General features: G+C 40.2%; 2 protein-coding genes across 2 annotated transcripts; one reads left to right on the top strand and one right to left on the bottom strand.

Moving 5' to 3' along the window:
* Positions 1-5,971: 5,971 nt before the first annotated feature.
* Positions 5,972-16,776, bottom strand: Sfrp4 (secreted frizzled related protein 4). Its single transcript, XM_003470085.5, has 6 exons — positions 16,092-16,776; positions 14,299-14,379; positions 14,133-14,198; positions 12,020-12,218; positions 9,396-9,459; positions 5,972-6,804 (listed from the first exon to the last, which is right to left on the bottom strand). The coding sequence occupies exons 1-6, from the start codon at positions 16,534-16,536 to the stop codon at positions 6,619-6,621; spliced, it is 1,041 nt and encodes a 346-aa protein (XP_003470133.1). The 5' UTR covers positions 16,537-16,776; the 3' UTR covers positions 5,972-6,618.
* A 4,635-nt stretch (positions 16,777-21,411) lies between these two features.
* Positions 21,412-59,482, top strand: Epdr1 (ependymin related 1). Its single transcript, XM_003470086.5, has 3 exons — positions 21,412-21,876; positions 56,677-56,885; positions 57,905-59,482. The coding sequence occupies exons 1-3, from the start codon at positions 21,611-21,613 to the stop codon at positions 58,099-58,101; spliced, it is 672 nt and encodes a 223-aa protein (XP_003470134.1). The 5' UTR covers positions 21,412-21,610; the 3' UTR covers positions 58,102-59,482.
* The last annotated feature ends 3,160 nt before the right edge of the window (positions 59,483-62,642 follow it).

Below are 62,642 nucleotides of genomic sequence, written 5' to 3'. Positions count from 1 at the left end.
GTCCCAATGGGGACAGAGCTGGGGAGGAGGTCTGCAGCCTTAGGAGGCCCCAGGCAGAATGGTACCCACCCCTTGTAATGGTCCAGTCATGTACCTTGACCCTGAAGCCGGAGTCTCTGATGGCCCAGTGTTAGTCAGCTTTCTGTCCCTGTAAGAAAATACCTGGGAGAATTAAAAAGGGAAAGTCTCATGTTGTTTTAGGCTTTCAGAGTCTGTGGTTGGTTGGTGGATCCCATTGCTTTCGGACCTGGGATGGGTCAGGACATCACGGTGGGTGGTGCAACAGCTCACCTTATGGTGTCATAGAAGTGTCAGAAAAGTGGAAGAAGAGGCACTGGGGCCCGATATCCTTTATGTAGATGCATTCTCAATCACCTGACTTCACCCCAGCAGGTCCCAAGAGCACCATGAATTGGAGTCAAGCCTTTGACATGGGGCATTGGGGGACATTTAAGATCCAAGCAGCAGCAGTGTCTTGAAACCCCAGGCAAAACAGGACTCCTTGATTAGAGCCAAGTTGACTCCTGTGCACAGGTACCTCCTGTAATCAGATGGCCTGCAGAAAATGGAAGGATTTTAAGGATTTTGCACACCATACCGTCCTTGGTATCCTGGTTTGCAAGCTTGCCTTTCTTGGAGACTTTCCTTCTCACAAAGTGGATCTCCTGATAGGATTTGCCTGCCTGAACCGTGTCTGAAATTGATCACTTGCTGGAAGCCACTCTGGCTGACCTCCAAAGCCAGATTTTTATGCTTTCAGTAAAGGAAAAAAGTTGACTCAGCAATTGTACATATGATTTTCAGCTGCTACACAACTTCAGTGACACAAGAAATATCTGAAATTACCAGAAGACTGAAGGTGTTAAGGGATTATAAAATTCTATCAGTTTGATTCAACAATGGTATTTTAGATTTCCTTTGGTTCTGTGATAGAATTTTATTCATAATAACCTGTTGGTTTTTTGCTTTACCTCAAGCTCCTTATACAGCATTATATTATTCAAGTTCTTAAAATTTTGAGAGATTCAGTAATAATTCTCAAGATAAATTAAACTGCTAATGTAATATATTCTTTTCTTTTTTCAAAGTTTGCCATTTAAGTGACCTAAACTGATCATTCAAAAAATATATTAGACTTAATGTTTGTGCTCTTTGAGTGCAAAAAGACAAAAAAAGAAATATATCATGGACTTTGTTACTGTCAGTGATTACCTCCTGAAGTCCTCACATTCTAGTAAAAAGAGTGTCTTGTAGATAAATGAATAGATACTGGATGATCTATAGTTGTGATAAATAACTTTTTCTCTCTTCAATAAACTCAAAATAGAGAAACAAAGACCTGTGAAGATATAAAAGTCTTTAAGGTTCAGAAACACAGACATTTTGTTGTTAACATCATCACTTTACAGATTGTGCTGGAAATATCATGGTAAATTTGTAATATTTTTATGACTGTCAGACTGTGATTGTCATGAGAATCTGAACCATCAACCCCAGGGGCCATAACTGAAAAGGATTCCAGCTGCTGCGTCTAAAGTCTATTGTCACTTGTTTAGGGAGGTCACAGTACCAGGTTACTCCTATTCAGTGATAGCATAATGAAACCCGTGGGCACGGCTGTCCCTGGGAGACGGCTCCCTTTGGTTTAATGGATGACTTTGGCTGAAGCCTCCCCAGCAGCCTCTCCAGATCCCCCTTGGGCAATATGTGCAATTTAGAATGTCCCATCTCATCTTTGCCATCTGTTACCTTCCCTCTGGGTGGACATGCATCATGTGTGATGTCTCTCCTGGCCTTCCCAAGTCCTCCAATCCTCTCAAAATCTTCCCTTCTGATGCAATCCTTGCATGTTTACCTCCATTTTGGAACCTGCTTCTCTAGGACCAGGCTAGCATGCTCACCATCAATGAAATAATTTTAAAATTTTCACGTCTCTATGGCTTCAAACAATAGTACTTTCCATTTTGCTCTCCAATAACACTTCAATAATACCTTATAATTACAAAAGTATCACATGTTCATTAAACAACATACATATGGTATCAGAAGCCTTTTTTGGCAATGTAGGTAGCTTTGAAATTTCTTGCATCTGGTCATCAGTGATGCATTGTTAACATATTAGTGCAGATATGGATAATAGAATAATCGAATTACAACACAACCATTAACTAGGTTATATTTTACAGACAACCTGATACCACCCCCGTGAGTGGTCGGGGGTCAGGATTAACTACAGTAGTCATGGGTTTGATGGCTCCTTCAGAATTGCCATGGAGGGCAAGATCAGGAATGTGAAGACACAAACTTGAATTAGAGTTGTGGTGAACTCAAGAACAGTGCTTAAGACAAAGATGACACAAATACATAAATAAAAATATAAATAAAAAATAATGACAGTTGGGAGGTTAATGGAACAAAACCCTTTGTGCCTATTACTCTTTGTGTCTTTTTAATTTTCTTCTTCTGGTCTTGAGATTTTGGCAACAGTGGAAGATGATGTGTCACAAAAATCTGTCCTACTTTGTCATGCCTTGAGAGTGCATTGGAAGTCCATTCATACAAATCGTTAGAGAAAATAAGCTGTTTCATTCATAAGATTTTGATGCTGTATTATCAATTCATTCACCAAACCAGGGAAAATGTCTGGAAAGATACACACCACAATGCTAAACTTGACCTGTGAAATAACTTTGATATTTTGGGTGGTTTTTTATTTAATCTTTTTTTTTTTTTTTTTTGGTCAGTAACTTAATAATGAAAACAGAAGATTTCTTTGCTATCCTAGGATCAGACATCTCCTTTGGGGTATTAATATTAAAATAGACAACCTATCCCACATCCTCCACTGATCAGAAGCTGGCCTGACTCCTTATCAATTAAGAGATAAAGTTAGCAATTAATGTTTAGGTGGATGTGCTTCTCAAGTGATGAATAGGTCTTTCAGAGTAAAATGCTCCTCGAAAGAATTTCCCCTTTAGGAAATATGATCAGCGTTAGCAATACCAGATGATAATCAAATGCATTTCTAGGGTAATAAATAAGAATTCCCTTTCAATGCCCAGATTTGTGTTGCAAAATCATCAGTGCATGATTTCATGGTGAATTAAAACTTAACTCTAGGGTACAGCTCTTTCTCACTCTGTGTGAGACGTCAGACAAGTCCTCCCGCAACCTGGCTCCAGTGAAACAGACTGTAACTTCATGTCATCATCGCCAGCACTGTCACCTCTTACACTGCAACAGCAGGTGGAGACTCTTGGTCCCAATGTACCTTTTGTTTTTACTCAGGACTTGTTTTCCCCAAACAGTAGCACCCTTGAGCTGGTACAAGACAAGGAGGTTATTGAGATAATGCAATAGAAAATTATAGATATTGCAGCACAGAAATCAAAAGTGTGGTTAGATCAGAGAGTGGTTTCGAACTGGAAAGTAAGGATAAAGCCTGATAATACAAGTTGTCATGTACCTCACGAAAAGATTTGTGCAGAAGGAAATCTTTTTTCTTTGACACTCTCTGATTCTTCTGATTCTCTAGTTAACAATTTGTATTATTATATTTGATACTTCACAAAATTGAGGAGATACTATAGGCTTTTCCCAGTAATTGAGAAGTCAGTCTTGTCAGTCTATCTATCTATCTATCTATCTATCTATCTATCTATCTATCTATAGCACGTATATATTTAGCTCTATCTACCATCTACATACTCACCTACCTACCTATCAACCCATCGATTTATCTATGGATGGCATTCCCTTTTAGATATCTAAGCCTTCATTTACGCAGCTTCCTGGGTGTTGAAAGCATGGAAAATGTGGTAGCTAGTGGCCCACCCATTAAAGGAATAAGTTCATGAAAGAGTGTTTCTTGTGCCAAACTCACATGTATAAAATTATGGAGGAGTGGAGTTTGGAAAGTCAGACTTTGCACGTTCAAGTGGTCCACAGCATGATGGACAAAACCGTCAAGAATTTTTCATATTGGGCATATTCCTTGGCCCAATATGCTACTTCAATAAAACTATCGCAAGAAACTAATTAAGGACATGGACAGACACTTAGCTCCCCAGATGTTTATTAAGTATGTTTACTTAACCTAAATGCTCAGCAGCATAAGTGTTTGTTCAAGGATACATACCACAGAACTCAACACAGTAACTAGAAAAGACAGTCAGCTTTGTTGTCATGAGGACTAACCTCAGTAAAGAACTGGGTTAAGGAGGCTTTCAAACACAATGCACAAAAGGCTCCCACTGTTATGTTTTTTGAATCACTATGTAAATGCATGGGAAGCACCTGAAGAATTACACACCAGCAAGTAACCCTGATTACCTGTGTGTCCTGGTGAGTGGCATTAGGTAGGACTTTAAATTACTTTCTTTTGATTCTGTGCATATTTAGTGCTTACATAGAATACATGTTTACTATGGTATTAAGAGAGCAAAAACACTGTGGGATTTTGTTTGTTTGTTGTAAAAAGGCACGGCCTCCAGTTACCCAGTTTTACATTTGTCAATAAATTATTGCAAAATGCTTTTCCTGATTAAAAAAAATCCCAAGTACGGGGCTGGGGGATTTAGCTCAGCGGCATAAGCGCCTGCCTTGTAAGCAGGCAGTCGTGAGTTTGATCCCCGGTACCAGAAAAAAAAAAAAGGAAAAAGCAAAAAAAAAAAAAAAAAAAAAAAAAAAAAATCCCAAGCACTTCAATTCTTCTTTCCGTATGTTTATATTTATCTCCCTACCCCACCCTCCGCATGTATTTAGGTGAAGAAAATATTTTCAGTGAGAAAACCAAACTTAGGAAGCTCACATGAAATCATTCCCACAACTGGTCTGTGTTGTCTCAGGATAGGTTAGAGCTTACCTTTCACTTTTCATAATAACCAGTCAATGGCTTGGTTAATCTATACCCCAATCAAACTCATGAAGGTGACTAATTTAGATATGATTTTGTGTAATAGAATATAATTTCAATAAAATATTCAATGTAAGCTTTGCTTAGATTTGTAAAGCCATTCGTACATCTTTATTATATTCAGTTTTGCTCTATAAAACATTTACATGTATTTCCTCCTTTTCTACAGAGTAGCGTCTTCCATGTTGATTCCTCTCCCCCGCCCCCATGGAATTGCTAATTCCTAAGGGAGTAAAATAGGTTATCCATGGTTTTGCATGGCTTTTGCAAGAGTCTTTAAGTTTGGATGCTATGCAGAACCCCTAACAGGCTTTCCTTAGGGACCAAAGAGGTTTGGTTTATTTAACAAGACCACAAGCTGAGTTTATTGATACCCTCACGTGGGTGCATCTACTGGGTTTATTTAGCTCCATCACCCTGTGGTGGCAGCCCTGGCTGAAGCTTTCAGAAGGCTCTAGGTACGCACAACAGATTTCTTATTGATCCTACTTCTGTTTCCACTTGGACTTGCACTCATATTTTACTTTTGAGTCCCAGTGACAATAAAGGTGAAATCAAATCATGTCTTAATCATCTTATGTGAATGGAGCATGTTTACTTACCCTCCTCTGAGGAGCAGAGATTACGGCAACTCTCCAGGGCACATAACTCAAGCTTTCTGATGGTTCTGCTTCCTCAATACACAGCAAGTGGACAAGTGGATCTCTGTCCACCCTCATAGGCACAAGGCTGGTGTGTGGTGGCTGTCATGGTCTGAGAACCAGCCTGGGAGCTCTTGTACAGCCCCATAGGCATTGCTTTAAGTGCCTGCATTTGCAGAGAGAAAGTTCTCTCCAGTTTGGCAATCAGAACACTGGAATGTCCCAGCAGTCTCATATCTCATCTGTGGGTGTAAAACCCTCAGGGCTGACTCACGCATTGGTACCTACATAATAATGGGAAAAACAAAGTCCCCATTCCGGCTCTTCATAGAAGATATTGACAAGAAGCATTGTGATCGTGGGATCATCACATCTCCACCACAGCATGATAACCAGAAAACAAGAATCACAGCGCTGTCTCTCTGCCTCTCCTGTTTATTTGTCATTATTTAGTTCTTAAGAGTTTCTAACTAAACACAGAGCTGGAAGTTTTCTTACAAACACCCATTACAATTTTCCACACCCTACTTCTCCAGAGTTTTTCAAACAATCCCCATCCCTCCTGCAGATAAGAAACCTATAAAGATCTCTTTGACATTCATTTCTCTTGCTCTCTTCAGAAGCACATTTTCAGTCACATTTTAAAATGTCACTAAGGTTCTAAGAAATAAAATATTTTGTTAAAAAATTAAAGTGTTTCGTTTCAAATATGGCATTAATTTTACAATGCGCATATTAGGTCAAACAGGAAGAACAAAAGCCTATTTCCCCAAAACAGAGGCCACAAGAGTGTGTACCTGGGCCACTCTCAATACAAAAAAAATGCTTCTGACCAGCCTTAATTATTATACCTGCCATCCCAGAGCGCCAGCCACCCATATGGCTTGCAGTGGCTTAAAAGGAAAAATGGAAGCAAATCATTAAAGAGAATGCTGCAAGATGTGTCTATGAACAGGACTGCAAAAATCCGCAAGGCAAGGGATGTGTGGCCTCACATCAGCCGTTCCAGGCAATGCCCGGCCTCATGCTGTAAGGAAGTCTCCATTTCTGAAAGCAGTTAGCTCACACTCGTTTCGAGTTTGTCTTCCTCTGTGCACTTCTAGCTTTGATGTTCTTCTTAGGGCTGGCGGGTTTGGGAGCAGGTGGCTTCCCCTTCGGTTTGGGAGGGTTACTACGACTGGTGCGTCCAGCTGTCCGCTTCTTGTCCTGAACTGTTCTCCGCTGTTCCTGAAGTCTCTCTTCCCACTGCTGGGAGGCAATTTGTAAACATGGCCATCAGATACAGCTCACATCTTTGTGTGGTAAAGTAACACCAGACATTGTCCATGGAATTTGAAACATCAGTGCAATTTTTTTGTATGTAATATCTCAAGGACTCCAATTATAACTACCTTATGTTGAGCACTTAGCATGTACCTGGGGTGAACTGGAAAGTGCTCAATACACAATTAAGTTGCCACAGGAGTTCATTTATTTCAAGCTCACAAAAGCTATTATAAATGTCACAACCAGTCAACAAGCATGGAGAGGTTATTTGTAGAAGGCCATATAGCTGCTAAGTATCTCAACAGGATTCAAATCCATCAATGTCTCTAGAGCTCCTCTCCCCTGCCCTGAAATTTTTACCATCAGCCCTATAATGCAACATTCCTACTCTGCAAATCCTTCAAAAAAAGATTTGATAAGGCTAAAAGAAACTTATGCAACCTCATTAGCAAGTCAGATGATTCTTAATATACTCACATCCAAATGAAAATGGAAAGCCTGAGTACATCTAGTACAATAAGGATCCCCAACCTCGTTGGCACGAGGGACCAGTTTCACGGAAGATGATTTTTCCCCACATTGGTGTGGTGGTGACAAAGGATGGTTCCAGGCTGGTTGAAAGGATTCTAGCCCTCACACATACTGTTCACAGTCGGCTTTGCTCTCCTGGGAGAATCTGATGCTTTGGATCAGGCCGTGATATCAGTGAAATGCAAATGAAGCTTCACTTGCTGAACTTCTGCTCAATTCCTGCTGTGGGGCTGGTTCCTACCAGGCCATGGACAGGTATTGGTCCTGGCCAGTGGGCTGGAGACTCCTGCAGTACACTGCCTCTACCTATGCACTGGGGATACCTTCCAGGATCCGCCCAGCACGTGGTGGAAACCATGAAATAGTTCTAAACTCCATACATACTATGTAATTTGCCTGTGCACACATATCTATGATAAAGTTTAATTAATAGACTAAAAAATAACAGTAAAAATTTAAAAATCATAACAACATATTAAAATAAAATTTAAATCAACATGGCCTCACTCTTGTAAAATACCTCAGTTTTGCACTATGGTTTTGGACCATGACTGACCACAGTCTACAAACTGACATGAAACTACGGATAAGGGGGCTTACTGTGAGCTACTAAAGTGCTGAGCTACACAGGCTGTTAGGAAATGAATCATTCTGGATGACCAAGTTTCCCTGAAACCAAAAGATGTACTCTTTATATTGCTCATGTAAGACACCACTGAAAATGAGTCCACTTGGACAGAAATTGTTTATGCTACCACATACATGATCCTTCTCTGCTAGGGTCTGTTTCATTTGGCAAAGCATTTGAGCAGCATCACAGGCTAGGCGGAGTTCTTGGTACCAGAAATGCAATAAAAAAGGAAAACACTGTTCCTCCCCTCTTAGGGAATATTCTAGTCTATTCTCAAATAATAAATTTATTAATGTATGTTGCTACTGTATGGTGATATTTTTTTCAAATTCTTACTGAAGTGTACAGGAATATTTGTTGCCAAAGTGAATGGCCCAGAGATCTGTGATTTCTGAAGCTTTGTTTTCCACAGCAATCACAGGTCCTTCTGGTCAACCTACCTTCCATGGATGTTACTAATCGACTACATGCTTGGAAACCAGATAACCAAGTCTCCTAGAATTTTCTAGGTGTATGAGTAGTGAGTAGTAGCAATACTACTCACACGCTTGAGGATATTTTGAGCTTTCTGCCATGTGTTTTGGCTCAGAATTAGCACATAGTGTTTGGTTCCCTTACGTAGACATGCTCTGGGTGAACAATGCCACAGTATTAATGCATTCTCTCTAAATCAATTATTAACATACACTCCTTCCTTGTCCCACTCTTTTTATTCACACAAACTAGAGAACACAAGCAGGAGCAATTCCTTTTCCTAAAACATAAATTCTCTTTAGTATGTTTAAGCTTCTTTTCAGGAGAAAGAGTTATTTTAAATGTTTCAAACCAAGTACTTGATATCTTTAGCTCAGGTGCGATTTCTCATTTTGGGAAAAAAAAAATATTCTACGTCCTCTAATTCAATTGTCAATATCTCTATGATGCTGTCAGTAAAATAATTTAGCCAAAAAACAATTACTTTTTGCATATGATTTTTGATAGACGTCTTACCTTATTTTAAGTATGGAGAAAGATTTTTCCATAGGTAGCAAGGGTATAAATTTTAGGACGAGGTATCTGGATATTTGCATATCTTTCATATACAGTATCTGTTAGTTTTAGGTTCAGTGGATATTCTGCTAACATATCTTATTACAATTAAAACAATGGTAATAAATAACCTTTTAATCTGGAAAAAATAGTACATTAGAAATGAATACAACTAAATTAACTGAATCCAAATGATAGATTTCTGATAAAACTGCTAATAAGAATAGCTAAACTTCTTAACTACTTATTCAAAAGACAAAGATTGTTGCTACTGCTGGCTTTCATGGGCGCTTACAGATGAGTCAACGTGAGAAACTCCCAAACTGCACAGAATTTCCTTACATGTATTAATTTCCATATTCATGGTCCCAATTATACTTACTATGGATCTTTTACTAAGTTGATCCCTCCATTTTTCTACTAAGCAATTTTCAAGAAGCATCATCCTAAAAAAAAAGGTAATTTATCTTAGAAAAAGTAGCTTTTGACTGCAAAAGTAAAACGTTAAAAGATAAAAAAATCTTAAAAACATTATTCAATAACCCTTATCTCCATAATCCACATAACTTAAATGTGTATACTATTTGTATTTCCTTATAATCTCCCTTGTCCAAGTACATATATGGACACACAGGTATACATAATCACACTAAATATTTAAGGCATCCCACACCTTTCCTTTCCTCATGGTACACATTCACTGATATAATGATCAAAGCTCAAACATTAACTTTAAACAATATATTATAACTATGAATATCTACTTAATTACTTGCTTCTGTTGAATCCTGATTTGTGTTTATCTGTCATTATCAGTGCTGTTGAATAGCCTTGTAAAAAGTAATGAGTAATGATCTATTATTTCCTTGGGACAAATTTCTAAAAGAACATTTAGGTCAAAGAATATTTTTAAAAAGATTTTCAGTACACAGCGCCAATCTGTTTTCAAAATGGCCATTCTTTCATCCAATTTACTAACAGTGTTAGGTAGAAATAGTCATTTTATTTGGCTTTTGAAATGAAGGAAGGACATTCCTTAACATTATTTGAATTTTTTTGGAAACTAAATGGATTTATGCATACATATTTCCATATTCTAATACTGGTTTTCAATTAACTCTTTTTAGAATAGTGTCATCAATTCTTTGTCACATCACCTCAAGATTTTTTTCAACTTTTATTAACCTATTTGCATTTGTGATTTTTATGGATATAATACTATGTGGTTAAGTACGTATGCTGCTATGTCCCTTCTAAGTCACATATTACTTTTATATTTACAAACTGTTTTGTTTTTCAAAAGCAGAGTATAGTCACTTAATTGTAACCTCTTTAAGTTTTAAAATATTTGCTAAATTTAACCTCCTTGAAATGTATTTTATAGTTCAGTATAAAGTGAAAAAAAACATACTTTTCTTCCCCCAAACAAGTATATTTGTAACATGAACTAACGTTCTTTTTCTGTTGATTTGGCATATTTCTTTTACGATAAAACATCTACTATGCACGGCCTTCTGTTCCGATAATTCTTGCACTGTTTTATCGTTTACTCTGAACCACTTGGTTTTAACAAATGTTAAAATAGCATTGTGTTTTAACCCCTTTGTGAGTCCCATGATGCATATCTCTTCTAATTTTTGCAAAATCTCCTTTGCATGTCCTTATTTCCCCCAATTATCATCAGTATCTTTTGTGAAGACATAAATCCCAGTAACCCAAAAACATTTGTGCTAGACTGGATCTATGATCCACTCATCTGTCCAAACGGAATTTAATGACTAGCAACCTGCTGTCTCCACTTCCCCAAGCACTGCAGGACACAGAACTAGCCCAGAGCCATGAATCGCCTCTTAACAGAGACAAGATATAATAAGTAGGATGGCTTGGAAGTCAAGAACACAAGGCAGCCTGTGAGGAAGTATACAAGCATGGATGAAATACATAAGAAGCTGCCAAGCTGAGCATGGTGGTGCACACTTGTAATGCCAGCATTTGGAAGGCTGAGACAGGATGGATCACTGCAATTTTGAGGCCAGCTCGGGCTCTACAGTGAGTTCAAGGCCAACATGAACTGCACACCAAGACCCTGTCTCAGAAAAAACAAAAGCAAACAAACAAAAAAAAAAAACTGTCCCACTGAGGTCAATTTTAAAAGATATTTTTGTTTTCTTTTTGGAGGAATGCAGTCTTGGCCTGCACCCAAAGCAAACACATAAGCGCACCTAGCAAAAAAATAAAAAAGATGACTTGTTAGATACAAATGCATGATTTTCCTAGGGAAGTATATTGTAGTAAGTGATGCGACCCGTCCTGGAGCACAGGCAGAAGAGTTTGACTTTGTTAAAAAGAATACATTGACAATATGAAAGAATGCTCTGGAAAAGGATATGGAGGCAAAAATTCCCAGCTGGAGAGTCTGCGTGAATACGGAAGTGTGCTCATTTGTTTTTATTTTGACTGGTAATGACTTGAATTGATAGGCACACATTCTGAGATTCAGAAGTCACCTTATCTTGTGAATGTGTGCATGTGTGTGTGTGTGTGTGTGTGTGCACAGCGTCCTATCAAACACTGTCAAATGCACATTGGGAAAGCATGTGCCACTGTCCTCTCCTCTCTGAAAGATGCATAGCTCACCTGTAAGTTATTAAACCGATCTTTATAAATTCAGTACCTTTCACACTAACTTTGTTTAAATAATTTTTAAAGAAGTGTTCTTACTCAAAATAACTGACTTTCCTATAGATTCTTGAAATCAATGAATCCGGAAATTGATTTTAAAAGACTGCATGCAAATTCTTCTTTCCTTTTTTTGAATTCCATAAGAATTGATACTTAGCATATAAAACATCCTACTAAAACTACTTATTTGGAAAGAATGACCAAGGCCATTTTGGCCTGTGTGTGTGCGTGAGTGCGCTCATCCGGGTGTGTTTTAACTGTAGCTCCTAGGTGAGCTCTGTGCTGTGTGAGCTGCATGCAGATCCCTGTGTCCCCGGAGCTCACCTTGCACGCCACTCGTAACACATGATGAGGACGTCTTGATGGGGCAGGATGTGAGGACACTGGCAGGAAGAATTCGTGATGAGCGGGACTTGGGTTCGAGGGATAGGGGACGAGGACTTGAAGATCTCTTTGACATCCACCACGGTTGTGACTTCATTACAGCCGCTCCTCTGCACGGCTTTTATTTTAGCATGAATAACTACAATTTAAAAAGCCAGATAAGTGTTGTTTAGAGCCTTTGGGGAAAAAACTAAGACAGGTATATTGGAGCCAAATCTTGAGCTGCTATTAAAGAATCACTGCTGTAATTATGGTCATGTCCAAGCAACCCCAATGCAGGCAAAAAGCCCACATAGTCATATGCTAAATGCAAAACATCCCATATTGTTACCACCGTCTCAGAAGTTCTAAATCACACTACAAGATGGAAAAGCTCTGTCCTGAGGTCAGCAAAATTTCAGAGAAACATTTACTTATTTCTCTGTTCCCTTACGACGATCTGCAGTGAATATCACCTATGCTCAGATTCTGAAGTCACTGCAAAGTTTGTATTCCCTCAGTCACCCCTCTAATGCTTGACCTTATTCTGCTAACAGAAAATGTTATTAGAGTCATAACATTTTCTAACTGCAAAGAATCTCTGGGGATTGCTGTTCTCAATCCTTTAATTTCCCAGACTGACAGAGGAAGGCCTGGGGTGAGCTGTTATTACAGATGGCTGTTCCTTGTCATTGTCTTTGATCAGGTTTTAAATCCTGGCCTCTCTGGCTCCTTGCTATTATTTCTGCCTCCCATGGACTTGTCATTAGCCTAATATGGATCTGTGTTGGATTCTATCCTAAAGTTGCCTTATGGAGGAGCCAAAAGCGCTTGAACAGAAAAATGTTTTATTTTCAATGTTGCTGCAAGGCCGTGATGCCCCAGAGACTAGCTTGGCAGAGAAACTGCTAACATCCATCTAAGGCTGGGTCAGAGTGGATGAGGGACTACGTAGCCCTGACTATGACAATATCCACACAGGACAGGTTTCAAGATAAAAGCTACTAGAAAAGATCATGTACTTATTTTGTTGTTGAATTATCCACAATGGCTCTTTGGGATTTTCCAAACTGATAGTCTCAATACAGGTTCTTTTTTCATATTTTTGTACTGTTGTGACCTTCCTACTATCATATGTGATATATAACCCAGATTTTCTTACTGATATAAAATTTTGCTTTGAAATACAAAAGCTAAGCTAGTAAATACACTGAATACTTTTCTCCAAAATACTTTTCTGTTATTTCTGCAGAAATAATTGGGGTTTTTTTGTTTGTATGTTTATCTGTTTGTATTGAGACAGAGTCTCGCTCTGCATTCAGGCTGGCCTTGAGCTCAGTTTGTAGCTCAGGCTGGTCTCAAGCTGGCAATGATCCTCCTGCTTCAGCCTCCCAAGTGCTACGATTACAGGCATGTGCCACCACGCCAGGCTGCAGAAATCACTGGGATAATGCATTAAAATATAAAATAGCCCCAGTAGAATAAAAAAATTTAAAGAATATATTTTTAGTTAAATAGTACCTTCAAAGGACGACAGTAGAATTAAAAATAATGAAAACATTTAAAATATCGTAATTAACTTTTTCTTTGAAGAAAATGCTAAACAGCCCTTTTAAATAAGAGAGAACACTTCTTTTGATACCGCAGCCATAGATTTTGTGATTAACATATTAACTCATAATTTCTTGAGGGTGTTAAATATTTGTAACTATTTATAAGTAAAAGATATATAGGCTGATCTTAATTCCCTGAGCCTTAGATCATCAAATCCCTAGACCTCCAGCCACAGGAGGATGCTAAAAGAAGAATAATGGAATATGACTTTACTAATAGTATTTTTAAGATGCTTAGAGCAAGATGTTAAATTTCAAATCTGATCCAAGTAACAGCTGTCACTCAGGTCATTTACTTTGGTTTCCCACTCAACTTAACTCAGAAAAGCAAGCTCTCTTATAATTATTATTGTTCCACCCAAAGGCTGCATAATTAGTTAGAAAGTCATCAGCCGTATTTATTGCATCTAGCAGACCGTGTGTCAAGTCCCCAGAGTGAACTGCTGGGTGCAAGGACTCACCGTAGCTGTAGTTCTTGCTCAGGTATGTTGCCAAAGTTGGCTTCACTTTCTTACACTTGCACCGATCTAAAAAAAAAAAAAACAAAAACGCCAAAGGTTGGTAAGAAGTTGGAAAGGAGCACAGTGTGGGCTCGGGTAGGCATAGAAGGGATGAAGGCGAACTGACCTGGGCTGAGGCGTTTGCAGTCTGCATCCAGGGGCCTCTCCTGCACCATCATATCTGGGGTGACATCCAGCCACTTTGCATCTGAAACACACAACACCAAGTGGGTCAGTCAACAAATGGGGCTCTCACTCAACTGCAGTAAGAAACCATCTGATGATTGTACTAAAGGTAATAGGAAAGAGTAAAGAAAGCATTGACGGTCAGCTACGTTCAGAAGACACTTCCAGCTAAGGAAAGAAGTCCTTCGGGTTACACTTTACCTCCCCAAGCACAAATTCATTCAAGGCAATGCAAATCTATTCAACCCTCCTGAATAAATTACATTGCTCTCTCCCAAAGCTATGTTAAAATATTGATTTTCCATGTGATAGCATAAATTTTTATTTCACCTTGTTCAATTTTTTGACAGAGTCTCGCTGTGTAGTTCAGGCTTGCCTTGAACTCACTATGTAATCCTGACTGGCCTCCAACTCGTGGCAATTCTCCTGCCTCAGCCTCCTGAGTGCGGCTCTCCCTCTGACAGTTTAATCAAAACAATCAGAATATTTCTAAATCCCTGCTCCACATTTTGCAAGGCAAAAACAATTTATAGCTGCTGAACTGACACCAAGCACTACTGGGTGTGGTGGCACAAAGCTGTAACCTCAGCACCCTGGAAGGTTAAAGCAGAAGGATCGCAAGTTCCAGCCCAGCTTGGACAACTTAGTGAGATCCTGTCTCAAAAAAAAAAAAAAAAAAAAAAAAAAAAAAAATTAAAAAAGAGAGAGAGAGAGTGTGTGTGTGTGTGTGTGTGTGTAAAGTGTAAGGATGTAGCTCAGTGGGAAGTTCCTGGATTCAATCTCCAGCGCTGAAAAATAACTTAAGCAACAAATACACGTTTCTAAACTCAGAATTAGAGAAGAATTTGAATTTGCCTCTCCACTTAACTGCTTCTTGTTCACGTTTAGGGCTCTGCTTAGCGGTCATGTATTGGCATAACATCCTCTCTAGCAGGGAACAACCTGTCTTAGAGAAAGCTTGGATAAAAAAAATGCAGAACTATTCTAAGGTTTCATTTCAAGAAGTGAGTTTAATCCTGCCTCATCCAACAAAAGCAGCGAAATGGCCAAAGAGGAAGGAGGGAGGTAAAGAGGCCGAGATCAGATTAGCTAAAATGCCACAGCCCTTGGCTGCCCTTAGTACCCAGGAAACAGAGGCCCCGTTTCCCAGGACTGCTGCATCTACAAACCTCACTCCCATTGGGGTAGGGAGGGGAGGGCACGACTGCTCTTACAGATCTTTCAAGAAGGAGCAACTAGACGATTCACCCGTGCCTGGTGAATTATGAATTAAACAAGTCAATGCATGCACGCAACAGGCTTAACGCTACACACACACACACACACACACACACACACACAATGTAGTATCTGGTATTATTCTTTTGTAAATAAAAACATTGCTAATGGCTCCCTGGCAACCAATATTTATTTATTTATTTATTTCTGAGGATGGATCCAGCCTCTTGGCACTGAGTTACATCTCCATCTCTATATTAAATTTAAAGACAGGGTCTCGCTAATTTGATAAATTGCCCAGGTTGGGCTCTAAGCTTCTCTTGCCTCAGCCTCCCGGAGTGCTGGGCATAAGCAGTTTATTTTCCCCTTTCATAGAGTATCCTGCAGGTCCTTACCGCTCAAAAGTCCCCACCTCTTCCCACCTCCTCCAAACCTAGAAGTGAGCCACGCCCAAGGGGCTCTCAGGTGGCAGCCCCAGGCCGGGACAGCACCTCCAGCTGCCCTCCGGTGCCTCACCCTCCGGGAGGTCCGTGACGATGGCCTCGGGCGATATGCACACGCCGCGGTCGTAGACGGGCAGCTCGTCGCAGGCTAGGCTCTCCGGCCAGCTGTGGTTGTAGCGATTCATGAGCGGTTCGCAGCCGTCGCGCGCGCGCTGGCACACGGATTTGCAAGGTTTGATCGGGTCGTGCAGGAACTCTAGCGCGCAGATGGGCGCGTACATGGCGCAGAGGAAGAAGCGCAGCACAGCGCTGCAGTTGGCGTCCACCAACTCCTCGTATTGCTCGATGGCCAGCACAGCGTTCTCCTGCGTGCTGTGGTGCAGGTGGTTGGGCATCCGCGTGAGGTTCCAGGGCATCGAGCTGCACATGGGGATGCGCACCGCCTCGCAGGGCGCGCCGCGCACGCCTGGCGCCAGGCGCAACCAGAGGAGCAGCGCGGCGAGCACGCAAGGGACCATGGCGCTGCTTTCACGCTCCGTGGCCCGCCGGACCTCTACAACCGAGCCTCCCGAGAGGTGCAGGAGGATCCGGAGCAAGTCCTCGGGGTCGCCGGAGAGGTCCCCGTCCCACTTCTGCAGAGATCTGCCGTCGGGAGCACGGTGCGCTCGGCCTCGGGGGCGCGCACCGCCCGGGCAGCTCGGAGCGCGGTCGGCTCGGCCATGGCGCGACCTATTTATCCCTAGCTCCCCTGACGTGGGCCGCGCGCTCCCCGGCCTCTGGCTCCCCTCTGCCCCACCCCCGACCCCTGTGTGCAGCAGCGCTGACATCATCTCCTCTTGGCTTTGCATAGCCCCTAAGTCCCTCCTTCTTTTCTTGGGATCAAGATAAAAAGAGCATCTGGCTAGTCTAGCTGGGCAAGGTACTGAAGGGTGCAGGAGAGAAATGCCAGAGAAAGCAAAGCGCGCTTGGCCCCACGGCCCCGGATTCTCCCTTAAGGAGAGGGGTGGGGCACAGCCGCTCTCTAATCCGGAGACCTGTTTGCTTTGTCCAGTAGGGGGCGAGAGACGCGCTGTGCAGGGACACTGTAGGGGAGATAGCAGACAACTTTCCTACTGAGGCACTCTATGTAAACCACCCCACGCGCCCTGGTTCTGTGAAGCTTGTTTTTGTTTTGTTGTGGTGACGGTAGTGGTAGTGGACATTCGCTGTGGCTTAGATTTTTCCAGAACTGCACTTGGATTGTGTCTGCTCCAATATTTAAACAGTACGGTTTAGAGCCACCATGGGGTCTTCTAGTTTGACCGCGGTCTTCTGTAAGCAACCTTCATGTCAAATGACTTTCATTGGCACAGCCTAATATTTTAGGCGGGGAGATCACTCCGAGGGGCCCTTTACTACTGAGCTGCATCCCAAGCCCTATGTATTTATTTATTTATTTATTTATTTTTCCTTTTGAGACAGTCTCTCACTAAATTGTCTAGGATGACCTTGAACTTGGCCGTCTTTTGGCTTCTGCCTGTCAAGTACCTGGAAACCCAAATGCTGATCTCTGATGTGCTTGGGAACAGTTACTTGAATAGGAATCTATGTTTCGTGGGAAGAGAGTATTTTGTTTTTTTAATTTTCTCTTCTATCTTGTTTGCATTAAGAAGAGGTAAGACCAACACCTGGACCCACCCATTACCCACAGAAAAGGGAAGCTTACTTGTAGCTAGCCTGCACCAGTTTGTATGCTTTGGCCATAAGACTTTCGGTGTATATTTGCTATGAGCATTAACAATTGAAAATGTGTTCTCTGAATAACAATCTTTAAAACTACAGTTCTTTTTGAAATCTGAATTTGAGGCAGACTGCTTTTCTTGTTTTTGTTTTTCTCTCCAAGCTGAGGCCCACAAAGTTAGTTTAGTTTGACCTTGACCAAGACAGAGGACTAAAATAGCTGAAAAAATAAGTATTTCTGATATTTACTGGACCTCTGCAGTGGCCCAAACTTGGTGCTAAGCACTTCAAATGCATTTTTCTTTTAAGGAACTTGAGTTAAACTAGATAAGTTAAAAGGATCAATAAGACACACATATTTCAGGATTCACCAGTGGAGTTCTGACCACTGACAACAGCCCAGGCCAGTGGAGAGAGATTCTGGTTTCCTCTAGAACGGATTTAAAGCTGCAAAGATACCAAATCAGGCTAGGAAACTATCAAGCAAGCAGAGTGATACAGATGAAATGTATCAGGTCATTTCCAGCAGGGAAATCCCAGGAGTCTAAACTCTTAGCTTCCTGACAAAGACTTTCAACATGAGTTCTTAACAGGGGAGCTAGAGAAGAGTGGACACCTCCCCACCCTTTTCTTAGGAGTAGTTCTGAGGAGGGTGAGCTTGGAAGGAGCTCACACTCCAACAGCCAGCTTGGATTTCTGCCTTTATGTCAGTCCCCAAGTCCCCAGGCTTAGGGCCCTGTCTGGTGTCCCCTGCTTGCATGTCTTCTACTTACTTGAGAGTGGAGCCTTTCTTTGAAAGACTCTTTCTTTACTCCATCAGCCCATGCTATTACTGCATTTCCCTGAAAATAACACCTGGCTGGAAAATACTCAGCCTTACAAACAAAAGGTCAAAAATGCCAGCTCCATCTGGCCTGTCTTCATCTCACCAGCCTTCAGAGTAGCCATGAGAGCATTGATAACAGGAAAGGCTAGGATGGGCTGATTGGGGTGGGCGTTTTTCATCTCTAGTCTTCAAGGCTGATCATTCCCCGGCTTGGTCTTATTTTGGGGGAAGAGGACAAGTCTCTCGTCTTTCTGCAGAACTGGGAACAGCAAGCTGAGGACACATCAAGGGATTTTGCCACCTGCCCTTTCTCATCCTGACTCCTCTGGGGACTGTGATCCCAGAAGAACGTACTGTGGCACTCAGTCCACTACTCTAAGCTTAGCAAGCTCCTTCCTCATGGGGCTTTCTCTCCAGCCACCTCTTCAGGCTCCCAAGTGCCTGCTTATCTGCCCATCTCTTACATACCTCCTGTTCCCTCGGGTTCCATCTTCAGGCTCTTCTAACTCACTGCTGCTTCAGGTTTTCTCATTTTTGACCTGGAGGACTGGAAAATTCATTACCCAGTTCCCCTGGAGGCTGGTCAGCCACTGCCCCAAGTGCCTCTTGGACTTCAAGTCCTGCCTATGTGCCCATGGTTTCTAAAGAGTAGAATCTTGTTGCTTTCTGGAAGTGCTTTCTACCTGTCTCCTGGGTATGTCCTCCTGTCCTGACTGTCCCACTCGAATCTAAAGCCAGCCAGATCTAACTGGAATTGATCTTCTTTCTCTACTAGCACTGAGCCCCAGTGACCCAAGCTAGAAATGCTTATCACTGATTGACTGACTGACTGATAGATTGATTAATTGATTAACAGTGATACAGGAGAATGAAACTCCCAACCTACTATGTCTGTGTTTTCTCTAAAATCGAAGAATGAATTATAGGAACAGTGGAGGTTAAGAGTAGAATATATTTATTCAGAGAAAAAAAGCTTCTGTCTGAGAGAGAGGCAGAAGTGAGTTGTCAAGGACTGTGTCTTTTCTGGGGACTTTTGTTGAATAAAACCATGGGGTGAGACAGGTTCAAGCTGGGGAAAACTGTGAACTCACAAAGCAGATGGGCATAATAAAGTGGGACAGAACTATGGTTAGCCAATAAGATTAACAGTTCAGGTACAATTGATTAAATTGGGGAAGTGAGTCAAGTAGAAAGGGAACATTCTTAGGGAACAGTGACTCTTTCCTTAGGGGGTTGGGATGGAGTCTCCTGTCTTCCTCAGGGTGATAGGGAGCTATTTAGAATAATCTTTTGTCTGGAGGCCTGGCCCACAGCAGGAGGAGCCTGTCTCCCCTAGAGCTGCAAAATATCTGGGCTTCTGCATTGGCTTCTTGGAGGACGTAGCCAACTCATTGCTTATAGTATTTCTAACTAACTCAGCTACCTGTAACAACAGGAGGCTACTGGGGATTAAGCCAGTGCTTACACACTGAGCTACATCTCCTGCCCATTTTATTTTTTATTGTGAGGCAAGTTTTCCCTAAATTGCTAAATTGCTTATACTGGGCTCAAACTTGTGATCCTCCCAAAGTCCTGGAGTGACCTGCATGCACCACATACACCCAGCTCTCTCTGAATCTAACTCCTTCTCTATTATGATTCTTAACTCTGTCCTTCCTTCTCCATTTCTCCGACCAGTGCCTTAGCACAGCCTGGATTTCTTGCCTGGATGAAAACACTCTCCTGCGTGGTCTTCCATCTTCTCTCCAGTCCAATGCACTCACCAGGCTGATGTCTCAATGCTTCCTTAGCTAAGTACATACCTGACATCCCTCTCCAGCTCTAAATCTATCAGTGACGCTCACCTTCTGCAATATTAACAGCAAAAATCCCTAAGATGGATTTCAAGGTTCCAAGCAAATGAATGATCTGGCTCCAGAGTACTCCTGCTTTGTGCCTGAACCCCACCCCTGGGTCCTTTGTGGTTTATTCCAAGACCTTTATTCCAAAATGTTCTCCCCCGACTCCTTCAACCCTCACATCAAGTGCTTATAAAGAAGTTATAAGGGCTGGGGATTTAGCTCAGTGGTTCAAGTGCTTGCCTGGTAAGTGCAAAGTCTTGAGTTCAATCCCCAGTACAAAAAAAAAAAAAAAAAAAAAAAAAAAAAAAAGCTATGAATATGGATAGCAAGGTCTTTTTAAAATTGCTACCTTTTTTAAAAATTACATATTATCGATTGGAACATTACTTAAATATAAACACAGTTAACTTTGTTTGTTTTTCTGCATTGGAGATCAAATTCAGGATCTTCACGCTGAGCTGCATCCCCAGCCCTTTTTATTTCTCTACTTGAGATAAGGTCTTCATCTGTTGCTAAACTGCCCGGGCTGCTTTTGAATTCTTGATCCTAATCTTCCCGCCACACCTCCCAGAGGGCTGGGATTACAGACATGCACCCCCCCTCCCCGCCCCCGCCCAGCCTGCCCAGTGAACTGCTCTTTAAAATGCAGAGCCCTCAGGCACAGCAACCTCTAGTGCAGAGACCTTGCCAGTTGGTGGGGGAGGGGAGCAGTCTCGCTTAAAACGAAGTTTCTGAATCCTAGGCCTGTTGCAAAAGCCATAACGAGTAAGCATCCTTTCTTCCAGAAGGGACGAGTCTTTTTTTGCAGTTTGGAGAAAGTTTGCAGTTTTTCCAAGGGGCAAGTTACATTGCAGAGCAGCAGCTGTGCTTTTATCACCATGACCTTGAAATCGCCCCCATCCCTTACGTGGAGGAAAATATTCCCTCGAAGTGCTTTCCTGCTTGCTGCCCCCTTAAATCGCTGTGCCCTCCAGGATGTAGGTGGCATAGCCGCCACTGCGTTTCCTGTTGGCAGCAGTGAGCCCAGGAAGCGGCCGCTGCAGGCGGAGGAGGCCGAGGCAGGAGCAGCTGCTCGCTGCTGTCCTCAGGCTTCGCTCCTCGGCGGATCCAGCGCGTCTGGATTTCAGCAGCCTCAGAGACTCCGGGGTGGGGACAACTCCGGCTGGGTCTCAGCACCGGGCCTCCCGCTCTCCGCCCGCCCCCGAGATGCCAGGTCGCGTCCCACCCCGTGGGGCCCCGCGTGCTGTGGGTGCCTGGCTCTGGGTCTGCGCGCTGGGCGGGCTGTGCGCGCTGGGCACGGCGGGGTTCCCGGGGACGCCGCGCCCCTGCCAGGCCCCGCAGCAGTGGGAGGGACGCCAGGTCGTGTACCAGCAGAGCAGTGGGCACAACAGCCGGGCGCTGCTGTCCTATGACGGCCCCAACCAGCGCGTGAGGGTGCTGGACGAGAGGAAGGCGCTGATCCCCTGCAAGAGGTACGCGGGGACCCCAGAGCTGGTGCGGGAGGGGCTCTGGGGAGCGCCTGGTGCCGGGCTGGGCCTGCGGTGCCAAGCGAGGAGGAGGCTGGTGAAGCAGGACAGGCAAGCTCAGGACTGATGGACCGAACTGGGAGGAGACCCCGGCTGACGCTAAATTCAAGTTCAAGCCCACTTGCTGCTGAGTCAGGCTGGTCGCTGGAGTATGCCAGCTCTGGGCCTGTTTGTGCCTTATTGCAGCCATCACCAGGGACACAGGCCAAACAGATATATTAATTAATATAATATATTAATATAAGACATTAATATAGTAATTAAAATATATTACATTTAAAAGGAATATTGTAAAAAAATATTTACATGGAAAGGCAATGTCTGGAGAGCTGATTTTTAAAAAGTTAGCCACTTCACCCTATTGCAACTATTAAAATTTTGGTTTATAGTCCTATAAGTTTTTTTTTAAAGCTAGTTTATAGACCGTCAGGAACCATATACTATCATGCATTTATTTTTATTAGTTAACCTCCTCCCTCACATTTTCTTATTTGTCATTTTTTTGTTGACCCCTATTTGTTTTTAATGGCTGCAAAAAACTCCATAGAGGCTGATACTGTCCTGTATACATGATTCTGTTTTTACCATGGTCAGATCACTCCCCTGTCCGCTTACCTTATGACAGAGCATATCCTTCCTGGGATTTCCTCTTGGTTCTGGCCCCTTTAAGGCCTGATTTCTAATTTGGGATCACCACCTGTCTCCCAGCCCTCCTGCGACCAGAAGGTCTCCAGCAGGGTCAGCTGGGCTCTGTGTGGCACCTGCCACTGGAGGAAGTGGGCATGAATCTCCACAAAGGGCCCCCTGAGGGCAATAAGATCAGTGGCAAAAGTGCATTACTTTCTAAACAAAACAAATCTTAAGAAACCCATTTTACCTAAAAGCATTTGGCTTAGGCATATTGGGGAAAGTGCGGAAAGGCTAGAAATTTCCAAGCTGTCTGTTGAGGGTTCAAAACAATGCCTGTGTGAAGTGTGTTTAGTAGCAAGCCTGCTGTATTCCTGGGTTGTATATCTGAGGATCCAATCAACCTTGGGTCAAAAATATTTGGAAAGGGAAGCATCTGAGCAGAACATGGACCAACCTTTTCCTTGTCATCAGTCGTACAGCAGAACATCTATTTACATAGCATTTACATCGCATTAAAGATTAGACACACTGTTGACATACTTCAAACCATATGAGAGGATGGATGTAGTTTATATGCAAATATTATGCCATTTTATATAAGGGACTTGCACATCCAGAGATTTGGGTATCCACGGGGGTTCTGGAGCCAATCTCCTTGGATACCTAGAGACAACTGTATGTGAGTCCTCTGGGAGGCCTCGGGCATCCATCAGTGCTATGGTAGACTCCAAATAAATGCAAGGCCATTCAAGACCTCATGTGAATGTTTTGTGTTGAGTCTTAGAGATCATAAAAATAATAACAGCTGACACTTGAGTGATATAAATAAGACACGATGTTCACTTTATAAATGTGATTTAATTTAAATCTTTCAACAGTTTAACAGTCTTATCATCTCCATTTTACAGAGACTCTAAGGTCCAGAGAGTAAAAAAATTTCTCACTATCAGATAGCTGAGACTGAGATTTGAAAAGCTGAGTGAATTGTTTGTTTGTTTCTGTACTAAAGACTGAACCCATGGCCTTTGCACTGAGTTACATCCCCATCGTAAAATTTTTTTTTTTTTTTTTTTTTTTTTTTTGAGACAGGGTCATGCTAAATTGCCCTGGCTGGTGTTGAACTTAAAATCTTCCCACCTCACCCTCCCAGAGTGCTGGGATTTCAGGCATGCACCTTCCGGCCTGGCTTACTCTGACACTTATGATTTACCAGCTCACATTCATTCTTTCATTCAGCAAGACTTCGCTGTGTATCAGCAGAGTGCGGCCTGGTTTGCTGGGAGGTGGTGGTCTGGGGGTGAAGTCACACAAATGAAAAATTCCTGTGTAGCATGATGAGTTGTGATCTGGGACATGATGAAAACACCCGGGACAGGTGCCTAAGCTAGGTTTCTTGGGTGCAGGTGAGGAGTGATGACCTCAAAGCATCTGTGTATGCTAATGGGGACAGGTATGGAGGAAAATCGGGAACACAGTGTAGTGGTTGTGTTCTACATGTGAGGTGTCCTCAAATGGAAGCTCACGGGGCTGAGTTTACTCCTAGACCTGCATGTCAGTCCCTGTTGGGGGTGAGGTCTAGGGCCTGATACTGAAGGGGTCTAAACAGCAGCTGTGATAAGATTAGGTATAGAACACTGAATGCAGTCTCAAGATGTGGATGCAAAATGGAGCAGAGTTTTTTTTTTTGTGTGTGTGTGTTTTTCCTTTTTATCAGTACCAGGGATTGAACTCACGACTGCCTGCTTACAAGGCAGGTGCTTATGCCGCTGAGCTAAATCCCCAGTCCCCTAGAAGCAGAGTTTTATAAAGACACAGGGGACAGATGGGTAATGGCAGTGGGATGGGGAACATGGATGAATGGATGCAGTGGGGAGGTTTTACTGAAGGATGTGCCAATGATCCAATGTTGGCACGGGTGGGAAGGGAGAGGGAGGAGTCAGGCAGCCTCTGTTTTTAGCCTTGAAGCTAACTGTATCGATGCTGTTGAATGAATGGTTAATCCTTGAGATAGGATCAGGCTTTCAGCACTTTCAATTCTTCAAGGTTATATAAAAACTGATACCACAATGGTGCATTGGTGAGGAGCCCTGGTGTGTGGGTGAGCAGTGGTGTGAAGGTGGGTGAATGTCCAGTGCTCACACCTGATGATACAGTGTGGATAGGAGAGTGATAAAGTCTCATCCCTTCAGACATAGTATTTTTTTTTAAACTTAAGAAATTTGGCTCCAAAGCCAGAAAAACGGTCAGAACCCAGTTTCTTTCTTGCTTTTTTTTTTTTTTTTTTTTTTTTTGTCTTTTTAAAATTTTTATTGGTACTGGGGATCGAACTCAGGACCGCCTGCTTGCAAGGCAGGTGCTTATGCCGCTGAGCTAAATCCCCAGCCCCCCTAGAACCCAGTTTCTGAATGTGGATCATTGAGTAAGTTATTAAAGCTTTCAGAGACTCAGTTTCCCCTCTTACAACATGATACTAGAATAACTAATTTGTTAGGTTACTGTGGGAATTAAATGAGTCCAGAAGTGTAAAGCATATGACCCAGCATTTGATAGCACATTGAAGACACTTAGCCTGGGACCATAGTTGCATCATCTCTACCCCCAGCATTGCCACCATCATCATCCTGGTGAATTTCCAGTGTGCCAGACATTTGCCACCAGTCCTGCAGACTCAGAAACTTGATCTGGCAGGACTTGCAGGGGACTTTCCTCTGGGACTTTGAGCATACAAACTCAAGTGATAAATTGTATTTCATTGAGTTTCGCAGCCCTCATGGGGACCAGGATTCTCAAATCCACAAAACTAGGACATTGTCTCCTATAGTTAAAACTGTATGGGGAGCCAGCTTAAGTCAGGAGATTGTGAATACATTCAGTAGACATCCAGTGCCTGTTCTGGGCACTCTTGACTTCTCCATCATGAAGAAAAGGCCAGCCCAGAACAATGTTTAATGGTAATCAGATGAAGACGAGGTGATGCTCTCATCTTGACAGCTAATTTCATTGTCAGTGGTTCTGTTATTTACACTGTGTTGGTCCAGAATCCTTCCCCTCTGAACAAAGCATGGTGGGCACTGCCCAAGTCTGTATGAGCAAGTCTCCTTCTTCCACAGCTCTGTGATTGCTTAATAGGGTCTTAATGTGTGGGTTACACCTTTAGTGGGGTAATGGCTCAATCTTGTTGATCTGCGTGCGTTTGTCTCGCCTGTTAATGATTCTTCATTACTCTGTCCTCTATTAAGTGCTAGCTTCACAGTTTGGCTTTTAGAAGACAGTCTTATTTCTCTTCTTTCCAAGTTCTTGGCCAGGTTCTATCTTGCTGTCTCATTTCTAGCTGTAAGTCAGATGTAGAAAATAATGTTTGGTGCAAAAATACATTTTAAACTCTAAATGTAGACTTGTTGGAACAAACTCAAAAATATTGTTTTTCAGGTATCAGCATCTGGCCAAGAAAACAGATTTTTTTTTGAGAGAAAATATGGGTAAATTGTCTCTTTGTATTTATTAGTAAGTCGAGAAGTAAGTTTTAGAATTGGATCAACTTCTTAAGAGATTTTCATTCTGTATCCAGAGAGTTACGGAAAATCCCACTGATAGTTACTGTGGGATGACCAGTATTTTCCAGGCTGTCTTTTCTCTGACATGATGGAAAAGATTAAACCACTTTACAAGCATTTGATAAGACCAGCCTGAAAAGAGAATGGGAAATATTAGTAATTGATACTATTTTGCTTTCTGATGCCAGCTGACTTTCCCGGTTCCTTGATTAAATTCACAAGAATTATGCTTGGAAGGAAAAGCGAGCTTATTTTTTTGTATTTCAGTCAATAAGTTGAACTTTATGGGAGGGACAGTGTGGATACTGAATGAGCTCCATGAGACCATGAGTAACGTGTTGCTGCTGACAGAGTGGTGGCCTGGGTGTGGGGCTCCACGGAGCTCTGAATGTGGAGTGGGTGGAGAGGCAGTAAATGAGCACCGTGGGGTCATATCTCAGAAGAGCATTCAGGTACCAGTTCCATGTCCCCTTGGGAATTTTTATTTCTAAACGACGAACAAGAATCATAAATGGGATGGCAAGAGAATTTTCATTCACATTCTGATGAGTTCATGTCTGTCTCAGTTTTCCCAGAGTGCTTTATTTCCTGGAGAACTGAATAGCATTTATTTTCTCGAATTTTCTAGAAAACCACGTGTCTGTCTCCGAGCGAGTGTGGATGCCCGTGGTAGCAATGCCAATGTGGCTTCTAATCTTGGTTTTGCCACAAGAATGCCCTTTGCTTCTCATACCTCACTGTTTTTTTATCTTTCTCACTTAGTTTTCAGGGTGCCTATGATATTGACATATTATTTCTAAGCATCTTTCTTAAAAGCTAGATGGAGACAGTATTAGCCTGTATCGTGAAGGCCCCAGGTCTTTTCAGGCTGATTCATTCCTTCTACCATGAGACAATGAACTTGAGCACAATTTTTGAGCTTTTCTCAACTCGTCCCTTTGTGTAAACACATTTAGGATTCTCTTTCTGCCTTCTCCTTGTCACTTAAGCCTGTGCTGATGGGTACAGAGAAAAGGGAGGTTACCTTGCTTTACTGTAAAAGCAAGGAGAGAGATTTACGTTGCAGTCCTTTGACCCTAAACTCAAGAGTTCTGTTCTCTCCCTCAAGCCTCCCTTCTTCTAAAAACTGAATGAGGTAGCTTACAGGAAGGTTGTCCAAGTACCTGCTGTTAAGGATTATTGGGGGGAGAGGGGTTATCACGTTGTCATGCTAGGCAACTTCAATGATCTTATGTGTTGCAGGATGAAGATAAGGATTCGCTCTCAAACTTATAATTTTATCTTGTATTCACACTATCTCACACTTACAAAAAGTCACAATTACAATGCAAATAGCTTTTTGTTTTTTACTCTCTGAACCATTTGAGAGTGGTTCAGTCTGATAGACCCATGGTCTCCAAATACATCCAGTGTGTTTCCTATGAGCAAGGCCATCCTTCTACACAACTTCATTATAATAAAATCCCAGAAAGCAATACAAATTCATTTCTTAAACATCTAAAACCCAGATGTTGCAGCTTTTTCTGATTGTTCTCTGTATGTTTATAGCAACAACACACAATTTAAGTTCAAGTTCAACACAATTGTGTTTCTATGTCGTGTCTGTACTGTTCTTCCCTGCACGTTGGTACTTTGTAGGATCACAGGTCAGGTGATGCCTCGGCATCTCTCCCCTTGGCATGGGTTTATATTTCCTTGTAGTTAGATTCAGGTTCTTTAGCTGCACAGGAATTCTCTCACAGACAATACCCTTTTATCGCATCCTGATGTTTACCACCATCAGTTGATTGTTCTCTGCCTATCTTCTTCACTAGGCAGTGATATCTTTTCCTTCATAAGTATTAAGTATTTGTAGGGAAATATTTGTAAGCCATTAGCTCATCTCATTCTTCATTAAACTTCCAATTTAGTCACTTATCTCAATGTGAGTTGTTGGTCTCCTGTTTACATTTGCTCTCACTGTTAATTTTACCGTCCTGGATTTGGCTATTGGGAGCATTTTCCAGTCGGCTTCTACATTGTTTAATCTTCATGTGCGCGCGTGTGTGCGTGTGTGTCCTTCCCTCCCTCTCTCCCTGCTGCCTCTCAAGTCTCTCTATCCCATCCTTTCTCCCTTCTTCTCCCTCCCACTGTGCACCCCTTCTTTGCTCCGGGGATTGAACCTAGGTACTTCACACTGAGCTGCATCTCCAGCACTTTCTTATTTTTAAATTTGAGGCAAGATCTTGCTAAGTCTCTTAAATTGTCCAAGCTGGGCTTGGAACTTGCAATCTTCCTGCCTTCCAAGCTCCCAGAGTTCTGAGATCACAGATGTGTGCCACTAGGCCTGACTGAATGTCTCTTCTTATCCTTTGAGTATCTCCTTGTCATTTTGGCAAAGATATTCCAAGATCAAGTATTTTCTCTTTTCTTATCATGAAATAAGCCATTTCTCAACAAGATCTGCTTTCTTCTACTGGAGAATAATATTAGGAAGTCAAACTGTTCCAGTGAGCACATTGCTATTAGGGGACTATATGCAGGTGATTGGAGGAGAAGACAAGACGTTGTAGGTTTGAATAACACACACACACACACACACACACACACACACACACACACACACACCACTATACTGTATTAAGTCTGAATTATCTATCAGCTCTCAGTTCAATCCACAGAGGTATTTAAACTGCCACCTCTAGCCAGGGATGGTGTTACACATCTGTAATCCCAGCACTTGGGAAGCTGGGTCAAGAGAATCATCAGATCAACACTAGCCTGGACTACACAGTGAGACCCTGTCTCAAAAAAGGAAAGAAAAGGAAAGGAGAGGAAAGGAAAGGAAAGAAGAGAAAGGAAAGGAAAGGAAATAAATAAAAAACTGATACTTCCAACCCTAATCCAAGATCATATAGACTACTTGATTTTTCGTCCTCAGATTTTGCAGCTCCCTTCCCAGACAATAAGAAAACTGGTTTTTGCTTTCCACCTTGGCTCTGTACCCCAGGCTAGGAGACTGTCAGGACACATTGTTGTATACGTTTGTTTTCCTTTGGATTCTCAGAGTATCATCACTCCATGTCCTCACAGGATATCTGTATGTCCAGAAGAGGTAGATTAATACAAACCATTCTGTAAATGTATTTGATTATGCATACTGTTTTTCAATGGGTTGGGCTTTTCATTTCAAGAAGTCATGGCTGAAAATTTCAGAAGATGCTTCCTCCTTTGGCCTGTCCTCCTCTACTTGATCTCTGATGGCTGGAGCTAGTGTTTTCTTTTCTTAGCTCAGGAATTCTGACTTCTCATCACCTCTTGATCTTCAAAGAGTAAACCATGCAGATTTGCAGTCCTGAGTTTTTTTTCCAAGCAAGAGATTTTCTTGGAAGAACATAAAGTTGGTTTTAGGGGTTTAAATCAGTGGGGTCTGTGGACCCTGGGCTTCAGGATAGGGAAGGAGGAGAGGGCAGGGAGAAAGTCAAGGAAGAAAAAAGTGCCAAGGAAGATAAATGCTGTAGAGTAAAGAATCGGGTAAAAGATGAAACTGGCTTATAAATAGAACCCAGAGGTGGCCACCATACTGTCCTGGCAACATCTTTTCTTCTGCTTCTTCCTGATTCTGACCTTACAAAAGGTGGTCAGGGGCAAAGTGCCCAAAGATTGGAAAATATTCCACCAATTAGTGGTTTGTTTTTTCCTGGAAAAATGTGATATTCTTATATTTCCCAATTCCAGTAAAAAATCTTCTATTTCCCCCTTTATAATTTCTTTTATTTTACCCATCCTTACAGGAGGAAAAAAGCATCTCTTGAGGATTACTAGCTGAAACCTCATTCTCCCCTTCTTAAAGCAAAGCTCATGCTAACTCCAATTTCTGTCCTCTCACCATGCTTGAAACCCCCTCCAATCAAACTTCCATCTCCACGGCTCAGCTTGGCTCTGCTGTGGATGCTGTGGGTAAGAGCAACAAAGCTCTGCATTGCTAATCAGCTGTCTTTTGTGTGTCCCCATTTTACTGCTGGGCATCTTCTCTTTTATGGATCACTTTCTCCATTGACTTTTGGCAACTGTTCTCTTGTGCTCCCTCCTCCTGCTTCATCCTTCTCCTTGTCTGCTTCCTTCTCGGCTCCTCTCTCCTGAGGGTTAATGATGGAGTGACCCCAATGCTCCAGCTGTCTGTCCTGTTTTTTTTTGTTTGTTTGTTTGTTTGTTTTTTTAATCTTGGTGACTGTAGTCCTGCTTTTAAATCCTCCTCCCCCGTGAGACTCATATGCTAGCTTTTGTCCAAAGATCTCCAAATTCACCATGTGTTTAACTGACTTTCAGTTGGAATCATGTAGCCATCTTGAACTCAGCATGCCCCCAAAATGAGTATTTCTCCTGTATGCGAACTAACAGAAACCCAAACCAGCCAAACTTACTTCTCCTGTGGTTTTATCTCAAGTGATAACAACTCTGGCTGCTCACCCCAAAATCCTTGCTGTCATCCTTGAAGTCATCCTTGTCAGAAGAATTCTATAGCAATTCCTGTTACTCCTAACTTTGATGGCTACCTAGAATTTGACTACACCTCCAATATTATTGTGATGCGAACTTCTCAGATCTGTTTGCCCTTGTTGTTTGTATTTGTGGTTTTGGGGATTGAACTCAGGGCCTTGTAGACTGTCTAACAATGAGTTACCCTCCTGCCTGGATTTTTTGTAGTAGCCTTCTATCTGTAATCCTTCTTCTGCCCTGGCCACTCTTAGCCTGTTCTGAACATAGTAACCCTGTGAATCTGGTGACAAATGCCACACCATGTCACTCCTCTCTGCACAGCACTCCACCTTTCCATCTGCCCTAGAGTGTACGTCCTTAGGTGAGAGCAGACGTCCTCACAAGAGCCCAAGCACCCCATAGGATCCATATCTCATCTCCCTGAACCCACTGCCTGCTAGCGACATCAGCGTGATGACCTCTTTGGCACCTGTATTTTTTGTTCCTTCTGCAGAGAAAGCTTTTCCCTGAAAATTTGCCTGGCTTGCTTTTAAATTTCACTAGCTCCTCTGTCAGCATCCTGGTATACTCATCTCAAATACCCGAGGTGCTCAAGGCACTTACCACTCTCTGACATGCTATTTAATACCTTACTTTTGTTTGTTTGTTTGTTTGTTTTCGTGGTTGTTGTTTCCTTACTTCCCCTGCCTCTTCTCACCTAAAGATTTCCCAACCAATAAAATGACTGTTAACATCTTCATACACTATCAGTGCTTTACACTACCTCTTCATGTGGGCTCCTTTTTCACTTAATAATCCATTGTGCAAGCTCATGCATCCCAACTGGTCTACTCTGTCATCTTGGAACTCCTGGCTCCTCCTCACTTCAGCTCTGGGCCAATCACCTCCTCTGAGCAGGTATCGGGACCATCCCACATACCCTCCTCTTTAACCACTATCCATTGCACTTTGTGCTGCTCCCACAGGACACTGTCACTCTCTGACATTATCTTGTCAGTTAGTTCATCTGCTCTTCGTGGTCTCTCCTCTCTATGAGAAGAGGGCCTTATTGTTCTGATTTACCATAAAGTCACCCAGTGGCAAGGAGTTTGGGGCACGGAGTACTTTTTATACATAAATTATAAGGATCAGTATATGATTTTAGCATTACCAATGTTTTATATGTTCCTGGGGGAAAAATCTCAATCACAGAAAAACAAAATAAAGAAAAGGGACTCATGATCCTATCCCGGATTAACTATTCTGATGTAAATGTTTCTTGATATTTTTCTCTACTCTCATATATGCACTTTTAAAATTAAAATAGAAACATACTATGCAATTTTTTAATTTAACAAAATGTTTCACATATTTTTGTGCTTCTAAATAATCACCAGTTTAATTATTTTTAAAGACTATGTGGTGTTCAAACTAATGATAGAATATAATTTATTTAAACAATCCTTTACTATGGGACCATAATTTCCTATTTGCACTAATATAAAAACAGTAAATGACCTTTGTTTGAGTACAGTATATATGCACCAGTTTTTATTTTATTTCAGATAAATTCCTAAATAAGAATATAACAGGAAGGCATTTACACATTTTTGAGTACTTGACAATTCTAATCAAATTGGGTTTCAGGAAGATCCCTATAGCTCAAGCTAGTACTTCCCTCACAAAAATATCAGTGTTAATGTTTCCCTAGCTTAGATGTATAAGGAATCTAATTACTTATGGTGATATCTAATGTAGTAAAGAAAGAAATGATGGGCAGCATGGCACACCTGAAGTGATGCCACACTTCTGGGATATACTTCTTGCTATAACGTGAAAACCTCTCATATTTCAGTTCAGACTTTCACACTGGTTTTTAACAAAGATATTCTATTATGTTCAGCAAGTAGCTCTCAGACCCTATTTTATGAAGGTTGAATCCTAATCAGGATGGATGAAACTGTATCAGCTTAGAGACTTGGACTAATACAATACCTAACATTAACTCATCTTTGCATTCCTGAAATAAATTGTCACTATGTATTATTCTTTGACTATTGTATTGATTTGCTATACTAGTATTTTAAGATTTTTTTTTTAATTCATAGCCCATGTTAACTTGATCTTTAACATTTATTTACTTATTTATTTTATTTTTTCTGCTACTGGGGATTGAACTCACGACCTTGCACTTGCAAGGCAGGCACTTGTGCTGCTGAGCTAAGCCACTGGCTGTAACGTTTATTTTTATGCTTCCTACATTGTAATAGTTTTTTGCTTTGGTTTTTTGAGGCAAGTTCTCACTACGTAGTGCAGGTTGGCCTTGAACTTGGTGTGCAGTACAGGCTGGCTTTGAAATTCCTATCCTCCTGCGTCAGCTTCCCAAGTGCTGGAATTACAGATTTATACCATTGTGCCTCATTTATCTGGTACTTTAATAGTTCTACAAAAAGCCCTTCATTTTTCTCTTGACATTGCCATCTTGACATTGGAGAAAACTAGCTAATTAAACCGTCAGCATTTAACTCATATGGGAAAAATAGGTGATCTCAAAGGTCACCTAAGATATCGTTAAGCCATTACAAGACTTTCTGGCTATTGGTCCCCTTAACTTTCAGCTTCATTCTGAGTCAGTTTCAGTTATTTGTTTTCCTAGAAAATCATTCATTTCATCAAGATTATAACATTTATAAGTTGGGCATGATGACACATGCCTGTAATGCTAGCACTTTGGAAAGCTGAGACAGGAAATGACAAGTTCGATTCTCTGAGCAATTTAGCAAGACCATGTCTCAAAATAAACAATAATAAAGGGCTGGAGATGTATCTCAGTGTGGATTCAATCCCCAGGACTAAAAAAATAAACAAACAAGTATAAACATAAATTTGTACATATTTTCGTAACTCTATTGTATCTATCGATACCCATTTTTCATTCCTAGCAGATAACATTTATATTTTCTGTCATTTTCCCTCATCATTATATGCTTTTTTAAACAAACTCATTAATTTAGGTAAGGCCTTTATGCTGTAATACTCATTAATATGTTAAATTATAAATCTTTTTTAAAGAATAATTTTTGACATCAAATCCATGTCTACCTATATATTTTAAATGTTATTAGAGCAAGCTTGTCATGGAATCCCATTGGAACTGTGACCCTAACTGGAAAAGCGATTCTCCACTTCATTTCATAGACAAGCACTTTCAAACTGGTCTCCCATCAAATGCTGCCTTCAATGTCCCCTTGCTCCTGCATCTCTGTTTTGGGGAGTTTCCACCAGTATGACCCCTGGAGGTTTCCTGTACCATGGTTTTCTTGGAAGCAATGCCTCTTTGAGCAGATCATTCGAAGAAGCATCAGACTGCTATCAGGGTATCCAATTTACATTCAAGCTGCCAAGGAAAGGAGAAATTCTTAGCCCAGATGGCTCAGAAAGAAGAATACAGCTGCCCCTGGACACACAGAAAAAATGTTGTGGTGTCATGGAGAAACCCAGGAGGCTGCTTTTGTTGTGGCTCAAGTTAGGTCTACTGGGAGAGTTCCAGAGTGGGATCTGCTGATGAGTAAGAGCCTGAAACTTGCTCCATAAAAGCCACCAAACTAACCCCCTAAGCACTGCCAGATGCTTTGAGAATCTCAAAAGTTTCCAGGGAAGATGCTGACTGATGAGAACGTGGTGGCACAGGGCCAAGGGACATGTCCGTTTCTTTGTCTGATGTAGTATTGTCAGCTACAGGTAAAATATGACTGATGCAGACTTGTTGACAGAGCACCCAGCAGCAGTCATGGCAAATGCAAGGACCTGCATCGGTGTTTGAAAATACTTGCAGCAGGATGGAGGCATAGCCCAGTGCCTTTCCTAGAATGTGAAGGACTCTGAGTTGAATTTTGCGGAAAAGATTGGTTTGCCAACTCATCTGCATCCATTCCACAGCTTCTAAAATGTTCCTTTCACGCCCCTTACTGAGATACCGTTTAAATGCCCTGGAATCATACGCCCTACTTCCCAGAATGCCTCCCCAAGACACTGAGGACTCAGGATATCCAAACTGAAGAAAACAAACATGCCTCTTAAAATGCCCAGGCCACACTGAAACTATCAGTGTCCCCAAGATAAGGCTTGGTAGAGGGATCCTGGTTGAAATGCTGAGGCAGGGGGAGCAAACATGATACAGTAGGACAGGATGGAACCTCCCATCTCAGGAGACAGAGAGTAATGGACCAGTGGATGAGTCTTATCAGCCCACTTCCTTGGGAGCAGAAGTTTCTAGAAAGAGAACCTTCCCTAAACTTGATATCTATTGGAATGCCACACCGAGCACCATGTCCTGGTGTGGTGTATTTTCTGTCCACACAGGAGTTCCTCCATCTCACAACTGAACCCTCTACCTGCCTGCTTCCTTTGTCACAGACTGTACTTGTGAATAGTGATGTTCCTGCCATCTCTGCTCCAGGTACAGCATGGTGGATTCTTGGAACCCCTTCAGGAATTACAACATATAGCATGCAAACCCACTTTCCTGACCTCAGAGCATAGTTCCTTTTGTACAGGACCAGTATTTACTGAGGTCCCACTTAGTATGTTGAAAAGAATTTAAAGTGTTTGGCGATTTGCAGTCTTTCCTTCTTCCACCATCCTGAATCAAATCTCTAAAAGGTCAACTTCACTTGGTGAAACATAGAGGAATTTTTATAGTGTGTGCGTTCGCACACACTTCTGAGAAAGTTTACTACATACCATCTGTTAAAGAATGAACGTTAACTATTTTACTCCTTTTATTGTTCACTAAAATTTTTATACAACTTTTATTACTTGCATGAATCCTTTAGCTTGATTCATATTTCAGTCAGCTAAAGAATTTATTTAATTACATTTCTTCCAAGAGAATACTGGGGTTGTAAATTTTCTGAGATTTCTAGTGACTGAAATCATCAACCTATTATGATTTTACATAATGATAGTAGTTTTGGGGTGGTATACAAGTCTTTGGTGAAAAGAATCTTTTTTTTTTTTTTCTTTTCTTAAACCATTTTTTTTATGCATTGAGAAGTCTAGAAGAGGAGCCTGATACCAAACTAATTTTGTTTTAGTTTTAATGTTTTTTCTACCCTCAGGCTGTGTCTAGCTCTAAAGAAATTTCCTCTACTCTTTCTTTCCTTTTCCCTTTGTTTATTTTTCTTTATCTTCCTTCCATCCTTTCTTCCTACCTTCCTTTCTCCTTCCTTTCTTTATTCTTCCATTTTTGCTGTACTAGGATTGAGCTCAGAACCCTGTACATGCTAGGCAAGCCCTGTTCCCCTGAGCTACATGCCCAATCTTTCATCTAATTCTGCAAATTTTACTGTCTCTTCTCTTACTGTACCTTTTACAGTTTATTTTGTCAAGTCTCTTATCTTTTGCTTATGATGATTTTTTTACCCCTGAAATCTAGACTAATACCTCCTAAATCACTGCTACTTATTTGGTTTCACACAATTTTACACAACCTCCATTGCATTTTTTGAATTTTGAAAGCTTCCCTTGTCATCCCTCATATTATTCCTTTTATCATAAACATACTCAATGCTGAATCCCAGTAAAAGTTTAAAAATAAGGTTTATAGGTTACCACTTAGTGTTAGCTGCAAAGTAAGTCGCTATTTCAACATACAGGGAACTGACATATTTCTGCTGAAAGCACTGAGCGGATTCTGCTCTCTCCACATTCTTGGAACGACCTGTCCTGTATTCTAGAAACCACCAGGCAGTATGGTAACATGAGCAGCTCAGGACTAATGCAGCTCCTCCATTTAATGTTGTGAAATGAAAGTCAGCTTGAACTGTTGTCTCATGAAAGGTATTTTTTTGCAATTATCTTTCATCTGATGAAAGAATGTATGCTTACACGTTGCCAGTATTCATCCGGATATATTTTTGAAAAGAAAAGCTCTTCAATCTCTCATGCTCTGTTTTCCTCTTTTGAAGTACAGTCCAAGTGGTTGGAGACCCATCACCTTACAGCTTCTTAAATTGCACACGTAATTATTCTTTGATTTTACTTTCCCTTGGGCTGCATTCTCAAGTAATTTAACTGTGCTTTTGTTAAATGTGATTGGCATCGATTTGCATGATGAGTGTGTGTCTAGCACCATAATTTTGAAAGTGTTTTTCTCTTCTGTGTGTCATAATTACTGTAGGGTGTGACTTGAACGCGGCCTATGCCAGAATAGCAAGTGGATGAAGCTCAGCTTTTCCTCCCGAGAGTCAGAGGACCAGCATGCGTTACTAATCTATCATAATGCATATTAAGCAAATCCAAAATTTGACCAATGTCTTCCTTAGAAGCCAAAGTCCTTTTGTAATCACAATATAATATTTTTGCCCACTCCCTTTTCTGTAATTTAATATATATTGGATTGCCAAACAGTTCTCTTGTGGACAAGAAGAATCCCTCCTTCCCCTCTGTGGAGACAGGGAAGGGACCTTGAGTGACAGAATCAGAATTAGAGTGTTGATCAGACCTTGGGTCTAATCCCAGCCCCATTATTTACTACCAAGTTATCTGAGGGGCTCACATTTTAACATGTCAGCCCAATGAACTTGAAAGCCTGGAAACTGTACGTTAGACTTCTTTTGTTCTTATCACAACTCAGGACCAAAGAATGATTGCCTCTTGGCTATCAAGGTAGAAGCTGGTCAGCTTTGTGACACACCCAGGCAAGGCTCCAGTACTTTACATTCTAAGATTAGCCAAGTGCCTGGGCCTTGCTAATTTTGGATGAGAAGGCCCTCACCAGGTTATTGTAAGGAATCATGTAGTTTTATTTATGTGGTGGATTAACTAATGGTCAAGTTATAACACCTAGCTGAACTGAATCATTGTGGTTCTGGGTGTAGAAAATCATGTGAGGATCATTGCCAATAGCATAAAGGAGAACTGGGGGCAGGATGGTGCGCTGTTGATTCTCTTGGAGAACCTTGTCATTCTGATGGGAACTCAGCTGTTCTCATCATTGGAGGAACTCAGGTCCTCACTGTTGCTGAGGATGGCTGTGGTTCTTTATGAGGAAAGCTGTGATCCTTACCTTGAGCGTTACTTCCTGGCTCTAGAGAAGATCCTTCAGCCTGGTGGCACAGATCTTCCATTCCACTGATGCAGACTTTTTAGCTTCCACCACTGACCTTTGGGTCTTCCCAGCACAGATCCTTGATACAGACTTGTGAGACACTGCCATGGGCTCTAGGCTTCCAGCGTAACTCGTGAAGGACATTGCCATGGGTTCCAGGCCCTCAGCTTAATTCTTTGAGTCTCTATGTATGGACAGCTCTCCTGTATTCTTCTGCATTTGACTCATTGGGTGAATATTATATAATCTATAAGTCTTATGTCCTGTATGGAATCTATTCCCCTGTAAACTCTGACTACAACAACTTTTTTCAGTAATAATTCATAGAGCTACAGAATTATATTGTTTACTCCAAAATTCTTGTGGTGGGTATTCCTAGATTTCACCCAACAGTTTCACATCCCCAGGCTTTTATCTATTTGCTTCTCTGACCTTAGTATGTTGTCTCCTAATTACCAAACAGCATGTTGAGTTGTTGCTTCATGGCGTCAAGTTGCTGTCTTTGCTCCAGACATTGTATCCTTACCCACTTACATTCAGAGGCAAAAATGAAGGAAGTACCATGAGACAGGAGAGAGCAGAAATTTCCAGAAGACGTCTTTGAGAAAGGAGAAACCTCCAGAAAAGTCCCTCTCCCTGCAGACTTTCCTTTAGATAGCCAAGACCAAATATAGTTATACTCAGGTTCCAAGGACAACCAAAGAGATGGGTTACAAGGCTTTCATTGTATATTGAGAGGCAAGCAAGGAGGAAAGGAAGGAGATGCCTGCTGGGTCTTCTGTGAAGGTATCCTCCATTAACTCAATAAAGATCTCTTCATTTGGCTACCTCACCCGGATAAATTAGCTCTTCTTTGTGACACAGTAGATCTAGTTTTATAAGCCTAGTATCACATTCCAAGAATAATACCTTATGATCAAGGAAATTCTAGGAATGTAGAATTAGTTCAGCTTTAGCAAATCCAGAAACCTGTACGGAAGTAATCATGAGATCATATCCTTAGTGAGCCAGAAAGGCAGTTGAAAAATTTCAATCAGCATTACTGATACAAAGGATTCATCGGGAACTGTTGGGTGCTGTCTTAACACGGTAAGATTTACATAGTTTAACACTGAAACTGTATCCCTTTTCCATTAAATTCAGTGCAAGGGAAGGATATCCACTTCCTCTTCTGTACAATACCAAGTATTGTTCTGGATTTTTTGACTAGTGTAATCAGAGAAGAGAAAATAATTAGAGGAATGGGATTTAGAAAGAAAACTAAAAGTCTATTTTTGTCAATGATACATATCACTCTCTACATCTAACATGTCCCCCAAAGTCTCAGGTGTTCAAAGGTTCAGTTTTTAGGAGGATGCTAACCTCATGCATCCATCAATCTCCAGATATGTTTGTAACTGAAAGGGCTACTAGGAAGTGGGGCCCTAATTCAGGAAGTTAATAGAGAATCTGCTTTTGCCCCTTCCCCTCTCCCTGGTTCATCCTCCACTCTGCTTCCTGGCATCCATGAGGTGAGCAGTTTTCTTTTACTATATCCTTAAACCTTGATGTTTCTGTCTTGCAGTCTGCTGACTATGGACTGAATCCCCTGGAACTATGAACTAAATGACTTCTCCTTTACATTGTGTATGTCAGGCTTTGTGTCCCAGCAGTGAGAACCTGACCAATACAATTTGATACAATCAACTTTGAAAACACAGAGGAGCCCCCAAACAAATTCTAACAATAAGAAAATCTAGTCAGGTAGTTTCAAATAAAATTAATACTAAAAAATCAATAGTTTTATGTGTACAGTGACCTGCTAGATTTAAATGGGAAGAGAAGGTCTCATTAAAATCACCAAGAGCAACAAAAGGTAGACAACTGTGGAGTAAATTTAAAGAAATTGTGCAGAGTTTATACAGGAAAAATTGTAATGAAATAAAGTAACAAATGTTAATAATTTTGGGGGGAGGGATAAAATCTTTCAACATAAAGATATTGTCTTTTAGCATTGATTTTGTAAATTTAACTCAGTCCCAATAAAAATGCCAAAAAGTTGTATTTTTGAGCTAAGTAAGTTTATTATAAATTTTATATAAAAAATTTTAAATTGTAAATATACAGCAAAATCCTGGAAATGAAAATAATCACAGTAAAACTGACCAGATATTGAAGCATACAATTCTCTCTAAATAAAGCAGTAAGATACTGATGGATAAAAACAACCCTTTGGACTAAAATAGACATTCCTGAAATAGATCGATGAACTTCTGGAAAGTAAATGTATGCTGTATCTCAGATCATTAGAGAAAAGATGAACCTTTTAAGCAAAGGAATTGCAACTGGAAAAATATATGTAGATTCCATGTCTCACACCACCTGTAAAAATAAGTTCCAAATACTTTAGAGATCCAGTTGTTCACAAGATAAGTGCAAGGAAACAAGATAAATACTAGACAACATGAATATTCTCTTAAATAGTCTGAGAATAGGGCTGTTTTTCTAGGAATGACACAACTCAGAAGCAATAAAACAAATACAGTTTGAACAAAATTAAAATCCTTTACGCTGTAGAAAAAAGAATGCAAGTAGTAAAAAAATGACTGAAAACATATCTTAGTTTAGATCAGACACAAGGGATGGATTAATTTACAAGCTATGGAGAAATTAGGAGAGAAAACCAATTGGAAGGGAAAATAAAGTCATGTACTAGAGAAATGAAGTCAGTTCATAGATAAAATGAAGTCCAGTGTGCTTCAGCATAAGAAAATTTACTCCGTCAGCCATCGTGAGTGAAGGTGAGTTAGAGCAAATCTTGGAGACGGAGACACCTTACCTTAAGGAGCTAGGGATTCCTCAGATTTTGGATTTTGCTTTCCTGAGCAGGACTGAGTATTCAGTGTTGGGTAAACAAAGATGAGCATTGGTGTTATTTGTGCTTATTTTCAAATTTGTATAATTTCCAGGTTTCCAATCTTCTCTCGTTATTTTTTCTTTATTGTTAAAAAAATGTTGTTTAATAGTAAATGCATCTGCCAAAACAAACACTTGAAGGTATTTCCAGATGTTCCTTTCCCATGACTCTATGCACCCATTGGTGAACCTGAGAGTACAGATTGGTATAGAATTTTTGTTAGTAGCATTTCTTGCACTCCACACTAGTTGTCTATAGTCTACTGCAATGATGTGATACATATAAATATTCTAGAAAAAAATGCCCAAACTTCTTGAAAATGAGATTTCCTGCCCCACTTACCAAATGGGCACAAATCCAAGAGTGGCAACACACTATGCTGGTAACACCATGAAGAGCCAGGCATTCTTTCATTGCTGGTATGGAAAACAAAATAATAACACAGCCCATTGGAGAAATACCTGGTCATATTCAGCATAATCACAGTTATTTCTAAACCTCTTGGCCTTGATTTTTTATTTAATATGACTTTAAATATACCTCTGAATGTGACAGCACAATGTGACACATTTTGAATTTTTGTTAGTTTCAAAAAAAGGAAAACAACCCAGTATTCATCCGTAGGATTCTTGCTAAATAACTGATATTTAGAAAAAAAATTCTATTGAACAGTTGCTTCCTATTTCTCAATTTCTGCTATACATTATTTACATTTTCAGTTTCTCACACCAGAAAGACAATGAGATATTTATACATATATGTCCGATTTATTTCACTTAAGAGTATGGCCTCAGCAGGAGGAGGAAAGGAAAGAAGGAAAGAAGGAAGGGAAAAGAAAAACAATGAGAAAAGAATGATAAAATGGAAACAAAGCTTTGTAAATAAAGAGGGCAAGTGGGGTTGAGATGGGGGGGAGAAGAATCAAGATATATACCATGTTCAGGTGCAAATTCCCTATGATGAATGTGATCATTATGTATACCTAAATTGTACCAATAAACTTAATTTAAAAATTAAAAAATAAAATATTCTATTATATAGCCATAAAGAAAGCATTCTTTATGTGTTAACAGACAGCAGAAAAAGAGGGAGAAATAAGAATCCATACATATAACCATACATGCCCATATGCTAGCACTCTGGGAGACTAAGACAGGAGGATCCCATGTTCAAGCCCAGGCTGGGAAACTTGGGAGACTCTGCCTCAAAGCAAAACAAAAGTTATAAAAAAGCTGGATATTTAGATCCATACACAGGCATTGGGTTTATTCCCATGTACCCCAGGAAAAATAAGAATCAATATACATATTTGTTAATTTTTTTTCAAAATACATGCAAGAAAAATAAAACAGAGGTGGATGAAACGTATTATCCATAAGGTGCATGAAGAATAGGGAGACAGATTAGGAATGGAGGAGGACTTCCCTCAATCTGCTTTTTAATCGTTGGAGTTTTGAAACATAAAAAGCTTTACATATTCAAGCATTAAAATTAAATCCAAGAGGGAAACTATAAAGTTCCTAACTTGAGAACAAACTGTAACCAGAGCTCTTGACAATCAGTTCGTCTGTAGACAAAACTACCCAGGCTTGTTCCAAAAGAACTGTTAGCGCAGTGCAAAACTCCAAACTCAAAGGGATTTTATTCTGTGGCAAAAAGATCTTCCTTGAATCTTAGACTTTATTCAGCAATGAATAGTTTTGATTGTGGTATAAAGCAAATGTGTACTTTCATTAATGTTTTTGGAAGTATGATTTTTATTTTATTTATTTTATTTTAGAGAAAAAAAATACGTAACTACAAAAAGTTGATGGGGGCAAACCTATCATGAATTTTAATGTTAATAGCATTGCAGCCATGCAACAAAATGTCTTTGCTTTAGGAAAGACAGAAAATAAATAAAACAAATAGAGCAAAACAGAAACAATTGTTAATATAGTTAAAAAAATATAGTATGATTATTATTCTTTCAGCTCTTCTGCATAGTTAAAGTATTTCATAATAGCAAAATTAGCAACTATTCCATAGGCCTCTGTTTTTAACTTGGATATCAGGGCAAATTGTTGTCTTTAAAATGCAAATCAGAAAACAAATAAGTTTGGCTCATGTTTGTTACATATGTAGTACACGTATAGAGCAACATCGTGTTTGTAGAACCATGGTGATAGCAGCATTACTCATAGTAACCAAAACAAAGAAACAATCCAGGTATCCATCACAATAGGAATGGTTAAAAAAGGCGTGGTGCATGTACATTGACACCTCAGCCTTGAGAGGGAAGGGGCTTCATGTACCGGATACAACATGGATATAACGGAAAGACGTTCGAATAAGTGAAATTAATCAGTCAACAAAAGATATAGACTGCATGATTCTACTCCTAAGAGGTTCCTAAAGCTGTCAGACTCAAATAGAAAGTAGAAGAGTAGTTAATGGGGCTAGGGGCAGAGGGAAATAGGCACTTATTCTTTAATGTTTCTTTTATAATTCCAAGGTTTCTAGAGTTCTGGAAATGGGTCACGCAGTATGAATATACTTAATGTTCGTAAAGTGTGCATTTAAAAATGGTTAAGATGGGGCCAGGGATACAGCTCAGTGGCACAGCGCCTGACTGGTAAGCACAACGTTGAGTCCCTGTACCAAAAGAAATGATTATGATGATAAATTTATACGTATTTTTACAAATTAAAAATTTAAATTTAAATATTGTAATTGAAAAAATCAGTATGTGTGTAAAGAAGATGAAGAATAGAATCTATTCTAGAAAAATAGATTCATCTAGTCATGTGCATAGGCTTGCTTCTGTGTTTGTTTTGCTGTGCTAGTGATTTAATCCAAGGTTTTTGCTCTGAGCTACATGCCTAGTCCTTTGGATTTTTTATTTTGAGACAGGAGTTCCTGAGTCACTAAACTGTCCAGATTGGGGTCAAACTTGTGATCCTCCTGCCTCAGTCTCCCAGAAAACTGTGGAGTTATCAGTGTACACTACCAGAGAAGAGTTTCTGGGCCACTTTGGGTCCCCTTTTCATTTCTGTGTTGCTTGAGTTTATTTTTTCACATTCAACATTAATCAGTTTTACAGAAACTTGTTTTCACACACACAAGATACAACTTCTGCAGGTTTTTAGTGCTTGGAAGATGTGAGGAGAGGAGAGCCTAAAATTTAGGATTTCTAAGAAACAAAAGAAATTATCGGTGTGCCCGGAGAAGTTTGTTAAAAACAAATAAAATCTGTTACCCCAGATGGTAAGGCTTCAGTCACCTCTGAAAGTTCAGCCTTCTGACCCCAGGTCTGACCTCTGTGACCTTGCTCAGGCCAGCAGTGGGGAGAGGTGCCTTTGGGGGACTCTCACAAGGTCAGCCAGGGACCCTTGCTGTCTTTGGTGTCTGGCTAGCAAGAAAACAATGTTTGCCTGCTGGAATAGACACAAAACTGTGTGACAGCCTGTGCGCCATACCCATTCCAGCGCCTGCTTTGCCTGGCCCTGTTTATGACTCGTCCTCCAACTCTCCCCACACCAGCGCCAGGCTTCAGTCCTGCCAGTCCTTTGAATGGAAGGGCTGTGACCTGACCCACATCCCCACAGGGGTGACTCATTTCCAGCTGGGCCCACAGCTGCCTTTGTCCTTCTCTCCTCTTGTCAATCTGAAGCCCAGAGTCCTATTTGTGGTGGAAAAACTTACCTCTTAGCTACTCACTCATTCACACAAACACACGAGGCACCGTGACATGGTTAAAATCTTCCCCCAAATTTATCACTTAACAGCATTAGCATATGCATCCATATGGAATTTTGAAATAAATGAGTAACAATTCTATGTGTTTCACATAAAATGATAGTTTTCAGTGTTCTTTCCCTTGTCTACTTGTTCTGAATAATATTTCCAGGACTGTTTTGAATAACAGTGATGACAGTGGACATCCTTGTCTTGTTCCTGATTTTAGAGTGAAGGCTTTCAGTTTTTGTCCACTTAGTATGATGTTGGCTGTTGGTTTGTCATAGATGGTTTTTATCAGATTGAAATAAAAACTTCCTATTTCAATTTTCTGTAGGTTTTTTAAAAATCACAAATAGGTATTAGTTTTGTCAAATTCTTTTTATGTGCTACTAAGAAGATCGTATGATCTTTGACAAAAGTGCCAAACACATTCGCTGAGAGAAAGAAAACCTCTTTAGTAAAGGGTGCTAGAAAAACTAACTCTACATGCTGAAGGTTTAAAAGTGAACCCATGTCTTTCACCATGTACTAAGCTAAAATCAGAATGGATCAAAGATTTTAATATTAAAACAGAAGCATTACATCTCTGGAAGATAAAGTAGGTAAAATTCCTGAAGACATTGGTATAGACAAACTTTATAAACAAAACCTTGATTTCACAGGAGCTATCACAAAGAATCAGCAAGTAGATCTCACCCTATTGAAAAACCTTTGCACAGCTAAAGAAAAATGAAATGTGAAAAAATTTTCAATATTGATTTCCAGGAGAACATGGCAGATAGATAACAGCAGCTATGGAGGCTTTCTGAGATAGCCAGCTTAGATTCCAGGAATGGTGCACTGTGGGGAGTCCTAAGCAGGGGGACATATACCCTGCCAACCCAGGAACAAACTAAGCTGAGAGAAACCAACTGGAAATGCAATCCCAGTGCTACTACTGGAACAGTGAGTCTCAGTGCCAAAGCTGGAACCCGCACCTCTGGAAACTGTGGCTTGAATTTCCTGCTGCTGCTGCTGCATCTGAATCGGCATTTCAGGGATAGAGACCCGAAAGCTCTGAGAGTGGGAATTGGCAGAACAAATTGAGAGCAGAGCTGGCGGGGAGCCCTGCATCGACCTGCGGTGAGTGAGAGGAGCGGGGACCCTTCCATAGACCAGGAGGCTCCAACAGAAGACATTCTGGGACCGGGCAGACTCGCCAGAACAGGACGCTGCAGTGACTTCAGTCATATATTCCCCTCTCAAATAGAACTGGTGGGGAGCACTTGACCTGGGTGACACCACAGACTAAGACCCAGTAGGCTAGACCAAACCAGGTCCCTGCGCCTGGCAATGCACCCTAATGCAGTGAAGCCTTCACCAGGTTGACTGACCTGGAGGGGTGGGCCCCACATAGGCTGCCCTGGTCTGTGTCTCCCTAGTACACTGCAGTGGGCAGGAACACCTAGCCAATGCGAGTCAAACAAACTGTAACTGACAAAGAAAGAAACTGGGCCTCCTATATACACTTGTATGGAAGGAACAAAAAGTATGGGAAGAGGGAGCAACAAGAAAGGGTCCTCAGTCCCCAAACCTGAGAACACTGATCCAGGAAAGGTAAATGCAAAAGAGAATGAGGACAGAAAACATGCAATATCAGGCACGGCACCAATAGACATAAAGTGATATCTCCAGGACATCATAGACGAGTTCAAAAGTGAAGTATTTAACCAAGTAAAGCAAGATATAAGTAGAATAGTTAAAGAAATGCTAAGCAACTCCCAAGAAAATACAGATGGTGGAATGGGAGAACAGGAAAAAAAGGGGAGAACTGTTTGATGGTGAAAATAGAGAAAATGTAGAATACATGAAGCAGGTTCAAAGAGATTACTAGGAAACTCAAACCTCTATTGAAAGCTGGCATAACAGCTTGAAAGAAACTAAGGATAGATTATATGAAATGGAGGACAGATTTGTAATGTGGGAGCATGAAATGAAAAACTTCTTAAAAATAACAAGAAAACAAGCAGTAACAATACAAAGGGTAGAAGATGATAAGAGGATCTATAACTTAAGAATCAAGAATGTAAAGGAAGAAGCAGGGATACAAACAAATGAACTGCAAAAGCTATTCACAGAAATAATCAAGGAGAACTTCCCTAATATGGAAAAAGGTAAAGATACTCAGATCTATGAGGCACACAGGACCCCAGCCACCTACAACCCAAGCAGAACCACACCCAGGCATATAATAATCAAAATTCCAGAAATCCAGTATAAGAACAGAATATTAAAAGCTGTCAGAGACAAGAAACAGATCACTTACAAGGGAACACCCATCAGAATTATGGCAGACTTCTCAGCACAAACCATCAAATCACAAAGTGCATGGGGCGAAATAATTCAAGCTTTAAATAACCTCCAGCCAAGATTGATATATCCTGCACAACTGTCCCCTAGAAATTAATGGAGAAACAAGGTGCTTCCAGTATAAAGAGGAGCTAAGGGAATTTGGAAGCACAATTCAACTCTACAGAGAATACTGCAGGACATTCTAAAAGAGAAAAATACCAAGATTCCAGAAACAGTGGCAGAGAGGCCACAATGAATGGAGCAGAAAGCGAAATGGAGAAGACAAACTGATAACTAATGACAGAAAAAGAGCTCAACAGAAATGAGGCAGAGAAGATTGGATGGTATGAACAGCTATTTTGGAGAAAACAATACATCATAATAGCTAGTGCTGATTTAATATCGTCTAGTTTTGAAGTTCCATCAAGCTTTTGTTCTTCTGTCTCCATCGCTCTTAACGTGTTGTATCTTATTGGATTTTATTATATGTGATAATATAAACAAAAACTTTTATAGACAAGGAAATAATACAGAAACCATTGTTTATTTTCTGTTAGTTGGTTCTAAATACCCTGTAATACTGTTATTCTCTTGAATGATTTTACATTGTCTTGATATGTTTGATGCTACAGTATATGAGGTTATATTCAAAGATTTCAAGGAAAGAGACACTATGGTAACTACTTTTATGTTGGGATATCTTGTGGTGAAACACTTTTGCTTAAATTGTTATGTTCTGACCTGTGCTGTTTCGTTGTTATGCCCTCTTTTATCTCAATCTCCTTTTTTTGTTATTTATTTTTTATTACTATCTTTTTAATTAAGGGAAACAATAAATAAAAATAGGATATATTATAGTAACCCACTTTGATTTCCTATTAACTTGATTTGAAACCTTGTATTGCTCTCACCATCTTGTTTTGACTGATTTTACTGTATTCTGTTTTGCTTGATAGTACCAAGTTTGAGAATATAGGCAACAACTGTGAAGACAGAAAGATTCACTATGATGACCATTCTGGTTTGACTATTATCTTCTTTTGAAGTCCTGTAATGTCTCCAATGTTTTGGTTTTATTAGTTTATCGTTTTGTTCAATTTTATTATAACTGATGATATAGGCAGTTCTTTTTAAGATAGCAAGAGGCATTATGGTAACCATTGTTGATCACCTTGTATTCTGTTTTCACATTATGTACTATGTCCATCCTTTTGGTTTTACTGACTTTGTTTTGTTATGTCACATTTGGTTTTATTTTTTTCAAAAAAAAAAAAAGTAATAAGAACTGTGGGAGTAATAAAACCCAAAATGTGTAATTGTCATTTAAGAAAGAGGAAAAGAAAGTGCTCTAAAAGATATAACTGCTTGTATATTTAAGCATATAAGATAGATAAGCATATTACTGAGTTTTTGTTGGATCATTAAACAGAACTGTTTGCAGTCTCACTGTTTAAATGTCCACTTTATATCCTTTAATTCTGTAACTTGAACAACTATGTCTAAAATGACAATATGTAATCTATTAACTAGTGATTTCCTGTTTTTTTTTTGAAATTCTGCAAACTTGTACCCTTTTTCTGTTTTTTTCTTTTTCTCCTTAAATAAAATATTTTTTAAAATGTTCAACATCAACTGGTCATTCAAGAAATGCAAATTAAAACAACATTGAGATTCCACCTCACAGAAAGAATGACTCACATTAGGAAATCAAGCAGTGACAAATGTTGGTTGTGGAGGGAAAAGCAACCCTTCTCCATTGTTGATGGGAATGCAGACTGGTGCAACCACTGTGGAAATCAGTATAGAGATTCCTCAAAAACTAGGACTAGGGATCCCATTTGACCGAGCTATTCCCCTCTAGGTGTCTTCCCAAAAGAATTAAAAACATCATACCACAGTGATACATGTGTGCCCATGTTTATAGAAGCACAGTTTGTAATAGCTAGATCTTGGAAATGATCTAAATGTTCATCAACTGAGGAATGGATAAAAATGTATTTTTATACAATGGAGTACTACTCAGCTATAATGAAGGATAAATTGGAGACTTTTATAGGTAAATGGATACAGCTTGACCGCATACTCAGTGAAATAAATAAGACACCCATGTATAAACACCATATTGTGTCCTTAGTGTGAGGTGCTGAAAGAAACAACATATGTATATGTATAGAATGTGTATGTATATATAAAAATAGGATAGCTATGCTACTGATTTCTCCGAGTTCACTGAAGAGAAAGATTTGTGCTGGTATTGTTCAGACAATTGAACACAGATGTGCTCTAGGTGAATGATTTTGGGGTGACAATGAGCAACGTATGTACTATTTGCCCTCTATTTGATGTGTTTTGAAATTTGTTTTAGTATTTTCTCTTTTTTTTTCATTTTCTCCTTGAAATAAAATGGATTTGGAAAAACTAAAGATGATCAGATGATTTTTGTCCTTTACTCTGTTAAATGGTATAGTTCATTTATTGAATTCCTTTTTTAATTAAATGTTTCTTGTATGCAGCATATTATTGGATCTTGCTTCTTTATCCATTCCGCCAGTCTGTTTCTTTTCACTGGTGAACAGAGATCATTAACACTGATGGTTTTAACTGGTATGTTTTGACTTGTCCTGAGTCATATTATTTTCCTCTTGAATTATGTAAGTTAAACCATCCCTGCTGCATCCCTGGGAAGTCCTATTTGGCCATCATATATAATCTTCGTCAACATTTGCTGCATTCTGTGTGCCAGTACCTTGTTGAGGATTTTGCATCTGTGTTTATTAGGGAGAAAGGCCTCTTGTTCTCCTTTTTGGTTGGATCCTCCTCTGGTTTTAGTATCAGTGTTATGCTTGCTTTCAGGAATGAATTTGGCGGTATTCCTTCCCTTTCAGTTTCAATACATAGTTTGAGAAGTAGAAGCATTAGGTCTTCCCTAAATTTCTTATACAACTGAATCTGGCAGTATCTGGACTTTTCCTAATTGGTAGGTTTTTAATTTTACATCTTTAATTTCACTGATTGATACTGGTTTATTTTTATGTCTTCTTGATGCAGTTTTGGTAATTCATATGTACCTAGGAATCTGTCCAGTACTTCTGTATTTTCCATCTTATTAGAATACAGATTCTCAAAGTAGGTATCAATGATCTTTTGTATCTCTGCAGGATCCATATTATTTTACTCTTTTTCATTTCTAATGTCATGGATTTGAGTTTTTTCTTTCCTTTCTAATTTTGATAAAGTTGGTTAAGAGTTTATCAGTTTTATTTAATCTTTCAAAGAACCAACTATTTGATTCATTGATTCTTTGTATTGCTCTACTAGAATCCATTGCATTAATTTCTACTCAGATCTTTATAATTTCCTCCCTTGTACAAGTTTTAGGCTTTACTTACTCTTCTTTGTCTAGAAATTTGAAGTTCAATTTAGCTTGTTTATTTGAGTTCACTCTGGTTTTCTGATATGGGAATTTGTAAATTTCCTGTAAATTTATCTCATAGGACTACTTTCTCTATGTCCCATAAGTTCCATTGTGTTGTATTGACATGATTGTTTAATTATAGAAACTGTCTAATTTCTTCTTTAATTTCATCTGTGACCAGCAGATTGTTCAGTAGGGTGTTACTAATTTCCTTGTGTTCATGAAGTTTTTGTGGTTTCTTTTGCTATTGACTTCTAATTTCAGTGCACTATGGTCTGATATTATGCATGGGATAATTTCAACTCCTTTGCATTTACTTAAGCATGTCTTATGATCTAGTACATGCTCATAGCACAGAAGACACAGAATGCACAGAACGTCCCATGTACAGCTAAAAAGAACATGTATTCTGATATTGGTTGGAATATTCTATAAACATCTGCTACTAAGTCCACTTGTTCATATATTTGGTTCAGTTCTAGTATTTCATTGTTGATTTTTTGTTTAGTTTATCTATTTTTGCGGTGGGGTATTGAGGTCCTCCATTACAATTCTAATAGTGCTGATTAGATTTTTTCATATCTGGTAATATTTGTTTTATATAGTTGGGTGTATAAATATTTATAATTGTTATCTCTTCCTCTTGGAATGTTCTGTTCACAAGGATGTAGTGACCTGCTTCGTCTCTCAAAATCAGTCTTGACTTGAATCTGCTTTGCAATAACATAGCTACTGTGTGAAGTATTTGTTTTTATCCTTTGAGTTTCAGACTGTGAATTCCTTTTTTAATTAAATGTTTCTTGCATGCAGCATATTATTGGATCTTGCTTCTTTATCCATTCTGCCAGTCTGTTTCTTTTCACTGGTGAACAGAGATCATTAACACTGATGGTTTTAACTGGTATGTTTTGACTTGTCCTGGTCATATTATTTTCCTCTTGTTGCCTCCTCTTTTTCTCCTCTGTCTAATTGCTTATCATGTGTGGTAGATTCATTCTGTTGGGATTCATTGAGTTGTAGTACTCCTTATTACCTGTTAGTGGAATGTCCTTCAGAACATTTTGGAGTGCTGGTTTGATGTTTATGAATTTCCTCAGATGTTTTTGTCATGGAAGTATTTTATTTCTCCATTAATTTTAAAAGATTCTTTTACTGGGTACATCAATCTGAGTTGGAGTTTATTTAATATTAAGGCTTGAAATTCTTCACTCAAAGCTGTCTTTGACTTGAGAGTTTGTGTGGAGAAATCTGCTGTGAGACTTTGATGACATTTCCTTTACAGGTGATTTGTAGTTTGTTTGTTTGTTTCTCTAACCACTTTTAATATTCTGTTCTTGGGTTGAATTTCTGGAATGCTGACTATCATATGCCGTGGTGTAGATTTTCTTTTTGATCAAAGCTAGTTGGAGTTCAACATGTCTCACTTAACTATAGGTCAAATTCTTTTAAAGATAATGCTATTTTTTATTTTAAACACAAAGAAAAAGGATAAAAACTATACAGAATTTCAAAAAAAAAAAAAGAAACAGGAAATTAACACTAGTTAATATATTGTGTATTGTTATCCTGAAAGTAGTTATTCAGATCACAAGATTGAAGAATTAAAAAAAGATCAAAATCAGACAATGAAAACACAACTGTTCTTTTTGATGAACAGAGATTAGTACTATAGCTATCTATTATATATATATATATACACATACATACATATATATATATAGTCTCTGGTTGCATCCATTTACCTACAAAAGCCTCAAGTTTATCCTTTTTTATAATGAGTTATAGTCCATTCTGTAAACATACCACATCTTTTTTATCCATTCCACGATTGATGGGAATCTGGGCTGTTTCCAAGATCTGACTGATACAGTTGTGCAGCTGTAAACATGGATGCATATCTAGTGCTATGGTATGATGTTTTCAATTCTTCTGGGAAAATACTCAGAAGGAGAATAACTGCGTCAAATGAGACCTCTAATCCTAGTTTTTTGAGGGATCTCCACACTGATTTCCAAACTGGTTGTACTATGCTATCCCACCAACAATGGAGAGGGGTTGCTTTTTCCTCACAGCCCTGCCAGCATTTGTAATTGGTTAACTTCTTGATGTAAACCATTCTTTCTGGAGTGAGATGATATGTCAGTGTTGTTTGAATTTGCATCTTTTGGATGACCAATGATGTTGAACATATTTTCATATATTTATTTGCCATTTGTATTTCTTCATTTGAGAAGTGTGTATTCACTCAGATGCCCATTTTTGGACTGGATCTTTAAATTGGGGAGGCCTGATTTTTTTCTATTTTTTATATGTTCTAGAAATAAGTCCTTTATCTGAGGGACATTTGGCTAAAACTTCTTCCCCTTCTGTAGTTTTTCTTTTCACTCTATTGGTGATTTCTTTCGATGTGCAGCAACTTTTTAATGAGATTCCAGTTGCTGATTCTTTGAAGTACTTCCCATGTTTGTGTTTTGTTCATGAACTCTTTTCCTACCTCTATGTCTTCAAGATTTTTGCCCACCTTCCAGTAGATTTAGTGTTTCTGTTTTAATATTTATATCTTTGATCCATTTGGACTTTAATTAGTGCATAATGATAGACCTGGGTCTAGTTTCAGTCTTCAGCATGTGGAAAGCCAATTTTTTTGGCACCATTTATTAAAGAGACTATCTTTCTTCCACTGATCATGCTTAGCCCCTTTGTCAAAGATAAAGTGGATCAGTGTGTTTGTAGTTGTGTCTACATCTTCTAATCTATCCCATTGATCTTCAGGTCTGGTTTTTGGGGTTTTGTTTTGTTTTGTCAGTACCATGCTGATTTTTATCACAGTAGCTTTGCAGCATAGTTTCAAGTCAGGAATTGTGATGCTTCCTGTCTTGCCTTTGTTGTTCAGGATTGCTACTATAGGTCTCTACTGTTTCCAAATGAATTTTAGTAATGTTTTCTGTAGATCTGTGAGGTATGCTAATGGTATTTTGATCAGGATTGCATGAAATCTATATAACAGTTTTGGGAGTACGGCCATTTTCATGTTGATTCTTCCTATCCAACAACAAGGGATATCTTTACATATTCTGATATTCTCTTCAATCTCCTTTTTCAGAATACTATAGTTTTCTACTTATAGATCTTTTACATCCTTTTTAGTTTGATTCTTAAGTATTTCATTTTTTTGGATGCTATTGTGAAAGATGTTATTTCTCCTTCCCATGTTGCTACATTCCAGTATCTGAACACTAAATCTCAGAGAGCTCTTTCACCGTTCTGCCATCTTCCTGGAAGTCCTCAGTTTTTAGTTTTACTTAGCAACCTAGTCAAATTAACCTTACTACAGATGATGTTCTCTTTTTTAAAAAATTAAATTTTAAAATCAGAAAATTACTGAGCATAACCCATGTGCTTGATGACCTAGGCTTAGCCAGTATTAATATTTTTTGATTATGGTTTCAGGTCTGCAGTTCTCAATTTAAAGTAACTTTTCTTCTGTGTATGGGCATGGCTGGCTTCAGGGAAACCATGATGGTGGCAGAGTTCCTTTCCTGCTCCCCTTCCCTTTTGCTGCAGATGACTGAGCACAGGTTGATGGTCTTGCTCCTATAGAGTGCCAAGAATGGTTGTCCCTGAACAGCTTCCTGCAAGTTTGTTATACTTGGGTCATAAATGCCCCCTAAAGGCTTGTGAGTTGAAGGCTTGATCTGTACCCCATGGTAGAGGTAATGGCACCTTGAGGAGGTGGAGCTTGGTGGGAGGAAGTGAAGTCGCTGGTAGTGTGGCCTTGAAGGCAATAGTGGACCCTAGGTTCTTCTGTCTCACTTTGCTTTTGGTTGCTGTCATGGTTTATGTCTGTGTCCCCCAGGCCTCATGAGTTTGAATTGTGCATTTGTGATTGGTTCATTGTCTAGTGCTTGAATTGATGGTGTCAGTGCTCCACCCACAAAGGGGTGGAGCCAGGATGTGATGTAATGGCAGGAAGAAGGTGTGTCTTGCTCTTTGCTAGTTCCTGTTTGCTGTTTGCAGCCGCCATGGAAGGCGGCCCAGCCATGCCCTCCTGCCTGGGAGCCAACTGAGTGTGGACTGAAACCTCCAAAAACTGTAAGAAATAAACCTTTCCTTTCCCAACTTGGGCATCAGGTATTTTGTCTCAGCGACGAGCATAAAGTAACTAAGACAGTTGCCAAAAGGTGAGCAGCTCCATCTACTGTGTTTCTGCTGTGATGTTCTTCTCTGCCACTGCCCCAAAGCTATTGGTCAAGCGGCTGTGGACTGAAACCCCAAAATCATGAGCAAAAATAACCCTGTCCTCCTGTAAGTTGTTTATCATAGTAATGGGAAGCTGACTAAGATACTAGCTCTTACATGAGGCTGTGCTTAGAGCCTGGTGTCAACTCTGTTCAACTCTATGTCCTGGTCATAAGTACCATGAAAAGTTGCAAGCCAAGCAAGGAGGTTTGTGAGAATAAAAGCAGCTCATTATAACTCTGAAGAGGCCTCTCCAAGCCTCTCTAGGGAATGAACAGTTATTGGAATCCCAGATTCTAGTGCTTTTCTTTACTCAAACACAGATCATATTGTGAGAAATAGCCACCCACAGCTTGCAGGTTAACATGTAATGTTTTCAGGTATATAAGGAGATTGACTTGTGGTCCTTTCATGAGGCTCCCAAAGGTCAGAGGAGAGTCTGATTGTCAAGATTGACTCACATGCCCACCCGTGGTCCTGTAAGCTGTTGTGAGGTTGGCCAGGTCATGGATGACCAGTATGGCTGCCAGGGTACTACCTCTGCCATCTTGTGGATTTTGGATGTAAGGACAACCATCTCAGGAAGACCCTACTTCTTCTCCCACACATAGCTGCATATCCTTCAGGAGGTGATGATCACTTTGAGAAACACATGGCTAGAGTATCAGGAGAAGCTAATAGTAACATCCTAGCCTGGGCTCCAAGGACTGGAGAAAGCATGGAATGGAGATACTAACGGTGTGGAGAACAGTCAATGAACCTCTGTACACTGAGGTTGCATAGCATAGCTGCTCTGGGAGTGGCCCACATGTCATCAACTGTGTCTCAGATACTTTTGACCTGTGTGTGGGCACAGATTGCTATTTTTAGGAATGTACTGTGCTCTCAAGTTGTTATGAAAGTTTCTGTATTTCTTCAATAAAGGTTAAGGCTCTAATGTGTCAGGGACTTAACTGGCTGTAAGGAGACAGTGATTACCCCACCTTAGCTCCTGCAAAATATTAATGGAGTTTTCTGTGGAATCCGCATGCATGTTGCAGGAAATGAATCCATTTTTGAGCAATAGCATCCAAAATGCACATTTGTATTTCTTTCTGCAGTGACTCCCACCTTTAACAGTTGTTATTACTATTTTGTATTCTTGTTGATCACGTCTCATCTTTTTTGGACTAAGCACTATATATCTGAGTGTATAAGATAAGATGATGTGCATGTCTCTGTACTAGCTTATGGAAAACCTTTTTTTTTTAAAACCATACAGCTATTGTTTATAAAGTTTTTTTTTTTTTTTTTTGAAAAGAGTAAGTTTTAAATTCTGACTTGGAACAATAAGCACACACCCTCCAGGAATGCTCCTCTAGCAGAATGAGTCACAAAACACATATCCTTTGTGGGTATCCTCTAGTTTGTTTTTGGTGCTGGGAGGTGGACAGGGTCCTCGCCTGCTGGGCAGGAGCTCTCCCATTGAGCTAAGAGCCCTCTCCGCTGTGATCTATCTTCATTTGTTTGAGCTTCTCTCTAAACTCTTCCTTCTCGTACCTTATTGGGAATTCTATTTTTTGAGATAAGGCTGCCACATCCACTCTGCTCAGATACCACAGTGGCTTGAGTTTTGGATTGGCAGTGAAATGTGTGCCAACAGATGGACCCCAGCAGCTGCAGTGTCTCTCTCTCTCTCTCTCTCTCTCTCTCTCTCTCTCTCTCTCTCTCTCTCTCTTTCTCTCTCTCTCTGGTCTCTGCACAGAAGGGAAGGGATGCAGGCTGAGATCTTGTAGGCAGAATCATCTTAGGGAAGCCAGTTGCTCTAGAGGTTCCTCAAACTCAATGCTTGGTACTCAGCCTTCTTGGGAACATGAGGAGCATCTGTGTTCTGGGCAGCTGTGTACCACAAACTTCATCTCTCACCAAGGAGAGGCCCTTAAGGCAGTGAGGTGCCACCCATTGCTCATCCTCACCAGGTTTGTGCTTTATATTCAGAGCATTGCTATAATTTTTTTTTTTTTTTTTACATAGTATTGCAACAAAAGCTTGACCAAACTGGGAGTCAAATCCTTGCCTGTGCATTGTGGGGCAAGGAAAGATCACAAACCAGATGCAAATTCAGGGCTCTGTCTTTCTTGTGTTTGCATCCTAAAGCCAGAGTCTACCGTGTAATAGGCAACTGGTAAGAATTTGTCCAGTGAATATTCTTTCTTGACCTTTGAAACTTAGTTATTTCCTATTCAGGTTGTTTGGTGCAAATAAATCTGTAAAAAAATTGCTTGAAAAACAAATCTTTTTCAATTATAAAGGTATTTTCTATCAGCTTTTGGACTTTACACAGGACTTCACCGAAAATATGATGATTAAAGCATTAAAGTTCTGAATTATTTTCTTTTAATGTCCTTTCCAGATTATTTGAATATATTTTGCTCTATAAGGATGGAGTGATGTTCCAGATTGAACAAGCCACCAAGCAGTGCGCAAAGATCCCCCTGACGAAAACCTGGGACCCTCTTGACATTCCAGACAACTCCACTTTTGAAGACCAGTACTCCATTGGGGGCCCCCAGGAGCAAATCACTGTCCAGGAGTGGTCCAACAGGAAGTCGGCCAGAACCTGTAAGGATTCAGTGTTGCACCTAGGTGTGCGGGTGGGGTGGGAGGAGAGAGTTAAGTCACTTAAAGGAAGTTGATGGGGAAATTACAAGGTTAAATAGTTGAAAGCCCATTTAAATGCCCACACATCTTGCTAATTATGTGACACTGGGATCTCAGCATCAGCCTTCTATTCCCCATCGACTTTTCTGCCCCTTTGACTCTTTTGGGCTTAGCCTTGGGTTTTGACTTTTTCTGGCCATCCTGTGGTTTGAAACATGGTAATAAGGCATTTTACCAAGGTACATTACTTCTGAAATTGCAGTGACCAAGTCTTCTCCATTATTCTGAGTGTCAGACTGGCCTGGTCTGACGTGAAGCTCTTCCCTATAATTCTGAGATCATTTTAAATGCGCAGGCAAATATTCTGGTCTCTCTTCAGATTGTATAAATCTTTCACCTTTTTAAAGAAATGCACAGGCATTCATGACATGGGAAACAATATGAAATTTTCTCAAAAAAGCAAAATCACCAGATGGTCCTCCATTCCAGTTCTGGATAAACTGATGGCAGGGATTCCAACAGCTGTTTTAACACGTGTGTTCATAGTAGTATTATTCCAACAGCCAAAAGCTTGAAATAACCCAAATGTTCATCAGCAGATAAGTGGAAAAACAAAATGTGCTCTATACACACAGCAAAATATTATTCAGCCTTAAAACGGAAGCAAATTCTGGCATGTGTTGCAATATGAATAAATCTTGATGACATTATATTAAGAGAAATAAAGCAACCACAAAGGATACACATTGCCTGACTCCACTTATGTGAGGAACCCAATACACACAGGCAGACAGTGGCATGGAGGTTCACAGGAACCAGGCAGAGAGGAAAATGGGAAATTATTGTTTGATGGCTTCAATTTTCAGTTCTGGAAAATGAAAAATTTCTTGAAGGGAAATGTTAAAACGATACACTTTAGGTTGGGTCCATTTTGGCACATCTCTGGTCACTGAAAATGTCACTTTTTTTTTCTTTTATAGATGAAACCTGGATTGGGGTCTATACAGCCAAGGATTGTTATCCTGTCCAAGAAACCTTCATCCACAATTTCAGTGTAGTTCTATCCACGCGGTTTTTTGATGTACAACTGGGCATTAAAGACCCCTCTGTGTTCACCCCTCCGAGCACGTGCCAGACGGCCCAGCCCGAGAGCATGAGCGAGGATTGTATCTGGTGAGCAGCAGGAATTTGGCGGGAAGAGCTTTGAGACGGCTGGGATGCGAGGACCCCTCACGGTCCCTGAAGATCATTTAGAGATGATGAACACTGATGAGGGTTTGTTCATATATTTGACTCTGGCTACTGGGCGGTGCGCACTGAAGGAAACTGGTTGGGTTTGCTGCTACGAACAGTCAGTGCTGTGATACAAGAAGGGGTGGGGGCTGGCATGAGAAGTTTGTCCTGGCAGAGACGAGTGTTTTAGTACTAGTATTGTCAAGGGTTGATGGCAGTAGTACAAAGCATGGCCCCAGTTTCACTGTACCAGGGTGACAGTTCCCTCTTCCTGTCCCCCTGTACCTTTGGCTGCTAACAAAATGATCCCTTTAAAATTCCTCTATACTTATAAGCTTTATGGTGTGACCTGATGGATATTAATATTTTGGGAGGAATTAAAAGGGTTTAATAAAAACTAATGGTTTCTTGAAAGGGGAAAGGAAAGAGGAAAAAATAATTGTAAGCAAAAAGTTGGGACAGTTTTAATGCCTATACTTGGAGAAGCCTGGGCCATGTATATGCTTCCTCTGTGCAAGAGTACAAATTATTGTGCTGAATTTTCAGTCAGTGGGCAGAGAATGTTCTAAGATAGCACAGAAGACTGTCCTCTCCCAAATCTAGAGTTAGAATTCCCTTGCACCTTGCACTCTAACTATTTCAGGTATTAAATGCACTAGGCTTTCCTCACCATAGCCTGCCTGGGACTCTATTGCACAACCTACCTGTCTGTCTCACTTCTGCTCATCTTTACCAAGTCGGCTTGCACATAACTTTCTGTAAGAACTGCTCCTAAAAGGGGGCTGGGGATTTAGCTCAGCGGCATAAGCACCTGCCCTGCAAGCAGGCGGTCATGAGTTTGATCCCCAGTACCGGAAGAAAAGAAAAAAAAAAAAAATAGACGCAAGAACTACTCTTAAGGCTAGATGAGTTGCATTTGCATCTTGAGCATGCTTTTCCCATGACACTTATTACGCTCTGGGACAATTTCCTGCCTCCTGGACACCCTTCTCCATTATTCTAACTAACAGCCCCCTGAGTACGGGTAACATACCCTGTTTTCTTTTATATCCCCCACACTAAGCAAGTGCCTGGTACACAGTGAATGACCTCAACATTTGTAGAGTGGTGAATATTACCCTCTCTCGTCCTCAGTTCCTCATCAGTTAAGTGGGGTTGAATTTGCTGATTACTAGCAGTGCAATTTATTCCAGATTCTCCCACTATTGTGTTTAATCCAGCCAACAATCCTTAAATATCAGGAGAAATGTACGATACCTGTATTATGCTGAAAACAACCTGTGTTACTTACAGTTTATCTATATTAATAAACAAATTTAAAAGCATTCTTTGATCTATTTGCTTTTGTAACAAGTATGAATGACCCTGAATCTAAGAGAGTTGAAACTCTTGTCTAATGAATCAATAACATGCTTCACATGATCCAAACCAAATTGGTTATCCTTTCCCAAAAGCCTGCTTCTGTTGATTAACTTTCCTGATGTTTATTTTCCAGCTGCTTCAGAAGCATCCATGACCCACTTTCCTCCTTCCAACTCCACCACCAGTTGGTACCCTGAATAACGTTATCGTAATTCTTAAAGCTATAGCTTTTGGTTATACCTTCATCAACCACCGGGTCTGGGCTTTTGACATCCTATTTTCTGGGGGATATTTCCACCCTCTCTCTTTGGGTTGGTCTTTCTACTAGAAATTGTGCTATCTCCTGTATTTATTCTTTGGTAATTATAATGAGTAGAGAATATCTCCTGTCTCTAGCGCCCATGGCAGTTGCTAAACACAGAGGAAGGATAACCTGGCTAAGGCAGGCATCTGGACTGCACAGGCTACGAGGACTGTCATAGCCATGTTCCTAGTCTCTCAACCTGGAGAGCCTTCCTAGCAGTGTGAGTCCTCTTTCTTACTCCTTACTGCCCAACAGCATCTGGCGCCTGTCCTAATTTTTGTTGCTGAGACGCAACACCTAGAAGTTAAAGGAGGAAAGGTTTATTTTAGCTATTGGTTCTAGAAATTTCAGTCCATAGTCAGCTGGCTCCAAGGCAGGGCAGTATGGTGTAGAGGCATGGCAGAGAAAAACCTTGTTTGTGCTGTGCAGGCAGGAAGCAATGAAGCAGCGAGCCTGCCTTTCTTCTGTCTCTTTATATTCCATCCAGGTTACAAGCCTATTGGTTGATGCCACCAGCACTCAAGGTCAGCCTTCCTATTATACACACCTTGAACTATGCTAAACTACCCGGTGGAATAATAATAATTCAGTTATCAGACACCTTTAATCTTTCTTCACAAACTCCAGATCCAACCACCCCTGCAAACTCCCACCTGTGAGCACATGAGGCTTTAGGGGGACATCTAGACACAAGCCATAACATTCTCAATACTGTTCATTCCGTCTTATCCATGGGCTTCTGTCTTTGCCTATTCCATGCCAAATGCCCATTCACAACAGAAAGGAAGAAAACTTTGTTTATTCAGGAACACATAGTGCGTGCCCTTTTCTTTTTCAGTTGGCCCCTTCTAACAGAAGTGAATAAAAAGCTCAGAAAGACTTTACATTCAATGGGAAGCTCAACAGGGATATGATGGTGGGTAACCTGTTCCTGTGGTTTTCTACTGTGTGAAACTAAAGGGAACCCCCTTAGCACGGCAGGCCAGTTGTGTTTTGATCAGACCTGTGACTAACACTGGTACAGCTCTGTCTTTGAGAAATAATGGCTTGGTTACCTCTGGGTGGCAGGAGAGTTTCCTTACCTGGCACTGACAATTAAACATGGTGGGAACTGGTACATGTCAATGACAAGGCGCATCATAAGGCATCACATATCTGCAGACATTGGCATTATTGAAGTTGGATGTGAATTAGAGATGGGATCATTATGAAGATGCCCTGCTTCCTACATTTCTGACCTTTAAACTACATGGGAAAAATTGATCTCTGCCCCTCCCAAGGCAGCCTGCTATTTCCAAATTGTCAGAACCCATGCAAACACTGGGTTGTTGCATCCTTCCACACGTTCAACTCTGCCTGGCTAAAGAAAGCCCAGGCCTTCCAGGGCATAGCCATTCAGTCATGTCTCTTTCTCTCTGGGCTACATCCAGTCAGGGAGGCCTCTGTGGCCCTCATGCCCCTCTGTTTTCTAATCAGGGTGACTTTCTAATCAGAAACTTTGCTTTTTGAGATTTCCTAGAATTGGAACACATGCAGAAGTTATTTAAGTATTTAAAGGCCAAAATGTTTAGACTGCTGGCAAATTTTTCATGAAAGACTTTAGTTCCCAACCCAGCTAAATTCTACATCATTTGAAAACTCTGTATGTACCTCTTTCTGGGTTTCCTCTACAAATTCTACCCTCAATGTGCCTTTTTAAAATTTTAAATCACTTTGCCTGTGTATTCCTTATATCGCTCAAGGCTGTCTTCACCTTTTCCAGATTTGTAGACCTGGCCTGCTACCATCTACAGAAAGCACCTCAGACGCAGGAATTGTGTTTTATCCTTCTCGTTGAGTCACAATAACTGGATGATATAAGTTAGATGAGAGATGAGCCTCCTCAGCCAAAGATTTAAGAAGGATTTATGAATACCTCATAAAGAGACAAAATTAACTTTATTTATGAATAGTCTGGCATCAATATTTGTCTCTTTTGAGGACTTTCCTAAGATAGTAACAAAAGAAATATGTTCTGTTTTTATTTGTTTTACAGAAGAAACACTAGCTCCACTTAATGTGTAGAGAAAAATAATTGGGCCCATAATTTATTATGTATATGTTATGCAGGGAGAATGATGCTTACTTTTATGATACTCCATGTTAAAATACATATTGTTTCCATTAGAGCAAAAGTAATATTTTCAATAACTATTTCATATTTAAAGTTGGAAAATGTAATGCTGCTCCAGCAATTAAGGAGTGGACTATAATTATCCTATAATTTAGGAGTAATCATTTGGTGAATACAATCCACAGTATTTAAGTAGTGTGACTATATGTGGGCCTGTGTTATGGTGTGATTGCAGGGTATCATTCCCAGTGGCACACTGTCTATTTATTTTAACATATAGTTTTTCAAACCATTGCTTAATATTCTTTCCTGCCTACAGGATAATGATTGAGCTCTTCTTACTGAAATATAACTACTTTTGTTTCAATTTGTAGAAAATCCCTTGTTTTGATAACCAAAACTATAAAAAAATTACAAATAATAAAGCAATAGGCTATCTATTATTATATGAAATGATTTTTCAAAGCCAACATGTTCATAATCATAGTTAGTGTACTAGTTTGCTTTGTATCACTGCAATGAAATACTGGAGGCAGGCTTCTTTTAAAGACAAGAGGAAGTAGCTGATTTTGCTTCTCAGTCAGCCTGGAGCAAGTTGGCTGTTGGGGAAACACTAGTACTAGCTTCTCAATAAAAAGCTACTGACCAAAAGTACTATAAAGTTCCCAGTTCACTAAAAACACAGACCTGTTAGATTTACAGTATA

This window comes from Cavia porcellus, unplaced genomic scaffold (genome assembly GCF_034190915.1).
Source record: "Cavia porcellus strain 051 isolate PalLab524CR breed Dunkin Hartley unplaced genomic scaffold, mCavPor4.1 scaffold_23, whole genome shotgun sequence".
In the NCBI taxonomy this organism is placed as follows: Eukaryota; Metazoa; Chordata; class Mammalia; order Rodentia; family Caviidae; genus Cavia; species Cavia porcellus.
The sequence above is the reverse complement of the archived record's forward strand: the minus strand, read 5'-3'. Positions and strand labels throughout refer to the sequence as shown.

What these genes read in the sequence shown, in the direction of transcription:
- Sfrp4 (XM_003470085.5), bottom strand. Translation starts at nt 16,536, where the DNA reads ATGGTCCCTTGCGTGCTCGCCGCGCTGCTCCTCTGGTTGCGCCTGGCG. An exon ending in GAGCAAGAACTACAGCTACG is followed by an intron (nt 12,219 to 14,132) that starts GTGAGTCCTTGC and finishes TTTAAATTGTAG; the next exon opens with TTATTCATGCTAAAATAAAA. An exon ending in AACTTAGTAAAAGATCCATA is followed by an intron (nt 6,805 to 9,395) that starts GTAAGTATAATT and finishes ATTGCCTCCCAG; the next exon opens with CAGTGGGAAGAGAGACTTCA.
- Epdr1 (XM_003470086.5), top strand. Translation starts at nt 21,611, where the DNA reads ATGCCAGGTCGCGTCCCACCCCGTGGGGCCCCGCGTGCTGTGGGTGCC. An exon ending in GCGCTGATCCCCTGCAAGAG is followed by an intron (nt 21,877 to 56,676) that starts GTACGCGGGGAC and finishes TGTCCTTTCCAG; the next exon opens with ATTATTTGAATATATTTTGC. An exon ending in CAGGAAGTCGGCCAGAACCT is followed by an intron (nt 56,886 to 57,904) that starts GTAAGGATTCAG and finishes TTTCTTTTATAG; the next exon opens with ATGAAACCTGGATTGGGGTC.